This window comes from Rattus norvegicus, chromosome 8 (genome assembly GCF_036323735.1).
Source record: "Rattus norvegicus strain BN/NHsdMcwi chromosome 8, GRCr8, whole genome shotgun sequence".
In the NCBI taxonomy this organism is placed as follows: Eukaryota; Metazoa; Chordata; class Mammalia; order Rodentia; family Muridae; genus Rattus; species Rattus norvegicus.
In genome coordinates this window covers 111,092,355-111,164,443 of record NC_086026.1, presented here as the reverse complement: position 1 = coordinate 111,164,443, position 72,089 = coordinate 111,092,355, and the positions used below count along the sequence as shown (strand labels likewise).

Sequence of the window (72,089 nt, the reverse complement as noted above, 5' to 3'; positions counted from 1 at the left end):
GTGTTTACCGGGAGTCCCACACCCGCGGATCCCGGCCTGCAGCATCTCTCTGCTCCTAGACACCATGGGAGAGAGACCCGACCGCCTGGTCAGGTGGGCACTCCTGAGGCTGCTGAGCGGAAGAGACCACCAACACTGCCCACCCCTGCCCATATCCCTGGCCCAAGAGGAAACTGTATAAGGCCTCTGGGTTCCCGTGGGGGAGGGCCCAGGAGCGGCAGGATCGCTGCCTCTGAGACACCACTGGAACCTGAAGGAAACAGACCGGATAAACAGTTCTCTGCACCCAAATCCCGTGGGAGGGAGAGCTAAAGCCTCAGAGAGGCAGACACGCCTGGGAAACCAGAAGAGACTGCAGTCTGCACACACATCTCGGACGCCAGAGGAAAACACTAAATGCCATCTGGAACCCTGGTGCACTGAAGGTCCCGGAAACGGTGGCACAGATCTTCCTGGTTGCTGCTGCCGCGGAGAGCTCTTGGGCAGCACCCCGCGAGCAAACTTGAGCCTCGGGACCACAGGTAAGACCAACTTTTCTGCTGCAAGTGACCTGTCTGGTGAACTCAAGACACAGGCCCACAGGAACAGCTGAAGACCTGTAGAGAGGGAAAACTACACGCCCGAAAGCAGAACACTCTGTCGCCATAACAGGCTGAAAGAAAACAGGAAAACAGGTCTACAGCACTCCTGACATACAGGCTTATAGGGCAGTCTAGCCACTGTCAGAAATAGCAGAACAAAGTAACACTAGAGATAATCTGATGGCGAGAGGCAAGCGCAGGAACCCAAGCAACAGAAACCAAGACTACATGGCACCATCGGAGCCCAATTCTCCCACCAAAACAAACATGGAATATCCAAACACACCAGAAAAGCAAGATCTAGTTTCAAAATCATATTTGATCATGATGCTAGAGGACTTCAAGAAAGACATGAAGAACTCCCTTAGAGAAACACAGGAAAAGCTGTGGAATGAGAGGAATCACAAAAATCCCTGAAAGAATTCCAGGAAAACATAAATAAACAAGTAGAAGCCTATAGAGAGGAATCACAAAAATCCCTGAAAGAATTCCAGGAAAACACAATCAAACAATTGAAGGAATTGAAAATGGAAATAGAAGCAATCAAGAAAGAACACATGTAAACAACTCTGGATATAGAAAACCAAAGGAAGAGACAAGGAGCCGTAGATACGAGCATCACCAACAGAATACAAGAGACAGAAGAGAGAATCGCAGGAGCAGAAGATTCCATAGAAATCATCGACTCAACAGTCAAAGATAATGTAAAGCAGAAAAAGCTACTGGACCAAAACATACAGGAAATCCAGGACTCAATGAGAAGATCAAACCTAAGGATAATAGGTACAGAAGAGAGTGCAGACTGCCAGCTCAAAGGACCAGTAAATATCTTCAACAAAATCATAGAAGAAAACTTCCCCAACCTAAAAATGAGATACCCATAGGCATACAAGAAGCCTACAGAACTCCAAATAGATTGGACCAGAAAAGAAACACCTCCCCTCACATAATAGTCAAAACACCAAACGCACAAAATAAAGAAAGAATATTAAAAGCAGTAAGGGAAAAAGGTCAAGTAACATATAAAGGCAGACCTATCAGAATCACACCAGACTTCTCGCCAGAAACTATGAAGGCCAGAAGATCCTGGACAGATGTCATACAGACCCTAAGAGAACACAAATGCCAGCCCAGGTTACTGTATCCTGCAAAACTCTCAATTAACATAGATGGAGAAACCAAGATATTCCATGACAAAAACAAATTTACACAATATCTTTCTACAAATCCAGCACTACAAAGGATAATAAATGGTAAAGCCCAACATAAGGAGGCAAGCTATACCCTAGAAGAAACAAGAAACTAATTGTCTTGGCAACAAAACAAAGAGAAGAAAAGCACACAAACATAACCTCACATCCAAATATGAATACGACAGGAAGCAATAATCACTATTCCTTAATATCTCTCAACATCAATGGCCTCAACTCCCCAATAAAGAGACATAGATTAACAAACTGGATACGCAACGAGGACCCTGCATTCTGCTGCCTACAGGAAACACACCTCAGAGACAAAGACAGACACTACCTCAGAGTGAAAGGCTGGAAAACAACTTTCCAAGAAAATGGTCGGAAGAAGCAAGCTGGAGTTGCCATTCTAATATCAGATAAAATCAATTTTCAACTAAAAGTCATCAAAAAAGATAAGGAAGGACACTTCATATTCATCAAAGGAAAAATCCACCAAGATGAACTCTCAATCCTAAATATCTATGCCCCAAATACAAGGGCACCTACATATGTAAAAGAAACCTTACCAAAGCTCAAAACACACATTGCACCTCATACAATAATAGTAGGAGATTTCAACATCCCACTCTCATCAATGGACATATCATGGAAACAGAAATTAAACAGAGACGTAGACAGACTAAGAGAAGTCATGAGCCAAATGGACTTAACGGATATTTATAGAACATTCTATCCTAAAGCAAAAGGATATACCTTCTTCTCAGCTCCTCATGGTACTTTCTCCAAAATTGACCATATAATTGGTCAAAAAACGGGCCTCAACAGGTACAAAAGATAGAAATAATCCCATGCGTGCTATCGGACCACCACGGACTAAAACTGGTCTTCAATAACAATAAGGGAAGAATGCCCACATATACGTGGAAATTGAACAATGCTTTACTCAATGATAGCCTGGTCAAGGAAGAAATAAAGAAAGAAATTAAAGACTTTTTAGAATTTAATGAAAATGAAGGTACAACATACCCGAACTTATGGGACACAATGAAAGATGTGCTAAGAAGAAAATTCATAGCGCTGAGTGCCTGCAGAAAGAAACAGGAAAGAGCATATGTCAGCAGCTTCACAGCACACCTAAAAGCTCTAGACCAAAAAGAAGCAAATACACCCAGGAGGAGTAGAAGGCAGGAAATAATCAAACTCAGAGCTGAAATTAACCAAGTAGAAACAAAAAGGACCATAGAAAGAATCAACAGAACCAAAAGTTGGTTCTTTGAGAAAATCAACAAGATAGATAAACCCTTAGCCAGACTAACGAGAGGACACAGAGAGTGTGTCCAAATTAACAAAATCAGAAATGAAAAGGGAGACATAACTACAGATTCAGAGGAAATTCAAAATATCATCAGATCTTACTATAAAAGCCTATATTCAACAAAACTTGAAAATCTACAGGAAATGAACAATTTCCTAGACAGATACCGAAGTTAAATCAGGAACAGATAAACCAGTTAAACAACCCCATAACCCCTAAGGAAATAGAAGCAGTCATTAAAGGTCTCCCAACCAAAAAGAGCCCAGGTCCAGACGGGTTTAGTGCAGAATTCTATCAAACCTTCATAGAAGACCTCATACCAATATTATCCAAACTATTCCACAAAATTGAAACAGATGGAGCACTACCGAATTCCTTCTATGAAGCCACAATTACTCTTATACCTAAACCACACAAAGACCCAACAAAGAAAGAGAACTTCAGAACAATTTCCCTTATGAATATCAACGCAAAAATACTCAACAAAATTCTGGCAAACCGAATCCAAGAGCACATCAAAACAATCATCCACCATGATCAAGTAGGCTTCATCCCAGGCATGCAGGGATGGTTTAATATACGGAAAACCATTAACGTGATCCATTATATAAACAAACTGAAAGAACAAAACCCCATGATCATTTCATTAGATGCTGAGAAAGCATTTGACAAAATTCAACACCCCTTCATGATAAAAGTCCTGGAAAGAATAGGAATTCAAGGCCCATACCTAAACATAGTAAAAGCCATATACAGCAAACCAGTTGCTAACATTAAACTAAATGGAGAGAAACTTGAAGCAATCCCACTAAAATCAGGGACTAGACAAGGCTGCCCACTCTCTCCCTACTTATTCAATATAGTTCTTGAAGTTCTAGCCAGAGCAATCAGACAACAAAAGGAGGTCAAGGGGATACAGATCGGAAAAGAAGAAGTCAAAATATCACTATTTGCAGATGATATGATAGTTTATTTAAGTGATCCCAAAAGTTCCACCAGAGAACTACTAAAGCTGATAAACAACTTCAGCAAAGTGGCTGGGTATAAAATTAACTCAAATAAATCAGTAGCCTTCCTCTACACAAAAGAGAAACAAGCCGAGAAAGAAATTAGGGAAACGACACCCTTCATAATAGACCCAAATAACATAAAGTACCTTGGTGTGACTTTAACCAAGCAAGTAAAAGATCTGTACAATAAGAACTTCAAGACACTGAAGAAAGAAATTGAAGAAGACCTTAGAAGATGGAAAGATCTCCCATGCTCATGGATTGGCAGGATTAATATAGTAAAAATGGCCATTTTACCAAAAGCAATCTACAGATTCAATGCAATCCCCATCAAAATACCAATCCAATTCTTCAAAGAGATAGACAGAACAATTTGCAAATTCATCTGGAATAACAAAAAACCCAGGATAGCTAAAACTATCCTCAACAATAAAAGGACTTCAGGGGGAATCACTATCCCTGAACTCAAGCAGTATTACAGAGCAATAGTGATAAAAACTGCATGGTATTGGTACAGAGACAGACAGATAGACCAATGGAATAGAATTGAAGACCCAGAAATGAACCCACACACCTATGGTCACTTGATTTTTGACAAAGGAGCCAAAACCATCCAATGGAAAAAAAGATAGCATTTTCAGCAAATGGTGCTGGTTCAACTGGAGGTCAATATGTAGAAGAATGCAGATCGATCCATGCTTATCACCCTATACAAAGCTTAAGTCCAAGTGGATCAAGGACCTCCACATCAAACCAGACACACTCAAACTAATAGAAGAAAAACTAGGGAAGCATCTGGAACACATGGGCACTGGATAAAATTTCCTGAACAAAACACCAATGACTTATGCTCTAAGATCAAGAATCAACAAATGGGATCTCATAAAACTGCAAAGTTTCTGTAAGGCAAAGGACACTGTGGTTAGGACAAAACGGCAACCAACAGATTGGGAAAAGATCTTTACCAATCCTACAACAGATAGAGGCCTTATATCCAAAATATACAAAGAACTCAAGAAGTTAGACCGCAGGGAAACAAATAACCCTATTAAAAAATGGGGTTCAGAGCTAAACAAAGAATTCACAGCTGAGGAATGCCAAATGGCTGAGAAACACCTAAAGAAATGTTCAACATCTTTAGTCATAAGGGAAATGCAAATCAAAACAACCCTGAGATTTCACCTCACACCAGTGAGAATGGCTAAGATCAAAAACCCAGGTGACAGCAGATGCTGGCGAGGATGTGGAGAAAGAGGAACACTCCTCCATTGTTGGTGGGATTGCAGACTGGTACAACCATTCTGGAAATCAGTCTGGAGTTTCCTCAGAAAATTGGACATTGAACTGCCTGAGGATCCATCTATACCTCTTTTGGGCATATACCCAAAAGATGCCCCAACATATTAAAAAAACACGTGCTCCACTATGTTCATCGCAGCCTTATTTATAATAGCCAGAAGCTGGAAAGAACCCAGATGCCCTTCAACAGAGGAATGGATACAGAAAATGTGGTACATCTACACAATGGAATATTACTCAGCTATCAAAAACAACGGCTTTATGAAATTCGTAGGCAAATAGTTGGAAATGGAACATACCATTCTGAGTGAGCTAACCCAATCACAGAAAAACACACATAGTATGCACTCATTGATAAGTGGCTATTAGCCCAAATGCTTGAATTACCCCAGATGCCTAGAACAAATGAAACTCAAGACAGATGATCAAAATGTGAATGTTTCATGCCTTCTTTAAAAGGGGAACAAGAATACCCTTGGCAGGGAAGAGAGAGGCAAAGATTAAAACAGAGACTGAAGTAACACCCATTCAGAGCCTGCCCCTCATGTGGCCCATACATATACAGCCACCCAATTAGACAAGATGGATGAAGCAAAGAAGTGCAGACCGACAGGAGCCGGATGTAGATCGCTCCTGAGAGACACAGCCAGAATACAGCAAATACAGAGGCGAATGCCAGCAGCAAACCACTGAACTGAGAATAGGACCCCCGTTGAAGGAATCAGAGAAAGAACTGGAAGAGCTTGAAGGGGCTCGAGACCCCATATGTACAACAATGCCAAAGCAACCAGAGCTTCCAGGGACTAAGCCACTACCTAAAGACTATACATGGACTGACCCTGGACTCTGACCTCATAGATAGCAATGAATATCCTAGTAAGAGCACCAGTGGAAGGGGAAGCCCTGAAATGACCAAGAAGCACCTAAAGAAATGTTCAACATCCTTAGTCATCAGGGAAATGAAAATCCAAACAAACCTGAGATTCAACCTCACACCAGTCAGAATGGCTAAGACAAAAACCTCAGGTGACAGCAGATGCTGGTGAGGATGTGGAGAACGAGAAACACTCCTCCATTGTTGGTAAAATCACAAGCTGGTACAACCACTCTGGAAATCAGTCTGGTGGTTCCTCAGAAATTTGAACATAGTACTACCTGAGGACCCAGCTATATCAATCCTAGGCATATACCCAAAGATGCTCCAACACATAACAAGGACACATGCTCCACTATGTTCACAGCAGTCTCATTTATAATAGCCAGAAGCTGGAAAGAACCCAGATGCCCTTCAACAGAGGAATGGATACAGAAAATGTGGTACATCTACACAATGGAATATTACTCAGCTATCAAAAACGACTACATGAAATTCTTAGGCAAATGGATGGAACTAGAAAATATCATCCTGAGCAAGGTAACCCAATCACAAAAGAATACACATGGTACACATTCACTGGTAAGTGGATATTAGCTCAAAATCTCAGAGGATTATCCAAGATACAATTCACAGACAACATGAAGCTTAAGGAGAAGGAAGACCGAAGTGTGGATGCTTCAGTCCTTCTTAGATGGGGGAACAAAAACAGTCATAAGAGGAAATATGGAGACAAAGTGTGGAGCAGAAACTGAAGGAATGGCCATTCCGAACCTGCCCCACCTGCAGATCCATCCCATACACAGCCACCAAAGTCAGATAATATTGCAGATGCCAAGAAGTGCATGTTGACAGGAGCCTGATATAGCTGTCTCTTGAGAGGCTTTGCCAGAGCCTGGCAAAGACAGAGGCAGATGCTTGAAGCCAGCCATTAAGCTGAGAGCCGGTCCCCAATGGAGGAGTTAGAGAAATAACTGAAGGAGCTGAAGGGGTTTGCAACCCCATAAGAAAAACAGCAATATCAGCCAACCAGACATGCCAGAGCTCCCAGGGATTATCCACAATCCCAAGAGTATACAGGGATGGATCTATGGCTCCAGCTGCATATGTAGCAGAGGATAACCTTGTTGGGCATCAATGGGAGGAGAGCTCCTTGGTACTGATACCCCAGTATAGGGGAATGCCAGGGCGGGGAACTGGGAGGGAGTGGGTGAGAGTGGGGGAGCACCCTCATAGAAGTAGGGGGAGGGGAGAGGAGATAGCTGGTTTCTGGAGGCGGAACCAAGAAAGGACATAACATTTGAATTGTAAATAAAAATATCTAATAATAATAATAATAATAATAATAATAGTAATAGTAATAATGGCCAGTATGTACCAGATACTCTGCTAGGCTCTGGGCCACAGGGATGAGTAAGTACACTAATACAATGCTAAAATGGGATGAGATATTAAAGCCTATGTAGTAGATTCCCCTAGAAAATGTGAGAGTCAAGGAAGGACCGTGCCTAGCTCCTAGAACAGGGGAGACGTGAGACCCATTTCATCTTCGTCACAAAGCTGGCTGATTCTAAACCGTCTGAAAACAAAATCAAGAATGTCCAAGATTATTGTTTCAAATTCTGGTGTTACCGATTCCATTTCAGCTTAAATTCTTAAACAAAACCACTACCAGCTCCTCCATGGCTGCCTGGGGAGGCCCTCATGGCAGCTTGCGCTGCAGTTTAAGACTCGTGGCAAGAAGGCCAATGGCTCCCAGCCCAGCTCTGAAGCTGTGTCCTGCAGCAGGTGGCTGATGTCCAGAGCCCCTCTGAGAAGGCAGGGCAGATCATAATTGCTGATTAGGTAGCAAGAGTGGGAGTGCATGTCCCTGGCACCAGTTTTCATAATGTCACAGTACAGAGCTCTGTGGATGGCAGGTCTGTCATGCCTCACTATCCAATCACCTAATCATAGCCAACTCACACACACCCCAATCCTAGTCCCTTGGCAAAGCCCTAAGTGCCCCAACTTAGATCCAGGACCACAGCCAACTTTTGATGCTGTCTTTCATTTGTTTTGGCTTTTGGCAAGGTATGAGATATCCCGCCAGTCAAATATTGGGGATTTTAATTCCATTCCAGATGGGGACCAGCTCTCCAACAGAGACTCAGCTAGGCATTGACCCAAATGCCCCGGGAGCTAGACTGAGACAAAGACCAAGGTCAGATGCTTCGTCTGTGATATGGGGCCCATTTATAGCTTGAATATTTTGCCCCTTGTTTCTTGCATTCCCCCGAACCAAAACCATGTTGCCACTCAGGTCTGAGAACAGAGAAAGCCTGAATCTGACTTTCAACTAGAATGTTGTTAAGAAGTCCAAAAACTCTGTTAGTCAAATTCATCTTCTTGCCAGGAAATGTCCCTCCTCCTCTGAGATGTTCCTTCCCATCAGATCTTAAGCAGAGGACAATAATTCCTTACATAACTACCTTTGCTTGTTATACACCTTAGCTAGATAAAACACTGAACTGGGGCCATAATCAGCAGTCCCCACCCAACAGAGCGCTCCCCCCCCCCTCTCTCTCTCTCTCACACACACACACACACACACACACACACACACACACACACACCTGGTCTGAACTCAAGGTTGAGGCAAGTGTGGAGTGTGTCTCAGACAGTGGGAAGTGTGTGAGGTGCGTATTGTATATAACATGTCAGTGAGGAAGAGCATTTGGTGGCAGCTACCATTTATTGCAGGGTACTTGCACGATGACTATTTTACAGGAACTAATTAGAGGCTTAGAACCGACTAATGCCATTATTCCTACTTCTAGAAGATTATTAAAGATCTTGGACTTAAGTGAAGTTACACAGTGTTTTCCTAGTTCAATGACTAGGAAATGACTAGGAAAAAAATAACAGATTTTTTTAAGCTTTTACTGAAGCAAGGATAGAAAGTCATTCATAGTTCAAGTGCACAACATGGTGACTTAACCCATGTGCACACTGTAAAAATGTTCACCACAAACATGCTAATCTGCCTGTATATTATACCACACAGTGGATTCATTTGCCGTTGGAAAACATCTATTTTCTTGGCCAATTTTAAGTGTATCTGCTGCTATTAACTGGAGTCATCATGCTGTGGGTTAGATATTAAAACCTTGGTCAGCTTGTAAGGAAAAGTCTGTATATTTGATCGACATCGATCTCCCCATTTCTCCTACCTCGGGCCCATTCTGCTCCATGCTCCTATGGACTTCACTCTAAACGCTCATAGGCATCACACATAGTTGTCTTCCTGTGTCCGGCTTGTTTCATTTCCCATTTCCTTCAAGCTTGTTCTCAGGCACGTCAAGATCCCCTTCCTTTCAAAGCTGAATAATATTTCCTTGTAAATGTTTCATAATGCATGTATTTATCCGAACGCTTTTACACATCTCAGGATGTCTTCATGTGCTCATCTGTTTATACGCATGTGCTGGTAGTTTCCATCTCAGCTATTGTGAAGAGTCTTGCAATGGACTGGAGAATGCAGATACGTCTTTAAGATGATGTCATTTCCACTGACTATATAACCAGAAGTGGGGTTGGTAGATCATAAAATAGTTTGAGTTTGGTTTGTTTAGGGAGGAGCCTCCATAATGCTGTGCACAGTGCATGGACCAATTGCCACATTGCCCTGGCTGTGTACCTGTGTGTGTTCCCTCTTCTCCAGACCCCTCACCAGGCTTGTCTTTCATTAATTTTATTTCTGCACTGTGACATATCTCACGGTGATTATTACCCTTATTTTGCATGTGATTATTAATGTGGAGGTCATTTTATTTTTACATGTGTTCAATATTTCTATATCTTCTTTAGATACCCTTAAGGCCATTTTAAATCAGTTTATTTGATTGTGGTCTTTTGTCTTATTGAATCGCACTAGTATCTGATACATGTTGGGTAATAACCCCATTGGTTAATTGAGTGACAAATGGTTTCTTGTCTTTGGTTGTTTGTCTTTTCATTCTCCTGACTTGTGTCCTCTGCTGTGCACAAATTGATTTGACATAATCTCACCTGTCTGCTTTTGGATCTGTTGTCTGTGCTTTTGGAATCCAATCAGGGTTATTTTCAAGACGAATATCAAAGAAATCTTCCTATGTGTTCTTCTAGGATTTTAACAGCCTGGGATGTGAGGTTTAAGTCTCCACTCCTTCTTGGATTGAGTTTTGTGTCCAGTATGAGAAGATGGTCCAATTCCATTCTTTTGCATATGGACATAAGTTTCCTGATGCCAATTATTGAACATTTCCTTTATCATTGTGTGATCTAAGAGCCTTTGAACAAGAAAAACCGATTGTACATGTGTGGGCTTACTTCGGAGCTCTTGACCCCATTCCCTTGGCTGGTGCATCCCTTTTTAAGCCGCCCCTTTAACACCACCCATTTGGATGATGGTATACCGTCATGAAGTGTAGAGCACGATGCCTCCAGGATGATTTATCTCATGAATGCTTCTGTGGCTCAACACAAATCTCAGAACCACATTCCTAGGGAAATACCCTAAGAGTCTTACAGGACTTTGCATTGAATGTGTAGTTCACTTTGAGTAGTACGGGTGTTCATTGAAAATTACTTCTTCCAATGCACAAAGTGAGATATCTTTCCGTCTGTTTTTCATCTTTTATTTCTCTCATCCATGTTTCCTAGCTTTCAGATACAGGCATCTTACCTCCTTAACTTTATTACTAAATTTCTTATTGTCTTTGATACTATTTTAGATGGAATTGTGACCTTAATTGCTTTTACAGAGTTTATTGCAATTGAATGCAAATGTTATTGACCTTATACCCTGGAATTTCACTGACTGCTTTTTTAATCCTAGTAGTTGAATGTTTAGAACACTACACATAGATGATCATATGACCTGCAAACAGATTTTACTTCTTCCTCTTTGATCTAAATATTTCTGTCTTTTTTCTTGTCTAATTGATCCTCATCCTTACATTTAGTACAATGGTGGATGGAAGGGGCATTTCTGGACATCTTTTCATTGTCTGTAACTTATAGGAAGAGAGTTCACCTTTTCCTTTTTCAGAATGACATCAACTCATATTTATGATATATGGACTTCAGCATGTAGAGACACATTCCTTTAACATCTAATTACTACAGAGTTCTTTCCTATCAGATAGTAATATTGTATTCTGTCAAATGCCTTTTCAGTATCTTCTCAGTTGTTCATATACTTTCTCCCTTTATTCTGCTAATGTGGTGTTACTTTATGTATACAGAACCATCCCAACATGCCAGGGTGAACCTCGTGGTCACAGTGAATGACCCTTTTAATGTATTATTGAATTCACTTTGTGAGAATGTTGCTGTGGTCTGTTCTCACCAGGGATACTTCTCTGTGGATTTCTTTCCCTGTAGTACTCTCAGATGACTTCAATAAAGTAACATTAATTTCATAAATGAATTTGAATGAATCCTTTCTCCTTCGACTTCTAGTTTCCCCCCAAATATTCAAATTATCCACTACACTTAAAAGATAAAATATATGTTTTAATAACATCACACATTTAAAACAATTATTCAAATCACCTCAGTTCATTCCTGTCATCTCAGCACTCTGGAGGCTGAGGCAGGAGGATTGGAAGATTGAGGCCAACGTGGGCTACAGAGCCAATTTGAATCTGCCCAAGATGACCAAGTGAGACCTTATCTAGAAGAAAGTGAAATAATAAGTACCTCAATTTGAATTCAATTTTTCAATGCTTTAGTTAAAGCTAATAAATACTTTATATAAACAAGGTCATGTACAGGTCGCATTTATATGCAATGCCTATAAGTTGACTGTGCCAGGAATCAATGTTATATTTCACAGCTATTGCGTCTGTGGCTACGTCATACCAATCCAATTAATATGAATTTTCTTTCCTTGTTTGAGACACAGTCTCACCCTGTAGCCCAGGCTAACCTGAAACCCACAGCAATTCTCCTGCCTCAGTTTCCTAAAGGCATGAGCCACCACACCTGGCTTGAATATTTAACATCATAAAACCTGTCTTGCTCACCGTGAACAGCTAAGTACTGCTTATCTCCAAAATCCCAAACAAAACACAATGGAAAGGAAGTAAAAGACTTCCTCTGGCCTCCCAGAGAAGGCAGCCCTGAACAGCACACACAGCCCATCATCATCTGTTCCCAACCCTTAACTATTCTAGGGCTAGCCACCTACCTTCTTTCTTACCAATCTATCCCTCTGAGGCCACATTACCAAACTCTAAAACCAGGTCACCGGTATATTACTAGACTAACTTATTGTGGATTCAGATTTCTGGCCACACATACCCTGCCTATTCCTGAACCTCTCTCTTTCTCTCTTTGCAAAAGCCTGTTAGCTGGTACTTCAGCTCCTGTTTCTTTAGGAGAACCACCTAATTGGGTCCCTAGGTGACCTCTCTCTGCTCTCACAGCTTCTGCACAGTATGTTTTCTCTCCTCAAGTGTTAGCTGGGGCTCCAGGCTGGCCTTACCAGCTAATAGCAGCCATTAAAGAAGAAGTACCAGAGGCGCCCATATTTCCAGCACCTGACCAAGTACAGAGAGCCCTTATTAAAATAAGAGCCGTAAATAATAATCAAACAGGTAATGTTGGGCTGGAAAAGCCTTTGTCTTAGTGTTGGTTGGTTGTTTTTTGTTGGTGGTGATTTTTTTTGGGGGGGTGATTTTTATGTGTGTGGTGGGGGAGGGTGTTATTTCTTGCTTTGTTTTGTTTGTTTGCCAGCAATTTTAAAGTTTGATTGTGGGCATTTTTAAGCAGGACTTGGCAGTTTCTCATAGTAGATACTTGATGTAGTCCACACATTTATATTACCAGACTAGCCCTCTGTGTAAACAATAATGCCTTGTCTTTTTAGAGTAAGAAAGAGGTAGTTTTGAATTCTCTACTCTTTTAGCATCTGTGTACTCTTGGCCAAGTTATATGGCCCCTGTGTGCCCTTTTGGAACCCAGCTTCTTTCTTTTTGCAAGAGGGATAAGGAAGCAGGCACAACATTTTGTCATGAAGACATCAGCACGCTGTGGTTAGCAGAATACTTGCACACAGCAGAAGTTACGCTCAGTAGCTGGGCCCTCATTCTGGATTCTCTAGCCACATTCTCCAATCCATCAATGGAGCTATGATTGTTCAGTCTGGAAGCTTTATCTCTTGGTTACGAATGGGGCTTCTCTCTGCTTTCTTTCCAATGAAATAGTTAAGGACTCTAGGGAGAGACTGCAACCAGGAACCTAAGTCAAGAGGATGCACTAAATGACTTCTTGGATTATGTAGAAATCACGAGCATGTCCAGATACTAATTGGCTGTCTTTTCTACTTTTTCTTACACCATTTAAGTAGTTCCATAACACAATTTTATTTTGGAGATCCCTAATTATATTACTCAAGGCACCTACTGTCAATGAGCTTGCCTGCGGGGAAGAACAAAAAGTGTTAATTATGTATTTTTATATCCCAAGAGCATTCTGTGGGTCTGATGGTCTCATCCCTGTAGGGCATGCCCAGGTATAAGACGCAGTCCATGCCCTTGAGGAACTTAAAGACTCACAGGCGAGACATAATAAATATGTGGGAAACAATTAAACCGGAAGAATATAAACCAGATGATGAGCATTTAAGGGAATGGATGCTGTGGGACAGCTCTGTAATAAAAATCTACCTGTAATTATTTTTAAATGTTTTATTATAAATAAAACAGATAATAAAAGGTATCCCCGTTCTAAGAAATAATGTGAGCAGAGCCTCAGTGACCTGGCCAAGTCGACAAGAGGCTGATCTAGCTGGAGCAAAAACCCCATATAGAGGAGGAGTTCCACTTCTATAGACACAATCAAGCACTAAATGATGGTTATAAAGCCACAAGGGTCTTTCTGCCCTTGGCTGTTTTTCTACTTGGGCCAGCCTGTCTTACACTATTCTAACAAAGCAGGCAGGATGTGAAAAACCTCGCTCTTCCACTTGAAAACTTCCAATGTCTCCCTTCTGCCAGTTGGATCCCATTGTTCAGAGAAGCCAGACTCCTCTGTGGCACCTTCCTGGAGCAGATAGAGCCCATGGAGTGGGACTGTAGGTTGGGTAAAGGCAACATAGAAAACTCTGTCTAGATCTCAGGTCAACCACCAGCTAATTGTTTCAACTCCTAAAGAGCATAGCTCAGCTGTCTTCTGTCTTTAGCCTGTATCTCTAAGAATGTGGGAGTATGTGTGTGTTGGGGGTGGGGCTATTACAATATTTCAATTCATATAAAGGGCTTAACATACTCCCAGCACCTAGTAAAATCTCAACTAATGTTGTCTATGTATAGAAGAATAAAGATGTTGACTAGTGGTTCAACGAATGAACCTGTAAAATAGTGTTTACTGTTATGCCAGCCCTTACCACACAGTTAATACAGAGGATATATTTAACCCATGTGTGGATGGGAAGTAGAGAAGGGTCTAACTGTTAGTGGTTTGTGACTATATCATGTTCAAGTCCCCTACTAACAAGCAATCAACAGGGGCGGATCTAACCAGACTGGAAGAATGGCAAATCAACGCAGCCTGGAAACTATGCTGGTATCCAGCCCTCTTGAAAGAAAAACTTCAGTAGTCTTCACTAGATTCTGTGGCATACAGACTCCTATCAAAGCCAGTGGAAAGTTTCCCTGAGATATCCTGAACTCAGAATTGAAATTCTAACCCTGGATACCATCGCAGGATTTTCCAAGTTCCCCACAGAAAATAGAAAGTCCTAAATCAGAGGTTAAAATAAAAGATTGCAGGAGGAGAGGTACATTGTGCCTGGCCCTAAAGAATCCCCAGGGACTCAGTGACTTAATTCAATCTGCAAGGGATGGGGAGAGAGACCTGGCTTAAGAATATGAGAGCTGCAGGAGGCAGGCAGCTAGAGACTCAAATGTTGCCCTGTCTGTATACTGGTTCATATTGGTTCATACTGGTTGCATGATCTTTTCTAGGTCTACAAGCTTCTTTAACCCTCACATCCTGATTGCCAAAATGGCAGTGAGCTCAGCTTACAATGCATATGTATAAGTTTATTCAGAGTCCCATGAGATGCTGTATTTAGAGTCAGTGAACGGCAGGCATAGTAGTACATGTAATCCTAGCACCGATGGGGATGGGAGAGGGGAGGGGACGCATATGTACAACTACAGTCTGGACTCCATAGTAAGAAAATGATACCTTGTCTCAAAAAGCCAGGAAAGGAAGGAAGAAGAGAAGAAAAGGTAAGAGAAGAACAGAAAGGGGAAGATGGAAGGATAAGGGGAGGGGACGAAAGAGAAGAAGAAGGAAGAGAAGGGGAGGGAAGGGGAGAAGACGGGATGGGAGGAGATGAGACCTAAAGCAATGTAAGGTGCTGCGAAAAAGAAATCGGCCAAGAGACACTGGGAGAAATGTTTTTGGGTGGCAAACAATTTTACTTAAGAACTTAAAAAAATAGCTGTCTGGATAGACCAGTGGAATAGAATTGAAGACCCAGAAATAAACCCACACACCTATGGTCACTTGATTTTTGACAAAGGAGCCAAAACCATCCAATGGAAAAAAGATAGCATTTTCAGCAAATGGTGCTGGTTCAACTGGAGGTCAGCATGTAGAAGAATGCAGATCGATCCATGCTTGTCACCCTGTACAAAGCTTAAGTCCAAGTGGATCAAGGACCTCCACATCAAACCAGATACACTCAAACTAATAGAAGAAAAAGTGGGGAAGCATCTCGAACACATGGGCACTGGAGAAAATTTCCTGAACAAAACACCAATGGCTTATGCTCTAAGATCAAGAATCGACAAATGGGATCTCATAAAACTGCAAAGCTTCTGTAAGGCAAAGGACACTGTGGTTAGGACAAAAAGGCAACCAACAGAAAGGGAAAAGATCTTTACCAATCCTACAACAGATAGAGGCCTTATATCCAAAATATACAAAGAACTCAAGAAGTTAGACCGCAGGGAGACAAATAACCCTATTAAAAAATGGGGTTCAGAGCTAAACAAAGAATTCACAGCTGAGGAATGCCGAATGGCTGAGAAACACCTAAAGAAATGTTCAACATCTTTAGTCATAAGGGAAATGCAAATCAAAACAACCCTGAGATTTCACCTCACACCAGTGAGAATAGCTAAGATCAAAAACTCAGGTGACAGCAGATGCTGGCGAGGATGTGGAGAAAGAGGAACACTCCTCCATTGTTGGTAGGATTGCAGACTGGTACAACCATTCTGGAAATCAGTCTGCAGGTTCCTCAGAAAATTGGACATTGAACTACCTGAGGATCCAGCTATACCTCTCTTGGGCATATACCCAAAAGATGCCCCAACATATAAAAAAGACACATGCTCCACTATGTTCATAGCAGCCTTATTTATAATAGCCAGAAGCTGGAAAGAACCCAGATGCCCTTCAACAGAGGAATGGATACAGAAAATGTGGTACATCTACACAATGGAATATTACTCAGCTATCAAAAACAATGACTTTATGAAATTCAGAGACAAATGGTTGGAACTGGAAAATATCATCCTGAGTGAGGTAACCCAATCACAGAAAAACACACATGGTATGCACTCATTGATAAGTGGCTCTTAGCCCAAATGCTTGAATTACCCTAGATGCACAGAACACATGAAACTCAAGACGGATGACCAAAATGCGAATGCTTCACTCCTTCTTTAAAAGGGGAACAAGAATACCCTTGGCAGGGAATAGGGAGGCAAAGTTTAGAACAGAGGCAGAAGGAACACCCATTCAGAGCCTGCCCCACATGTGGCCCATACATATACAGCCACCCAATTAGACAAGATGGATGAAGCAAAGAAGTGCAGGCCGACAGGAACCGGATGTTTATCTCTCCTGAGAGACACAGCCAGAATATGGCAAATACATAGGGGAATGCCAGCAGCAAACCAATGAACTGAGAACGGGACCCACGTTGAAGGAATCAGAGAAAGGACTGGAAGATCTTGAAGGGGTTCGAGACCCCATATGTACAACAATGCCAAGCAACCAGAGCTTCCAGGGACTAAGCCACTACCTAAAGACTATACATGGACTGACCCTGGACTCTGACCTCATAGGTAGCAATGAATATCCTAGTAAGAGCACCAGTGGAAGGGGAAGCCCTGGGTCCTGCTAAGACTGAACCCCCAGTGAATGTGATTGTTAGGGGGAGGGTGGCAATGAGGAAGGATGGGGAGGGGAAGCCCACATAGAAGGGGAGGGGCAGGGGCTAGGGGGATGTTTGCCCGGAAACCGGGAAGGGGATTAACAATCGAAATGTAAATAAGAAATACTTAAGTTAATAAAGAAAATGTAGAAAAAAAAAGATATGTAAGAGAACCAAGCTCCAGAATCTGTTGAGTCAATATCCAAGTACTTGGCTACAGTTATATCTAACCAGCCAGTAATCTCCCTCTTTTAACAATTAAATAAATTTATGTCTGTGAAATGTTTTGTAAAAAAAATAGCTGTCTGTGTTTCGGTGGGTTAGCAACTTAGAGCCCTTTGTTCATCAAAGCCTCTGAGGGTTTATTTTCCTGTTAGTAGTCAGGACTATCAAGGAAAGCAGGCTGTTGTCTCTGGTTAGCCTGCAGGCTAGCCTAGGCAACAAATGCACACACAAGGATTCGTTAATTTCAGGAGACTTGTGAAGCCTCACAGTTTCTGGTCCTGTTGACCAAAGCCCAGTATAATGGACCCAACAATATTTCAATGGTTATTACGAATGTAATGCGTTCGTTCTCACAAACAAATCCACCACAGTGTAAGAACAAACCCTTGGTGAAAGAGAAAAATCTATGTAGGAAGGAGAGAAAAGGAAATCCCATGGAAAGATGTCCAGCCTCTGTAGTAATGGAGAAGATGGAGATTAACATGAGATGTCATTGTTGATCATTTCGGAGTCTGGTAAACTGAAAGAACCAAATGGAAGAAACGAGGAAGCAACTGTGACCTAGACAGATGACAACAAATTCACAGCCTTCGGTAATCAAAACTCAACTAGGTTGCCATGTTGAATGAACATGAGAATCATAACCCTGGGTTACAGAAAAGTGAGACGCTGTACACTGTCTGGGGCACTTTCTTTTTAAGAATATGCATAGATACAACAAAACTATGCAACACAGAGGGAAACAGAATAGTATTTACCCCTCCCGAGCAAAGAATTTAAAAAAGAGAGGGCTTATAGTTTTATAAATATTTAATTTCTCAAAAAGGATGAAATGGGTATAGCAAAAATAGCATCTTCTCAAATTCAAGAGTTGGGCTCACGGTCCTTTGAATTCTCAGAATATGGAATCTGTTCTGTGTCTCAGTCCACACGGTGCTGTGATAACAGAATACAGAAACTGTGTCATTGTCATGGAGTGTTCTCCTCATGGCTCTCGAGGCTGGGACATCCAATAATAGGGTGCCAACTTCTGGCAAGTGTCTCCTGGCTGCATTATTCCCAGGCCAAAGCAAGAAGATAGCTGACAGGACTAAATTCTCTGCTACAGCCACACCCTTCCTGCTACAAAACTTAATTCTCTATTGTGACCTTAAGCCCTTTCTGAAGGCACAGCCCTCATGACCCAGTCTCTCCTGGAAGGCCTTCTGTCTCGATGCTACTGCAGTGGGAATTAAGTTCATAACATAAAGCCACAATGATGTGTTTGAAATATTTTACAGCTAAAATGACATTTAAAGAGATAGCAAGAACGTCTTACTATGAGCAAAGGTGAGAAGCACGAAAGGTCCCATTCATGGGAAAAGGTGGTCACCATCCCCTTCTACTGTATCAGATTCTGTTCAGGTTTGCTTCGGAGAGAGGAAGCCATACTACTAGACCTGTACCGTCACTCCAGAGGATGGGGATTTAAAAGACCATGCTCTTAGAGATTCGCCTTCTATCTCAGTCAACGAACACTATAATTTGTAAGCATTGGGGACCCAGATGGATGGGTGGTGGTGTTCATACCCAGAGAGACTATGAAAAAGCACAAGCTAAGCTGAAGAGGTGCCACGGCTTGAGTGTGAAATGTCCCCTAGAGGCTTGTGTTTGAAGAGGAGGTTCTCCAGCTGATGGTACGGGTTTAGAAAGTTGTTACAACCTTTAGAGAGTGAGGCCTCCTTAGAGGAAGTGGGTTACAGGAGGTAGGCCTTGAAGTTCCATAGCAGGAACTCGGTGTCTTATCTAATCTCTCTGCTTCCGGTTTCACCAGGAACTTCATCTTCCCGTTACCATGGAGCTTCCTGCCACCAGTCCTTCCTAGCCATAGTGTATTCCCTCAAACTGTGAGACAAAATAAGCTCCGTAAGCTTCCTTTTGTCGGGTATTTGTCAGCAATGGAAAGGGTAGCTGGTACAGTAGGGAGGGAAGATGGGGCTGCTTTCCCTCTCCTTACACTGGCCCTGAATCCACAGGGAACCTAGGAGCTTCGGCTGTGACACCACTGATCCCTTCTTGCCCTGACATACTCAGAACACACAAGGACAATGCCACATGCATGTCCACGGCTCTCACCAGGCCTTCCTTCCCCGAATCCTAACTTTAGCGTCACCCCCATGCAAGGAGAGATGGAGCACCCTAGGTAGGCTCCATCTGCCGGTACCAGTGGACTTGATCCCCTCAAGGCTGAACAGCAGAAACAGCTATTTTTTGCTGGCTTGTCTTTTTATTTCACTTCAACCTCCTATCTCCTCTTCTGTAATTATTGCCAAGAAATGTTCACAGCAAACATGCTAGCTTTCTGACAGTCTGTCATGTGGGAGAGAGACAAGTGATTTCTGCTTACCTCTCAAAGACCAAAGTCTGACTGAACGAGGCTCCTGGAGGTGGGTTCCGGCCACGGGCTGGGGGCAAAGCTGTAGTAGTCTGCCTCCCCTGAGAGCTACCCAGAGAGCAGTGATAGATCACTGCAGAGCCAGGGGCCGGCCAACCTCTCCAGTGCTGTAGCATATCTCCAATGAATTTTTATGTGTCCTAAATGATTTCTGTAAAATATGAACTAATTGTGAAAATGTTTAAGATGACAAGGTGGCCCAGTAATCTAATCTTTCAGAGAATATCACTGTCAACTTTCTTTTTCAATATCACTTTGGTGTGGATCCTTACAAAATATACACAAAACTTTATGGTGTGAAGAGGGAATGTGTTACACTGTGCTATAAATAGAATGGCTTATAACTTCACACACACACACACACACACACACACACACACACACACACACACACACACACAAATGAACACTTGGGCACCTGCACACACAAATCATATCTGCGAGCCTCTCTATGCTTGGATATGCATGACTGATAGTCTCCTCCCTTTATAAAAATCAGATGCATATTCCTTCACAAGTCCTTTTGAACACAATGTCAGGCACTATTTTAAACACCAGGGGACACAATGTTAAAGAAAACAAAGCCTCCTGAGACTTCATATGCTAGCAGAGAGAAGGAAACACACAAACAGATATGTATCAAATGAGGTCTCAAAGATACACGCTGTGAAAGAAAACAAGCCAGGTTTGAAGAGAGGGTGGCAGGATACTGTTTTAGGTTGTGTATGGAAGGCTTCTCCCAGCAAGTGGTTCTGTGTCAGTGATCTATTGCTGCATAACAAAATTCCCTTACTGGATTTTAAAAGCTGCAGTTTGCTTGCTGCCTTACAGTTTTTGTAGGACAGGGACCCAGCATCGATTTAACTGTGTCTTCTGGGACAACCAAGTGGCCAGCATCACCTGATATAGTGCTTTGTACACATGCGAGAACACACACACACACACACACACACACACACACACACACACACTTTTGATACGTATTTGTAAATTATTTGTGTATACATCACACGTAGAAATTCCCACCTGAATGGATGGATTGAATGTGTGGTCTTAATAAGGAGAGGCTTAACTGGCAACTGTTCTCTTGTGTACAGTTGGGAATCCTTGAAGGATTTCACAAAGATTAAATAACATACAGTGATGTTTTAAGAAGGAATTTAAGGAATAAGTACATTTGCAAATAAGATTTTGCTCTTAAAACCTGCAGATTTCCCCCCAGTCCACTGACAGGCAAGTGGCCAACATACATTTAGAAGCATATTTTACACTGTCTGTTCTCAAACCCTTCTTCAGACTACAGACACCCCTCCCCCTCCCTCCCCGCCCCCAGTGAGTGGCCCATCCTCCGTGGAAATGAACATGTGACCCTGCTCACTGTTTCTGCCTCAGGTACTCTCTCAGGCATGCACAGTGGCTCAGAACAGAAACAGTCAGCCACAGCCTATAGGCCACATACAGCTCACAGATATATTTTGTTTCCTGGGCATAGTATTTTCTAAAACTGAATTAAAACCACAGATATCTTGTGAAGTGTGAGTCTGGCCATGGGGCCAGCACTCCTGTGGTGGCAGCCTTCTGTCTGTATCATTGGAGCAGAAGCTCCCTGTGGCTTTATTTCCAGACCCCCGTGGTCTTTGCCTGCTTGTTTCATTGTTTATGTTGACTGGGCATTGAGCCACATACATTTTCAATCCTGGTGTGAAGAGCATCATCCCACATGTGCATTGGCCTAGCCCCATGCCAGTGGATACTTCAGCCCCAAACAAACCCTCCAAGGCAAAGAGCAACTGTTTTGTGTTAGTTGGAGAAAACAGGTTAGGAAGGAGTGGTTTACTTTGGCTCATATTCTGAGGGGTAGCATCAAGCGTGGGGGAAGAGCGGTGGCATCATGGGTGTGAAGTGGCTGGTCACACAGGAAACAGAGAGCTGACAGGAAGTTGGAGTAGGGTGCAAAGCCTCAAGGCCCACCTCACACAATCCAGTTCTTTCAGTGAAGCTCTACCTCCTTCTAGAAACTACCAAATGCCCATCAGACACGGGAGCTTATAGAAAAGTGCATCCCAACTTAATTACACTGTGGCCTGTTTCTTAAGTGAGGCTTTTTGCATTAGCTCGGTCTAGGCACTGCCCAGTTTTTCTCTCTCACATTCTATATATGTGTGTTTGGACACCACTTCTTTCAAGGTGAACTTTCATGAAAACCCAAATGAAAAATATATTGGGGTACAGAACTTGAAAAGTCTGGACTCTAAAGAGTCTCCAAATTTGGAAGATGATCCCAAACTTGTGGAGGGATCTCTTAAAAATAAGAACAATATTGCCTTCTTTCAGTCACTCATATCAAGAGAAATGACACAACCACCCCTTGCATAGGGTACCAGAGAGGAATCTGGGGAAGAGGAGACTCATACCTCTCACTCAGGATCCTAGAAATAGACCCCAGGATGGAGAGTATAGAAAGAAAGTTTGTTTGGACAAACACTGAGAAATGAGGATGCCTCAGATGAAATCAGTTTTAACCAATTATTTTCAACCATATATAATTTGTCTCCTACTAAACTGTAAACTCTTTGAGGTAAAAATTTAGGTCCCACTGACTTTTGCATCACAAATAATCACTGAGTAGTTAGTTGTATATGAAAGAATGGATAGACAAATAGATGGTGTGCAGACGGGTACGTGGATGGATAGGTGGATAAGTGGGCAGATGGATGGATGAATGAATGGATAGTTGGATGGATGATGGATGGATGGATGGACAGAGGGGTGGATGAATGGATGGATGGATAGACAGAAGGATGGATGGATGGACAGAGAGATGGATGAATGGATGAATGAATGGATGGATGGATGGATGGACAGAGGAAGGCAGATGTGTGAATGGATGAATGGATGGATGGATAGATGGATGATGGATGGATGATAGATGGATGGATGGACAGAGAGGGATGAATAGATGAATGGATGGATGGATGGATGGATGGACAGAGGAAGGCAGATGTGTGAATGGATGGATGGATGGATGGATGGATGGACAGAGGAAGGCAGATGTATGAATGGATGAATGGATGGATGGATGATGTATGGATGGATGATGAATGGATGGATGAATGATGGATGGATGGATGGACAGAGGGGTGGATGAATGGATGGATGGATAGACAGAAGGATGGATGGATGGACAGAGGGGTGGATGGATGGATGATGGACGAATGGACAGAAGGATGGGTAGATGGATAGATGAAAGGTTAGATAAATGGGTGGGTGGTGGACAGGTGATTATGTATTCAGATATATAGATGAAGGAACAGAAGGTACTGGATAGATTCCAGATATTAAGGTGATGTGTGTATTTATTGTCTCCAACCTCATTATTGGCTCTGTATATCCTAATTAATTTATAAACAGAGGTAGATTTGTCTAGGAAAAACTGAGGTTGTATTTTCTTAATTGATTACTGGGCACTGGGGGCAGTGGGGAGTCACTGAACCCCCTTTCAAGTTTGTAACTACATTAGTGCATCCAAAGAAAACTGTGTGTGAGTCCCATAAGAGTTTACAGAGGTAACCCCCACCACACACACACACACACACTGACAGCTGCTAGATTGCAAATGCTATCACACAGAAGAAAGACTTCTTGATCCTCAGATAGTTGCTAACAAAACAATATGTTGATCCGTTCCAAGAAACTAAATCAGAGGCAATCAGATTTGGCAGCTGCTTGGCTCATGAAAGGTGACACCCAATTAGAAAATATGATCAACCCCAAACAGTATGCATTTCCAACATCCCACAGAATTTACAGCCATAATCATGGATCTGACAGCCATGGCTCTCACTTGGAGACAGAAACTCCTCCAGAAGTAGCAATAATAGCATCTCATTGTTGTATAATGTTGCGTTTTATAGGAGTAGTCACAATGGCTCCTTGAGACAGGATGGAAAATGGTTTTAGTCCCTCTTTGAGATCTCAGAGACTACTCCAGAATAACATGTCAATAAGTCTGAGAAGAAGTAGGTTTCACAAAGAAATCCAAGATTTGACTTCTCATCAACAATCCTCCAGCTATTATGTGACCTCATTTATCGTTTGGCCTCATAGTCGACCAAGAAAAATTATCTCGTGTTTAGCCAAGTTATTAATAATCTGACATGTGATATCATAGCCAGTTATAGCATTTTAGCACAATTTCTGGTTGTGGCATTATTATTAATTCCTAATCTAAGTTATTTCTGCAGATTTTCATCTTAGTCTCATTTATCCCACTCCCCTATATTTGCTATATTTTAGAAAGAGGGCTAGGTCTGATTTTTTTTTGAAAGAACAACATGGTACCATGAAAACTCCTTGGAGTGATTGTGTAATGAAGGGCATATGAGTCCCTAGATTAGAAAGCGTATTCCTTAGTACCAATACAGACGTGTGAGAACAAGTCACATTAGACATGCTTGTTGATATTACATTCTTCATAGAGACCTAAAGAGACACATAGATGCACTGTCTGCTCATTCAAGTAAGGACTTTGATGGATTTCCTATAACATTCTAAATAGATTATGGAGATCCATACCTCATGATTTCAGTGGATTATCATTCAGTGGATTTTAAATTGCTTGAGTAAGTTTAGATATGATGAGTAATGGTTATATGATCAAGAAGATGCACTATACAATGAAGTTTGACCTCAGTCTTATACTCTGTGTGTATGTGTTATATGTATGTTTATATGTATGTTCATGTTCATGTGTGTTGCTATGTGTGTGTTTGTATATGTATGTTCATGTGTGTGTGCATGTGTTTGTAGATTGATATGCACATATGTGTTTATGCATGCACATGCATGTATGGTCTATAGATCAATATCATGTGTCTTCTTTAGTCACTCTCCACCTTACTTTTTGAGACAGGGTCTCTCACTGAACCTGGAGTGCTCCAACTTGGCTAGACTGGCTGTCCAGAGAGTGCACGGAGTCTCCTTTTCTAGCTTCCCCTTGCTCTCATTCCCAGACTCTTCCATGGGGCCTTGAAATCCAAACCCAGGTCAACAGTGGTGTGCAGCAAACGCTTTACTGACTATACAGTCTCTCTAGCACTTCCAAAGCACTACACTCTCTGTGCATGCAGCTTTCCTCAAAGCTAAGAGGAGAAACTAAGGAACCGAATGGAAGAATCATTTGCCACAAGCAGTCTTGAGTATTGGCTCATTCTGACCAGACAATGTGGTCTAGTCAGAGGGGTCAAATGCACAAGTAGACATGTAGAGCACAAACAAGACAAAGTCTTGGTAGGAACTCGGTAGGAAAAGATGCCAGGCTGTGGCTAGTTGATAACTCAGCCTCACTCAGTAATAAGAAGCAGTGACCCAAAAGTTACTTTAGTTACTTTCCAATGGAAACCATTTTTTTTTTCTTTCTAAGCCTGGGGTGCTAAAGGAAGTTCTTGGCCAGTTGGAAAGTGGCATAGGCAGAGGAAGTAAATGGAGAAGGAGCTGAGACCATCTATGTTAATTTTATTACAGATGATGGCACAGGAGGTACTTGGCGAGCATTGTCTCTAGATATCTGAACATCAGAAAAGAGGAAACCACATTTAGTCATCTGATAGTCTGACAAAATGCAAGCCTTGACAGATTGTGTTCATTTTTATTTAACAATTCCATTCTGTGAGGGTGCCTCTTGATTAGGATTACCTAGGAAAGAAACAGAATGTCCCACCCTCCTGAAGAGATCCTGTATTCATTCATCTACTGACTCATTTAGTGAATTTAGTGAGAGTCAAGGCATGTGCAGCTCTGAGCTGAGTTCTAAGGCCTGAGTGGCAAGCCATGCACATGTAGTCTCTGCTCTCCTACATAAGCAAAGAACTAACTGATCACAGTAGGGAAAAAAATGAGAGCAGGAAACAGGTTTATAACAGAAGATAGTGGGATGGGTTATGGTTAAATAACATTCAGAAAAGGAGGAAATAGTAAGCCAAAACCTACAAGTCAGCCATGGGTACCTCCTAGCTGCCTGCCACATTTCTACTTCTTTGTTTCATTTAAGGACATAATGTATCCTGTAACAATTTTGTGTGGGGTCACACCCTAGTGTGTGTTTCTAAAGCACACATAGCCCAGGCTTCTTGGGCTTAAGGGATAGTCAGTGTGACGGTGTTCTGTGAAGTGGAAAAGTCTTGTGTCATGTGATGGTTGGCTGAAGCAGACTCACGTGATGTTTTGATGAAGCAGACACATGAGTAGACACGTGATCCTTAAAGAGCGTATAAATAGGACCCAGCAGACAGTGATGGGCTCTTGTATTGCTAGCCATGCAGTGCTTCATTGGTCCCATGTCTTTGCAGATCTTCACTTTGTACATAGAGAGAGGCACTGCAGAGACCTTCTGGCATTTTGGTTGAGTCTTGCCAATTTGGTGGAGACCTGGCTATTTCTGCTGGATCATGCTACCACTGCTGCTTCATGTTTGATGACACTTTTGAACTGGACTGCTGGCATCCTGACAACAAAGATTGGAATCACCTCCAACTACTTCTACATAGGTCGACATCCCTTTGTCCTATTTACCACCTTTTCTCCCCTACCTTTGGACAGTGGGCTAAAGGAGGGCAGGGTTGAAACAATGGAGAACCCTTATTAAAGGAGATTTTGAAAAATCTAAGCCTTTCAATTCTGACATGTACATTGTGATTTAGGGGAAATCATTGCTTCCCTAATATAAGGGCTCCCCTCTCTCTCCCTGTCCATGTGCACTCTCTCTCTCTCTCTCTCTCTCTCTCTCTCTCTCTCTCTCTGTGTGTGTGTGTGTGTGTGTGTGTGTGTGTGTGTGTGTGTCCAGATGTGCTTGTGTATGTGTCTGATCAGCAGTTGACTTTAACTTTGGCTGTCTTCTATCACCTCCCCACCCCCTTTTTTTAAATAAGACTCTCACTGAACCTGTTTCAGTTAGACAGTCTGGCCAGAGAGCTTCCCAACTTGCCTGTTCTAGTTTGCTGTGGCTGTGATGAAGCCATCTGACCAAATGCAACTTGTAGAGGAAAAGGTTTATGTAGCTTACACTTCTAGACCATAGTCCATCACTGAGAGCGGCCAGGCACAGAAAATCAAAGCAGGAGCCTAAAGGCAAGAACCATGGAGGAGTGTTACTTGGTGACTTGTTTGTGGGTTTGCATTTCCACCTTGCTGTTGGGATGCTGGGCTCATGATGCTCAGGGAAAGCAAAATGCAGTGTAAGATAGGGGTCCCAGCCCATGTTTCTCTGTGTGAGAAACAGTGGGGGCTGAAGCAGAGGCTGTGGTTCTCAAACTCCACTCAGATGCCTCTGGGAACCCGTTAGAGTTGCAAATGGGAACCCCCGCCCCAACCTCCTGTATACCCAGAAGCTGCTGGAGAACAGGAGGAGTCAGGAACAAGGACCCTCAGGCCAGAAATGAGCCGGAGTGGGGGTTATCTGACTTAGCTCCTAATGAATGCCAGGTGAGTAGAGGAGCTGGAAGATAGGCCTCTATGGGAGATTTAGGCACAGTTCTGTAAGATTAAGGCATTCTCAACCCCCAAGGAGGTCCTTGATGAAGGAGACGGTCCTTGCTTGTCAAATTGTTTTATTCATGACAGATGAAGATGCATATGACTTACTCAGGGAAAACCAGAGATTAAATATGTTTTGTGGAAAGGGATGCTCATTGGATAAAACTTGGTCCCTAGATAACACATTAGCATAGAGACCTCTAGGCTCTATGCTACACGACTGCTTGTCACGGTCCTCTTAGTGGAGGGTGGTGATCACGTGCTCCAGGTCATAAATCTGGTTGAGAGCTAGCTTGAATTCCTGCCCTTCTCAATGAGTTTTATTGGGGTTCTGAACTTTGCTACCAGCCTACCAGTCCTTCTGTCTTATGGCATGATCCACTGTCCCACATTTGTTCACCAGTTTATAGTTAACTAAGTTAATTATACAGCCCAGGAGCTCCTGCCACAGGAGTAGTCCTGCCCACAGCAGACAAGATCCTGCATCAATTCCCAATCTAAGCAATCCCTCACAGACATACCCAGGAGCCAGTCTGATCTATACAATATGCAATTCCTCGACCAAGGCTTACCTCACAGATTTCTCTAGGCTTTATCAAGTTGCTAATTATAAGTATCTAGAATACTGCCTGCCTCCAATCACTCACCCAGCCCTGACATTATAGACGCATGATGTCATGAGTACCTTTTTTGAGAGGACTGGGGCTCTGAGTAGTGAGTGCTTTACCCCCACTGAGCCATTTCCTCAGCACCAGGGCTGTCCTTCAGTGCCTTCTTTGAACTCTATTTTTCTTGCACAAAGTATAAATAAGACGACTGGGATTGTGGCAGCTTTCATGCAACTGTAAAAGAAAACCTAAAACAATCTTAAGGACTTTATCCCTCTTATTTCGAGGCAATGATGAAGTAGACCTGTTTTAGACTTCTAACCAAATAACCAAAGTATAAACTAGTACATATGGAAATCACAGTTGTTAGGATAGTCTATTATTCATAGTCAAATGAAGTCCCTCATTGATTTCCCAGCCAAGCAAAGCCCAAGGAGGGTGGGGGGCATTTGAAGATGAAGAAATCTTCTGTCCGAAGACCTGGAAGCTGCCACAGTTTGGTGTGTTTGTGAGCAGAGTAGCAAGTGTGGTGGGAGTGTGGCAGGCACAGAGGGCAGTGAGGAGCAAAGATTAGAGACATAGGAAGACAAGAACAGCCTAACCTTTACAGGTTGGGCCAAGACTGTGGTTTTATTAGAGAGGTGAACAAACAACACTGGGAGGCCACTGAACATTCCAGAGTAGTCACCTGCTTGCCATGCAATGGAGGAAGGGCTCAGCGGTGGCGGGAGCAGAAGCAGGGAGACAAGCTGGAGTCTCCACAGTTACCCCAGAGAGAGAAAACCTTGACTCGGACTGGGGTAAAGGCATCAGTGGAGGGGAAATGGCGCTGAAACAGGGAATAAGTAAGCAAGCATAAAGGATAGCAGATGCTTCATGACGAATGCAACTGGCTCTTGTTTATCACGGGAATCAAGCTACTTTATTGCCGCAGGGCAGGTCAGTGCAATAGTATTAGCTGTAGCATCTCACATGTGTGGGTTCAATGTATTACAGATATTGTCGCATTAATCCCCATAATAGCACGTGGGGGAGACACTGTTATTATCTTCATCTTACAAATGAGCAAACCAAGTCATAATCAGATTAGATAGCTTGCTCAAGGACAATGCTGCTAGGAAGCCAGTGGAATGAGTTTGAAGCCAGAGGCTGCCTGGTTCTCTGACTGAAGTCACCAGGGACTCAGAGACCATTCTTGGACTATTTTCTACTCTGTGGATGTTTCTTATAACACATAAAAAGTCTCCAACACCATTGCCATACTTGGGTATATTTATTGAGACTTTTGTATATATCAATCTTTTTACATTGCATTTACTCACTCTATAAATAACTGAAGGACAGGGAGGTCATGTGACTCACACCGAGTGTCTAGCTAACCACTGTGCTTTACTGTCTCTTCCAGAGGAGTCTGCTCTCTAGGATAGGCTGACGGAACCTTGCCTACCCTATACAACCTGTCATTTCAGTAGAGGGATGATCCTAAGAACTCCTGCTTCTTAGACGCAGAGCTATCTGCCAGCTTAAACCTTGGGACCAAGTGGTGACAAGCACATTGGGATTGGCCGATTATTGTGGCCAAACACAAACTCGCTAAATGAAGACTCAGGAAGCAGCAAGCCTTACAGCAAGATGGATCCAGTTCCTGAGTCAGTCCTACTTCCCTCTGGTTCTCCTCTCTCATACCTCATAGAGTATGTCAAGGCTAATCCTAATGGCTTTGGCTAAAGAAAGTCTCCCTCCCTCTGTCACTCACAATCATGTCGTCTTACCCCCTGGCTTAACACTTATCAGTCCCAAAGGGTATCAAGTATTTATCATTTATGTATGTGTCATCTGTCTTTGCCCCTGGGATGTCAGTTCCATGTCTCCAGTTCCTGCTTGGCTGGCACACAGTAGGCATTCAATGAATATTTAATGAAAGAATGACCAGACACTATTTAACTTGATTTCAGTTTTCATTGGCATCTGGGTAAACAAAAACCTTCCCAGCCCTAGGCACACGCACAGGTCTCCCTTCAACTGAAGCATCTGAGGTGGCGGAAATGACAACGGAAAATAGCAGTGGGAGTAGTGCAGTGGGCCCGTGCTAGTGACGTCAGAAGGACCCCCTCAGATTGTGGTTTGTCCTTCTATTCCCCTGGGAGAACGAGTCACAACATGGCTGACAGCAGAAGCAACTGAGCTTAAGATATTCATTCCTACAATAACAGAAGCTAAAAGGGAAGGGACAGTTATGGGAAGGACCCCCGGATAGGGCATTGAGAAGAACATCGAGTCCAGGGATGAACCAGGTAGCTTCAGGCAGTGATATCAGACACAGAAAGAAGGTATCAAGCTTCCATTCCCCTGCCCATCTTGTCAGCAAGAGTGTTGGAGGACCCCCAAGAGCCATGTCCCCAGATAGACAGCACCAGGGAAAATGCTGTGTGTGGCTGGTTCTTTGGGGGTACCTGTGACCCACTGGGAAACAGTTCTATTTCTTTTATAGAAATAAAATAAACAAGCAAGAGAAGCAATCCGGAGGCTCCCTGGTACAGATGAGGGACTCATCCGCTGCTCAGTTTTGTCTCCCTAGAAAGGGCAGATGCCAAACATGATCTTCCCCTGTTCTGCTGGTACGATTTTTTTTCATTTTTGCAGGCTGGCTTTTCTCAGCTGTCTTTTGAATACCTCGAGCAGAACACCCCTGTCTTGTTAATGACTTCAAAGATACCAGGTCCACTGTGCAGCGAGTGATAAAAATGTACACAGCATGTGTTGGATAAATTAATAAACTCTCTGGAGCCTACGAGTCCTCAGGCCCAGCAGCACCGTAATGAAATGTTATTCTAAAGTAGAGGAGGTGGGAAGGAGAAGGGGAGCAGTATTTAATATATGCAAATTAACTAGTATGCAAATTGCCACTAAGTTAAAAATAACGGACTGCAAGAGGAGCCCATTTTTTAAGCAGCTTGTTTATTCATTAGCCTAATTTCCATTATCAATCCCTCTGTTTTCTTCTTTATTAAGTACTCACATTTGGGGAAGTTTGCTTCCTACAAATTGTGTTTTGCTCCAAAAACCCATAACAATGCTTAAAACAATCACCATATATTAGCTTCTCTCTGTCTCCTTGATTTTGCCCTTAGCTAGGGTCCTTTCTTTTCTTCCTGTTGCTTCCGTCTCCCAGCGTTCTCTACCTAGATTCTCTGGACCTTTTGTTTCATTGCTGAAGGCGACTCCTAGACAGCAAGGGGCGAAGTGAGGAGAAGCCACTTGCTTTAAAAAGATCTTATTCCAAGGACCTCTTCTCCCAGCCGCTCACCTGGATAAGGTGGTCTCGGTCCCACAAAAAGCAGCCCAGTTTGTGTTGTAGACCACCGGCATCCCCTGGCTGAGTAACAGAACAGCCAGAAAGCGCTCATCCCAATTCGGGTCCGTATATGGCCTCCTCAGCTTGAGACAGACCTTATACAATGTTAAGACAAATTGGCATCCAAAATCCAACTCTTTTGTCTCAAGGAGCCGAGCCGCCACGTCGCGATGTGCAAGCTCTGGTGCCCCCTCGAGGCCAAGAACTGCACAGGACTTGGAGATGGTCCTGACAGATGCCGGAGGAAGGAGGCAGGAGGAGGGCTCACACAAAGCCTTTGGCTGGAGCCTTCGGAAAGCAGTCTCCTTGAAAGAGGGGGCGCCGGTGAGCAGCTGGGGAGGGGGCTTACAGGTTTAGCCTTCGCTCAGGCTGCGAGGCTGGAAGGTTGGTTATTGTTTCAGATGTTGTCATTCTGCACGTGGTTTCGCGGGTTTTTCTCTGAGCATGCTGCTAGGTAGTATCTGTACAGACTCTGTCCTCACGGCCTGTGCATCTTAGATGTTGAAAGGCACACACCGAGGCTCAGAATTCCCTTAGAGTCCTCTGGCCAAGTTACCCTGGGAACCCAAGGCTGGCCACACCAGGAGCCCCACTGCATCCCAGAATACGACAAATGATTTCACAGTGACCACAAATTCCCAGAGCAGATAATTCCAGCTGCAGCGGTCACTGGTGTTTATAGCCTCCCAAGAGGCATACCATGTCAGAGGGGGAAGCTACGGTTTTCATCTCTTAACTCCGGGTCTGAGCTTTGATCAACCCCCCTCCCCCCTCACATGCAAACACTCTAAAGTACCCATTACTCAAGGGCAATGGCGTCAAATGGAGAGGGTCACACTTAGGCAGCTGCCAGAGATCAGCTGCAGACAGGAGGTGGCTAGGGACTGAATTTACATCAGCTTCCAAGCTTCCAACCCAGACAGCAATCTCCCAAAGCTCTTAGGGACAAAAAAAATGGTGTCAAATGGCCAAAGACCTTAAAGAGACAATGGCATCAGAAATGGTCTCTGACAGTCAATGCTAAGGGGAACCAGAAAGATAAATCATTATCATTTAAGCCCTGCACGTTTTTTTAAAGACATAGTGCCTTTGCAATGTTTCCATAGAATGAAGAAATAAATCACCCTGCTCTTGACACTTTTAATAACTTTAAGAATGTGGTTAGGGTAATACTTAACTTTATTGACATATTGTATGGTTCATCCATCTCATCAAATGTCAATGAAACTTCAATGAGTATTAACTGAGAGCCCATAATATACTAGGCACTGGCTAGAACCCCCGCCCCCGCCCCCGCCCCTGATTCCCAAGTACCTTCCAGGGGCTCTCACTCACCGGCTAGACTGCTTCTGTGGAAATCGATAGTCTACGGGGTTGTGCTTGATGGTTTGGAAGTGGGGCCTAGGCAGCATCTAGCTACGGAATTTGGTTTGCTGACTTTGGGGAAAATCTCTTCTTGGACTCTGTCAATTTGTGAGTATTCTCAGGTTTAGGTGTCTCCTGTGAGCCTGGGACACGGACATGATAAATGGTCATTGGACGGCTGTGATCAAGAGAGTCCATGCAGCTTCTATAACTCACAGGGAGTCCTGGAACTGCCTGGTCCCTACACACAGAGAACAGGAAACAGGCCCAGGAAGGATCAACTCATCGAAGCCACAATGCTACAAGATAGCAGAGCATTTGAGCATTGACTGTCTTGATTCTCAAGCCAATCTCTTTTTCCCTAGTGCTTCCAGGGTGGTTGTATATTTTACAAAGTTTTAAAGGAGTGGGAAGAAGGGAGAGGACCAGTGAGGTGGCCCATCAGGTAAGGATGATTGCTGCTAAGCCTGACAACCTGAGTTAGATCTGGAGAAACCAGGTGCAGAAGGAAAGAACCAACTACTACCATTGTCCTAGCAAATGTATAAAGACAGGAAGGATGGAAGGAGTGAGCCTGTCAGACAATGCAAGAACTGATCATGGTAACATCTGGTTCTTCTCAAACACCACCTCTGGGATACACTCTTCAGCAACTTGCATTCTCAAAGACACAGGTGTTCTCTCTCATTTCCAAGATGAGCTGCTATCTTTTCAAGAACACAGTGACCAACACTGACCCTCCTCTCTCAGCCATTCTAAGACAGTCTTCATGTTTCTATTTGGACATTACGGCTCCAAGAAGCTGTGCCTTTCCCTTTCCTAGCTGCATCTTCTCAACGACCCCAAACCACATAACCTCCCCTCACATCTCCTGCTATGCTCCATTTAAATTGTATTTTGCTTGTCTGACTTCTCCAATCTTCTGTGAACATCTGAAGTGTAGGGACTATGTCTGCCCTGCTCTCTCAAGATTGTCTGTACAGATCCTAAAGATAATAACACTAAAAATGCAGTAAAGGTAACACTCAACTTTATTGATATTGTTTACCATTCATCCATCTCATCAAACCTCAATTAAATCTCAGTGACCACTAAACAAGGGTTCAGAATGTCCTAGGTAGCAGAGCCTGGCATAGAGTAGATGTGCAATAAATATTTTAGAATCCATAAATGAAGAGTAGGACAGAGTCTCATCAGGGAGAAAGCGTTATTAGCCATTCCTCTCATAGAGTGATCCAATTTCTTCTTTCCCCTGAATATATCCTTGGCTGCTAATCTAAGTATTCTATAGGAAGACTTAGTTTGCCTGAGAAAACGTATTATAGACAATGGAAAGATAAAGGCACATGCATTTAAATGTGGCCCTTGTTATTTGTGGACATAACACTTACACTCAAAGCACACAGCTTTTTGGTAGAGCAAAAACCAAAGGAACAAATATCAGACAAAGAAGTACACAGCAAACACTGCAAGAAATAGTTTGATATCTCTGCTACATAAAGAATTCATATAAATTGATTTTTTTAAAATCAAGACCTCAAGAGATAAGTAGGCAATGGACAAGAATAGAAATATTCACACGACAGATATATTAGCTAGCAAATAAAGAAAGCGTGGTTATACCTAGCATTGTTGATGGAAAAGAGTGCATGGTATATGACCTGAGCCCATAAGAAAGGTCAGTTGGTCCTCTCTCCATCTCCCACCAGGACTTGCTATTGTTGTGTTTCCATGTGCTAGCTGACAGATTCTTTGAGGTCCTTAATAGGCTGGGAGAGATGCCGAGAGCAACATAGTATCTAAGCAAGTATGTGAATTCTGAGCTGGCAGCAACCAAGAGGACAGAGACTAGACCACAGCAGGAAGAGGGTCATGGTGGCATCGAGCTGGCTTTTCTTATTTCCTGATACAATGGTTGGCATATGTTATGCACCATAAAACTGCCCATCAGAAACACAAGGTTGCAAATGTAGGAGGAGTTAAACGAGAAATAGATGACTGTTGGAGACATAGCCCCTAGGGCTATATGGTCTGCTGCCTCTGTCAACTTCGGTGTTTGGCTTCTTCTACAAGCAGCTGCCATGGAGGGGTTTAATCTCTTTCCCTCACTACAAGGGAAATGAGACACATTAATGTTTCATGCCACCGTGGCTCACAGGTGCTTGGCAAATTCATGATGGTTCTGCGAAACAAAGCAGTAACAAAAACACTGCTCAGTGTATTTGCTTTCGAAAGTTAAAACATGAAGATGATCCTCAGTTTGTCATGCCATACATGGCGCAAACATTAATATAATCACAAACTTTTCGAAAAATAGTATAGTAATATTTACCAAGCACTGTGTATCTGTTACTGTGATAATGTGCTGTGTAACAATCAGCATCAAGAGTCACAGAAACAAAGATCTCCAGAGACCCAAGATAGCATTGCTGTAACTGTCAAGGGAGAATGTTAATTCTCCATTCATGTTTCATGTTGCTAAACCCAGCCTGCTTGCAGGTCTGAGTTTTGCTAAGTCTTCCTATAAGAAGAGCTGGCAGAGAGAGAGCTGTAGAATCATGGTAAAGGAGAAAATGGAGGAGAGTGGGATCCGTAATCAAAACATGAAGGGAAGATAGATAGACAGACAGCAAGCTCCTTTTCCTAGATCAAAGGAAAGTGTAGTCCACCTCACTTTCTATATTCATACATTAAAAGCTTATCAATGTCAAACATAATGGTGTATACCTGTAATTCCAGAACTTAGAAGTCAGGAGGGCTGTCAGTTCTAGGCCAGCCTGGGCTACATAGAGTGGATCTGTCTCAAAAAGCCAATCTGACACAAGATAAACAATAAGAATTTGTATTCAAGATATTGTCTGTTGGGGCATAATGGGAATCTGACTAATGGTGCAGATAGTGAGGAGAACTTTATTATAGTTTCTGATTGCTGCTTTGAGAATGCTTCCCAACTATGAAACCAGAAGGGAGATACAAGAAGAACCAATGAACTTCTTGAGCTTAGACTACAGAGCTGAAAGCCTCGGGGAGTGGGAAATCTGTAAGGATTGCACTTGGCTTGCCTAAGAAGGACTTATCAGCCCCAAAGCCTCAAAGCCCCAAAGAGGAAACAGCCGAGAATTAAAACATAGTTCTGGTGTTCCTATAGAGCTAGGGAAAGAGCCTGTTCACATCCACAAGACAAGAAAACAAAAATCACCTGTCTCGGGACAGGAGTTAGAACACCCAGAAAGCTTTGCCTTAGTGGTGAGGAGTAATCATGCCCAGACTAAACACATCCTTAGTTTGAAAGGAAATCCAGTAAGAACCAGCATGATTAAGATGTTTCTACATAACTTAAATGTTGCCTAGAACAAAACCCAATAATATGTATGCTAATATCCAGATATTCAGTACCCAGTTGAGAGTAACAAAGGGAAAAAGAGGTCAATTCATCGGCAGGATGTAAACAATCGTAAACACCTTCTTAGTTCCAAACAAAAAGTCAACATCATAAAAAATAAAAACTGAGAGAACTATTAGTAAAAACAGAGCCATAAGTTTGTTAAGAGATTTTAATCTTTTCTCTCTATAATTGATGGAACAAGGAGACAGAAAATCATTAAGGAACATAAGACTTAAACAGTATCAACTGACTTGACCTGACTGACAGTCAGAAGAATACTCTCCATCCAATGCATTAAAAGCAGTTCTTTCAAGTGTAATTGAAAAGAACATTCGCCAAAATAAACTATGCACTGTGGAAGAAAACAAGTCTCCACAGATTTAAAAGAATTGAATTTGAACAAAGCACATCTTCTGGTCAAAATGTAATAAAGTTATAAATCAGTACCAGAAAGAGCTTGAAAAAAATCAATATATACTTGAAAAGTAAATAATACTTCCAAATAATCCATCAGTTGAAAAAGAAATCAAACTTGTGACTAGAAAGTATAAAGTAGGTAAAATTACAACATTTCCCATTTGCAGGATGCAGCTAATGCTGCACTCTGGGGGAGGTTAATAGCACTAAAGGCCTCAATTCAGTGACTTCAGTTTCCACACTGAGAATCTAGAAAATACAAAGAAGTAAACTAAATGTAATAAAAAACATGAAATAATAATAGAAATAATAAAATCCAGCATTCTAAACACATCTATAAACCAGATTAACCAACAAAGAAAGGGAAGTTCAAGCTGGAATTTCCAGGAATGGGAGATGTAAAAAGGCAGATGTTGAAAGGGTTATAGTGTGAATTAGGACTATCCTTATGATAGTAAATTTGACAGCTTAAAGTATTCAAAACTACCAGATATTGCTTAGGAAAAAATTAGCCTGAGCAGATACCTTTGTATTAAATAAATAAATTTGCTGTTTAAAACTCTCCTATGAAGAAATTCCAAGGCTGATGGCTTCCCTGGTGAATTCTGCCAGTTAAGGGGAAAGTGATAAGAAATAAAAACTTCCCAAATCTTTGCATGAGCCTGGCGCTACCTTAATACTAAATATAGGCAAAGTTATTATAAGAGGAAACTCTCAAGGTAACAGGTCTTGTGTACATAAATACAAATGTTTCAAGCAGACTTTTAGAAAGTCAAATTCAAAATTACTCAAAAAGGACAATCTACCACAACTAAGCAGTATCTATTCCGGGAAGCTTGAGTGATTTAGTATTTAAACTCAATGATCTTCCTTAGGTAAGAGCATTACCAGTTGAATATCTAGTGTCAAGTGGTCAGCCCTGAAAACATACATACAAAGTAACATATAGTTGAATAGCTTGAGTAGGTTGTTTTTATGTATTTAGGAATATATATGTATATGCATATATTATAGGAATGCATATATGTATATATGTATTTATATGTGCATATATATTTATATATCTCTATATGCATGTATGTACATATATGTATATAACAGCAGTTAATGAAAAAAGAGGCCATGAGTTTTAAAGAGAGAAAGGAGACATATATGAAAGAAAAGGAAAAGGGAAAATAATATAATTATGTTATAATTATAAATAATCTAAAAATCTCAATGTAATTTACATCAATAAGATAAAAAAGGGGAGAGGTCAATTTACATGGCGCAGAAAAGGCACTTGAAAAAACTAAATCTCCTTTCCTGATTAAAACAAAACACAACAATCTCTCAGCAGACTAGGAACAGGAAGAAATAACCGTAATATAATCAGGGCAGACATGAGAACCATAGAGTGAACATCACGATTATGAAAGATTGAGTGACCTACTTCAGATTGACAATAAAGAAAAGATATTCAGTATCGCTGTATTCATTAAACATTCCTAAAGGTTGTAGTCGATTCAGTAAAGCAAGAAGGAAAAATAAAGGCACAAGAAAGAAGTAAAACCATATTCGTTCACAGATAATACAATCATTTACACAGAAAAGTCAATGAGTGCCCCCAAAGAAAAAGCTATTAAAAGTGATGTGTGTGCCCAGAAAAGTTCCACCACATAAGATCAATACAGTAAAAAAAAATCAATTTTATCTCTATATGCTAGCAATGAACAATCATAAATTAAAATTAAAAAGGTGTGTCACTTAGAATAGTATTCAAAACGTTATCTACCTAGGGATAAGGCTCACTCAAACATCTTTATATTTGATTCATACCATGGAAAGGGGATTTCAAGCACTGAGAGGCATTAAAGATGACCTACATAAGTTGTATGATGTCCTGTGCCCAGGACTCTGGAGTTCAGTGTTGCTAGAATGGTTAATCTCCCAGATTGACTTATTGATTCAACATCATTCCTGTCAAATCTCACAGGCTTTTCTGAGGAAGTTAACAAACTTATTACAGAAATGCATATGGAAATTCTAATCACCAACAATAATTAAAACAATGTTGAAAAAGACCAAAACAGAAAACTAACATTACCCAATTTTGAGGATTGTAATAAAGCCAAAGCAATCAAGACAGCGTGAAACTGCCCCAAGATAGACAACTGTATTAATAAACCACAATGGATAGCTAGAACACCCACCCATATAGGGACAACCAATTGTCAATAAAAAGGGGAGGGTCACCCCTTTTCTCTTTCACTGCAGAGAATACATTTCCGAAACAGTCTTACGACAAGTGGACATCCATGTGCAGAAAGGTTCACCATATCCAAGAAGCAGTTCAGAAAAAGGAAATCATAGGCCTGGAATGCACAGCAGAATAATTCTAGGATAAAACATCAAGAAGATCTCTGTGATGTTGAATTAGATAATACAGTCTTAGACATGACCCCAGAAGCCCAATCCAAAAGCTAAAACAAACGGTAAATTGTATTTTGCCAAAATTAAATCTATTCTTCAAAAGACACTAAGAGAATCAAACAAGATGCAACTGGGAGAAAATATTTGCAAAGTGTATATCAGATGGGAAACATGTGCCCAGAATATCAAAAATCTACAACAGTGTTGATGAAATGCCATCACGTGATACTGCCACAGAAGCTCTGCAATCCTTTACCACTTGAATAATTTTCATGCCTCCACTTTAGGATAACTCGGTAATATCTAAAACCGTTCTTGTCCCAATAAACTTACCATAAGTTGAAAACACCTCATAGAAAACTACATTCTACCTATCAAATATCAGGATTTAGCACACAGTACACTGCAGGTATCTATGGTTTATCCTTGGGACCACGTGACTGACTGGGAGCTACACACAGCTCAATGTCCTGTGCAGCATCAAAGAGAGTATTGCTGCCCCTATCCAGTGTTATTAACCCAGAAGAAGATCAAGGTTTAAAGTTATAATGCTCAAGAACTTGTTAGTCAAATCATCATAGGCCAGGGACAATATATATATATATATATATATATATATATATATATATATATATATATATATATAGCACTTTCAAAAACAATAAGCGAACTGAAGTCAATAATTATACATGGGCAGAACATTTGAAAAACTTCAACAAAGATAGGCACATGGTTAGGTGCATTTCCTTGAAGTGATTCTCCACATGGCCATGCAAGCATAGGTATCTGAGATCAGACTCTAGGCGGCCATATTAAAAAGTCAGGCAGATGGTGTGCGCCTACAAACTCAGTATTGGAAAGACAGAAACAGTGATCCCTGAAGCTCACTGACTAGACACGCAAGTCAATCAGACAGCCTAGCCAACCAGTGAACTCCAAATTCAATGAGAGACCCTGACTAAAACAAATAAGATAGAGAGTGATTGAGGGAGACACCTCTAGACCACAGAGGGGAGGGGGAGGGGGGAGAGGGAGGAAAGGAGAGGGAGAGGGAGAGGGAGAGGGAGAGGGAGAGGGAGAGGGGGAGGGAGTAAGAGAGGGGGAGGGAAAGGGGGAGGGAGAGGGAGAGGGAGAGGGAGAGAGAAATATTAGTTGGGAATCCCTTACTCAAGTGGCTGTTCATCTTTGTCAACTTAAATACATGTGGAATTAACTAAAATCCAAATGGCTGGGTACACCTGTGAGGGACTTTTTCTTTCTTCATCTGAAGTGGGAAGTCCCACTTCTAATCTGGCTCTTTGAGGTGAGAAGATCCATTCACTTTTAATCTGGGCCACGCCTTTTGCTGACAGCCTATATAAAGAAGAAGGAAGCTGTTTGCCTGCTTGCCCTCACTCTGGATAGCAAGAGAATCCCTTCCCTGGCGTTAGAAGCTACTTCTTCAGAACTGTGGTTGTGTACTGGAGACTAGCCGAGATGTCAGCCACAAGGACTCAAGGACTGAATGACTACTGGACTCTTGGACTTTCTGCTAGTGGACAGTCATTGTTGGACTAGTAGGACCACAGCCTATAAGTCACTCTAATTTGTGTGTGTGTGTGTGTGTGTGTGTGTGTGTGTGTGTGTGTGTGTGTGTGTGTGTACACAGAAACAAACACAAACACATAATTAAGAAAAATGTAAATCTATTTTAAAATTAAAAACCTTCCTATTAAGACCCAGCCATTCTCTCAGGTGACAGCAAATGCTGGCGAGGATGTGGAGAAAGAGGAACATTCCACCATTGTTGGTGGGATTGCAGACTGGTACAACCATTCTGGAAATCAGTCTGGAGGTTCCTCAGAAAATTGGACATTGAACTACCTGAGGATCCAGCTATACGTCTCTTGGGCATATACCCAAAAGATGCCCCAACATATAACAAAGACACATGCTCCACTATGTTCATAGCAGCCTTATTTATAATAGCCAGAAGCTGGAAAGAACCCAGATGTCCTTCAACAGAGGAATGGATACAGAAAATGTGGTACATCTACACAATGGAATACTATTCAGCTATCAAAAACAATGACTTTATGAAATTCGTAGACAAATGGATGGAACTGGAAAATATCATCCTGAGGGAGGTAACCCAATCACAGAAAAACACACATGGTATGCACTCATTGGTAAGTGGCTCTTAGCCCAAATGCTTGAATTACCCTAGATGCACAGAACACATGAATCTCCAGAAGGATGACCAAAATGCGAATGCTTCACTCCTTCTTTAAAAGGGGAACAAGAATACCCTCGGCAGGGAATAGGGAGGCAAAGTTTAGAACAGAGGCAGAAGGAAAACCCATTTAGATCCTGCCCCACATGTGGCCCTTACATATACAGCCACCAAACTAGATAAGATGGATGAAGCAAAGAAGTGCAGACTGACAAGAACCGGATGTAGATCTCTCCTGAGAGACACAGCCAGAATACAGCAAATACATAGGTGAATGCCAGCAGCAAACCACTGAACTGAGAATGGGACCCCCGTTGAAGGAATCAGAGAAAGGACTGGAAGAGCTTGAAGGGGCTCGACACCCCATATGAACAACAATACCATCCAACCAGAGCTTCCAGGGACTAAGCCACTACCCAAAGACTACACATGGACTGACCCTGGGCTCCAACTTCATAGGTAGCAATGAATAGCCTAGTAAGAACACCAGTGGAAGGGGAAGCCCTGGGTCCTGCCAAGACTGAACCCCCAGTGAACATGATTGTTGGGGGGAGGGTGATAATGAGGGGAGGATGGGGAGGGGAAACCCATCTAGAAGGGGAGGGGGAGGGACTAGGGGGATGTTGGCTCAGAAACCGGGAAGGGGAATAACAATCGAAATGTAAATAAGAAATACTCAAGCTAATAAAAAAAATTTTAAAAAAAAGACCCAGCCATTCTTCTAGGTATTTACCAAAGCGGTATGATGGGGAGAGAGAGAGAGAGAGAGAGAGAGAGAGAGAGAGAGAGAGAGAGAGAGAGAGAGAGAGAGAGAGAGATTGATTCTCTGGGTTCTGCTCCTCCAGAGAGCTCTTACTAGTACACTGTATTTCAGATTTCACATCATTTTTGGAGTTTGGAATGTTTGAGAATATGTGATGAGATCTCCTAGAGAAGTGACCCAAATCTAAACATGAAGTCCATCCCTGTTTCCTGTGCCCCTTGCTCTCTGGTGTGCCTGTGTTTTAACTACAGCTCATCACATGAGCCTAGGGGTGGAATTTGCCATGTGTGGCATCATTAGGCTCTCAAAGGGCATCATATTTTTGAACCATTTTAGATTTGTAGTTTTCAGATTACATATGCTGTACTGCTGTATCTACAGGGCTGTGATACAGAAATTAGAAACCCTGGCTCATGCCAAGTACTGAGGAAGACAGGGAATCAAAGGCATTCTCTCCCCCACACAGGTAGGGTGTAATATGATATTACTGCCTTGGAAAACTATTTTGGATTAAAAATTTTGAAATACTTGGGCTGAATAGTGATTAACTAAGCATACATACCAAGGAAGCTGAGTTTGGTTCCCAGAACCTACATCTCAAGGCTTAAAATCACCCATGTGTATGCACAGGTATACCCGTGTGTATATACACACACAATTAACAAAGATACAAATCTATTAAAAAGTGAAAAACCCACCTCTTATGACTCACCCATCCCTCTCAATATTTTCCAAAGAGAAACGAAGTGTACACCCATACAAAGACTTGTGAGTAAGGGCTCAGAGCAATTTCATTCATAAAAGCCCCAAATGGAAACAACTCACATGCCTATTAACAGGCGAGTGAATGAACAAATTATGATACAGCCATGTACTCATAGTCAACAGCAATAAGGGATGAGCCATTGATAAAACAACACTGATGGATTTCAGAATAATTATGCTGACTCCATGGAGCCACCAGAAGATAAATGACACATAATAGCCCTATTTATATAAACTTTAGAGAAGGCAGACCACTTTGTAATGATATAAAGAACCTCTATTAACCCGTGAGTGATGGAAGAAGGTGAAACAGGCTACACCCCTTTGCAGGAAACATTTGGGAAATAGATCCACGTGATTGCGATGGGTTCGTGGGAGTTTTCACACATCGAGATTCACCAAATTGTACTTGTTGAAAGAGTGGCTATTAAAACAGATACAAATTATAAAGTTATAAGGACCGTGGCGTTATTTAAAGGAATGCGTCTTATTTTCATTTACATTGGTGTGGGAAGCTTGTAAAAGGCTAGTCTTGTAAAAGGGTAAAGAAACCATGCAAGCCTTCAGTAAGCACAGTAAAAGTGGGTGCCTTGGAACTAGGGAAGGGAGAAGGAACTGAGGAAGGAATCATCTAACTTGGGCCAAGAGAGAGCTCAAGGAAGCTACAGAAGCATTGCCCCTGACTGTTCAGAGAAAGAGAGCCACCCTGTACTACACACACACACACACACACACACACACACACACACAAGCGCATGCGCACACATGCACTTCCACGCATACGTATGCTTGCACACATGCACACACAAACACATGCAACTCCCAACACACACACATACTTCCAAGAGTGATTACCACCACCACCACCACCACCACCAACCCTAGTTAAAAGGATAGCTGTGTCTGTGTCCTTTGACTGGGGGTACTTGACAGCAGCTGCATGCTGTATTAGTTACTTTCCTGATTTCCAGGACAAACAATCTGTCAGAAGTAACTTAAGGGAGGAAGGATTAGTTCTGGGTCAATGTTTTCAGAGGTTCTCAGGCCATCTTGGTGGGTAAGGCATGCCATTGGGAATGTCTTGGTTGTGGTAGCAGGGGCTTGTGATTATATCAGTTGCCTTGGGTCTGGTTGATGCAGACAACTTTGGCTGGGTCTGAGGTCGGTACAGCTTTCAAATGCTCATATCTAGTAACCCACTTCTGCCAGTCAGGCCTTACCTTTCAGAGGCCCCACAGCCTCTAACTTATGAGACACTCTGGAGATCAAATATGTAAAACTTGACATTCCAGGTTCAAGCCGTAACACCTGCACACAGTTACGTTGATACATTATACTGATTGATACTGTAAATGTGTAAGATAGGAAACGGCAAAAACTAAGGTGTTTTGGTTTCCACATGTGACGTTACATCACAAATTGGGAGCAAGCACACCTCAGGTTGGAGACCATTGGGCGAGATGAAGAGTTCCAATCGTATGCAGTGAACAGGGAACAACCAGATTTGTCCTGGAAGGTCAAAACAACATTTTTAAAAATAGAAATACTTGTGATAACCAGCATTAGAGACAATTGACCCATCCAAAAGACTGATCAAATTTATATCCATTTAGCAGACCATCGAACAACCACTTCAAACGATGTTTTCAGAGAATACTCTAGCATATACAGTGTTCATGAGGTGCAGTAAATACAAAGAGCAATTGACAATTCCTCAGTACAAAGGAGAATCATTAATATCTCATGGGGAAGCTGGAAAGAAATGGGGGCACGCCAAAATAGTTGAGCGTTTTACGTTTCTACTCTGTCCTTTATTTTCCAAAGCCTTCCCAATGGAAATTTTCTAGTATATAATTATAAAATGCAACAATTTTGTGAAGAAAACAGTATAAGTGATTTCATCATGCTGGGTGTGATGGTGGAAATTTATTATCCCAGCACTGGGAGGCTGAGGCTATAAGATTTCAGGTCTAGCCTAAGCAAAGTTGAAGTCCTTGTCTCAAAAATATTGAAGCTAGCTAAATAATCAACTAGGTCCATAAGGCAGTATGTTGGTTACTGTTTTCATTTTTGTGATAAAATTCTTGATGAAAGACATTTTGCTGGCTCATGGTTCAAGGGTACAGTCCATCATGACAGGGAAGGTACAGCAGTAGAGGAATGAGATGGATGGTTCCATTGCATCCACAGTCAGGAGGCAGAAAGATGGATCACTGTGTTCAGTTGGCTTTCTCCAGTTTTTTAAGCCTGGGATTCTAGTCCGTGGAATGGTGTCACCTATATTTAGGAGGGATCTTTCCACTTCAATGAACTCCATCTAGAAACTGCCTCATTAACATGCCCAGACATCTGTCTTCATTCTCGATGCAGCCAGACTTGGCTATCACAGGTCATGGAAAGCAGCATCACTGAAGAAGCGCCTAGAATCTAGTGAAAGATAGAAAGGTGAGAAGCAAATATTTTAAAATTAAAAAAAAAACCCAGAGCCCTATGCATCACATAAAGGGTCTGGATTCTCAGCAATGATTGGAGCAGGGATCCCACCAGCACAGGATATCTGCTCACTCACCCCCAGTCTTCTGTGCTAACACTCTGGTTACCCCTAGACAAAGTTCTGAAAACACAAGGGGGTTCAGGTGCAGGATTTCTCCATAGAGTGTCTCAGCTAGATACCTTGTGTTCTCACACCACGTGATCGTATCCTATAAGCAGAAAGTCTTTGTTCCCTTATAGAAAATAATCTTGATTTTCCATGAAGTAGGGTGGTTGAGGGGTGTCCTGGATGCTCCATTCTTAAAAGACACAAGAGGCAAAGATCCTGAGATGGGCAGATAAACGGGGTGTGTCTGACAGGTGGCGAGGTGAGGGATCACAAAACTTTGTGGGTCCACAGCCAGAGACTTAGCTAATCCCCAAGCCTGTGACTAGGGATATCCCGCAAAATGTGATCCAGGTTTAGTTCCAGACATAAAAGGAAGCAATTTCTCTCTCAGTGAGTAATAAATGGATTGGAACTCGTTGGAATTCATCACCCCCAAGAGGTGATGCTGGCAGGAAATACAAACGCCTTCCAAAAAAGTTCAGGAAAATTTATGAATGACAGAATTGTGAATGACCTCTCTCGGACCTTTCTCCCCACTCTGTTTGCAAAAGCAGACATGGTCTTTAGAGGCTGAGCAAGAGCTGATCTCATGGATGCCAGCTACACAGATTTCCCCTGCTGGCCACTCAAGGTCAAGGCCCCCATTTTATGTTGCCATGGCATCCGGTGTTTAAATCTTCACAGCCCCGCCCACATGGTTATAAATCCTCATTGATGTGCCTGAAGGCCAGCTAAGAAGACTTCCAAGAAGAGCAGAGTCAGTGCTAAGTAGGTGTGTAAGAAAGGTGGTTTGAAAGAAAGAGCATCTGGCCTTGTTTGCATGGCCTGCCCAGGAAGGATCGCTGGCAATTTTAGTTGATCAAGGTCAGGTCTTGATGTTTGGATGCTGCAGGAATGTGGATTATCGATGAATTTTCCAGTATATACCCCCCAAACCACAGCAGAGGAGAAAACACAACGGAACAGCAGTATCATCCCTGCTTATGGGCGCTCTTAAGGAACACCTTATCTCCCACTGTGCAAGAGCATCTCCAATGAGGAAAAGCCCCAAGACCAGTAGATGATTCCCCAACTAATGTCTACAAGCCCCCCTCATCCCCTGACTTGCTTACCAGAAAGTCCTGCTGCCCACCCTAGTGAGTTTCTGGGCTTTCACCTGCAAATCAATTTGTTCACAATTTCATGATACTCTCCACTGCTGTCTGTTATAGTAACAGCCTCTCTCTAATGCCTTGCCTTCTAACATTCATCTTCAGGTTAGAGGTATAGGGATTCAACTTTATTTTCCCAGTAATTGTCAGCATTCATGCTAATTCTGTAGATATCACCTCCATAAATGTAATATTATGCTAATTTTAATGCAAATAAAGTGATCACTTCAGAGAAGTGGTTTGTTCTAATGGAATTTTTGTCTATACTGAAAATTTTATAAGACAGTCTATGTTTTGGTAGGATATGGTGCACCAGGGTCCTGTTTCCTTATTCTTGATTTATGACTTGGCAGGAAGATTATAGCATCATAGGTTTGAATCAGCTTTATGGGTAAAATGTGGTCACAGATGGCGACATTTGGCTCACTGTTAACTACACACAGTCAAGAAGTGGTAACCCACTTTAGGTTTTCAGAAACAAGGAGGACAACCAGAGCAGCAGAGCGCTGTTGTGATTGTTACATGCCAGTGATTAGGCAGGATGGCTTATCTGCCACAAGGTCTCCTTGTCAGGGCTAATTTGAAATACTCTGTCACATGACTATGTTTACTCATGCCAGATAGTCACACTGATTGGAGTCTCAAAACTAATCATTAGAATTACACAAAACATGTATGGTCAACAAAGCAGCTGGATCCTGCAAAGAGTCCCAGGAGCCCATAGCCAAACTCTCCCTCAAACCCAGCAGTGGGAAGGCCAAACAGGAGGGGTCTAAGATACGTGGACTCAGCAGCAAGAGAGGACAGCATAGAAAACTCAAGATGACATTTAATGCCCATAGTTAGCCTGAAGACTGCAACCTGATGCTCTGGACAGTCAAGTGGGAGAAGCCAAGACACAAGACCTACTCAAGCCCTCTCACTGAAAGTAGCATTCCACAGAAATTTTCAAATAATGAGTAGACATGATGCTTATGAAGACTCTCATGGGGGTCAGATATGGAAAGTAGGCATGCAGTAAGGGGTCAGAACGGCCCAGCTTAGACTCTCGGGATGGCTGCATATATGGGCTGAGAGTGATGGCTTCCCCACATACTCACATATCACTCCCAGTCAGGCCACCTCTGCCCCATCAGAATTGACTTGTCCTTTGAGAAATAGAGGTAGAGATAAGGGGCAAAGACTTTAATGAGATGGGGTCCTGAATTCCCAAAGGTCTCTGTTCCCTAGCTGCTCTATAAGAGAATATGTAAAGCACTCCACCCAGGAAGAATCAAGGGATGCATATGGCAAATCTGCCCAGAGAGTTCAGTCCACAAAGGCCAATGGCTGAGGTCTGTGGGCCTGACAGGTGACCTATCTGACTGAAGTCTGGAGAATGACAGGTCCAAATGTGGCTGAGCACCTGCTGGCTTAGGAGTGTAGGCTGCGGGAGGACGGTGGAACGACCAGTCAGGTTGGCTAAGGCTAGAGAATATGGATCCAGGCCAGAGTCTCTTCCTCCACACCTCACACAGGGGAGCACGGATGCATCATGCATAGAGGGAAAGGTGTTAATCAGTTACCTATTTTAAGTATACTTTATTTAAACCATAATTATCTTTGTATTTAATTTGGGGGGATGTTGCCAGTTACCAATAGAGATAAACTACTAGATTTTTCAGGGTTCTGGATTCTTTTTTTTGTCCCTATTTGAAACCAGCAAGACCTTGAGGATGGGAGAAAATACCATAGCAGAGCTGAGACAGCTCTAATTCAGGCAGGCACAGGGAGATCGTCCTTTTAGAAAGGGAACTGAAGGAAGCACAGAAGGAAAAATACTCATTGAGTCCAACTTCTGCCACACGGGATAATGTTATGCTGTCTGTACTGTGTATAAGTTCTTTCCTTTTCTGATATTTCTGTGGTGGCAAGGGAGGGGGGAGGAGGGAGAGGGGAGAGGGGAGAAGGGAGAGGGGAGAGAGGAGAGGGGAGAGAGGGGAGAGTATTTGGGACCCGACAGAGTGGTGGCTCAAGCAGGCAGTGGTGCTTGCTGCCATGGTTCCATTTCCCTAGAACCTATATCGTGAAAGAGAAAACTGCCTCCCACAAGGTGTACTCTGACCTCCATTCATATATAGCAACTTAATTAATAAATGTAAAAAATAAAGTTCCATACACTCAAGGTCTGTGGAAGGAGAAGAAAGGACAGACTAAACTGGATGCTGGTTTTATATACATATATATGTACATATGTGTATATATGTATATATGTATATATATGTATGTATATATGTATGTGTATATGTATATATATGGCTGTATATTTTCTGCTATTAAGACATTCCTAACGATGTTTAGATATGGGAACCTAGACCAGTTTAAGTTGAAAAGAGAAGATGAACTTCTCTGGTTAAGAGATTGAGGAGAAGAGAACGATGAAGAGTCCACACACAGAATTAGCGAGGCCTTCTGAGTTAACCCCAGAACCAGCAGCTTGGGGCTTTGCCTTAAGGAGTCCGTTGTATCCAACTACATACACACACACACATATACACAATACATACATACACACACACATGTATGCTCACAAACACTCATACACACATACACAGGCACATGCAGGCACACAAACAAACACACATGTATGCACACAAACCTATACACACACACATATATAAACACACACATACACACATGTACACATACAAACATGCGTACACACACACATATATATATACACACATACATACATGTACACATACACACACATGCATGCACACACACACACACACACACACACACACACACACACACACACACACATGGAAATCTTGCTTTCCTTCAGATGTGCCCTTCACTTTGGACTGCAGTCAAGCCAGGATATGAAACCTCTGCTCTGGACAACCGCTACCCCCGACACCCACATTCACTGCAGGTCAGCCTGCTGTGGATCCACGGGTAACCCCAGACGCATGGCCAGGACTATGAGAAAAAAGATACAGGAGAGAATATTCAGAGAAGCCATGTAACCAAGCTAGCAAACAGCCCTCTCCTCCCTGCACCAGGTCTGTGTTTTCTGCCCACGAGTCTTGCCAGCCCAGTTCTCCAACACATCTTTGGTTCTTTACTGTGTTATTGTTTGCAGATGGGTGAGTAGAAATCCTACTGCCAAGCCTGAGGCTTCCTGTCAAAAGGCCCTAACTGCTGAGGAAGAATTAGAAACGGACATAAGCCTATTCTGTTTCCCCTCGCTGTCACTACTAGGTACAGAACAGCAGTAACTAGAAAAGATCGAACATTTAGAGCTAACTGAAGAATGAATGTAAGATTAGTCTAACGTGGCATTTCCCTCTATCTGTAACAGTAGCAGTTGAAATGAATGAGACAGATGAAGAGACTAGGCCCATTGTTTTAAAAATAAATGTAGCTTGATAGAATGTTTTAGGGATGGTAAAACTGCTTTCCCAGAAGAGCCCTGAACTTAAGAGGAGTCTTCTGGGGAAAAGACGGATTTGCCTAACAATGATATCTAGATATCAGCTTCCTTATCGCCTCCCTCAACCTGCTGGGATGTATCAAGCACAACTTTTTCTCCGATTGCCAGTTCCAATAAATCTATTTATTCTGGAGAAATAAAAAACTAAAATGAGTAACTGGAAGTCTGTAGTTTATGCCATGAGAGCCAGAAAATGGAACAGAAGACCAAGGAAGAAGAAAGACAGCAACAGGCTGGGGTCTACGGTGGGGTGGAGGGTGGGGGGTGCAGCTACATTTGGAGTATAATGTCTGATGCTTGATTTTAAGTGATGCGAGTAATCCCTACCCGTTAGCCACAGGCAGTTCACTAGTACAAATCTCCCGGGTCTGTGCTAGTTTAAGGGAGATCTAAAGGCGAAAGAATCCTGCAAGGCACAGAGTAACTACGTAGACTTCACAGAACAAATCAAGAGCCAGGTAGAAGAAACCACAGTTTCTGGATGAGCTGTAATGGTTGCATGCTAAAGAATTCTAACCGGGACAGTGTTAGAAGGAGGAGGGAGGGAGGAGGGAGGAGAGGGGAAGGAAGAGAAGAACCTTAGATTGTGAGGTTGAAGCCTCTGTGGAGGGGACTAATGTATCTACCACAGGAAGACCACAGGAAGCCCCCTGCCTTCTACCACAGAGGCATGAGGTAGTGAGAAGACCCAAAAAAAGACCCTCACTGCGATGCTGTGCAGTGATGTGTGAGCTGTGAGGTCTAATTCCATTCTCTAGAGCTGTAAGAAAAGGTATCTTCATGTGGTGGTTTGAATAAGAATGACCCCATAGGTGTGTGTATGTGTGTGTGTGTGTGTGTGTGTGTGTGTGTGTGTGTGTGTGTGTGTGCGTGCGCTTAGTCCATAGGAGTAGGTATGTTGTTTTTGGAGGAAGTGTGTCTCAGTTCCCTCCATGTTGTCTAAGGATCCAGATACTCTCAGCTCCTCCAGTATCACCATATCTGCCTGGATGCTACCTGCTTCTGCCATTATGATACTGGACTAAACCTCTGAAACTGTGAACCAGCACCAAATAACTTTTTTTAAGACAAACTATAAGAATTGCTGTGACACAGATAACTACACATGCTGGTGGGGATGTGGGGAAAGGGACAGTTTATCCACTGTTGGTGACAATGTAAGGTAGGAAATCCACCTTGGAAGTCAGTCTGAAGGTCTCTTTTAAAAATAGAAACAAAATTATCCTATGATCCCAACCTACCACTCCTGAGTACCTATCTGAGGACATCTTATTACAGAGACACTTACGCATCCATGTTCTTGCAACTCTACCTCCCATAACTGGGCAATAGAATCAACTTGGACATCCATCAACTGATAAATGGATAAGGAAAATATGGTGCATAGACACATGGAAATAAAAGTAAGCCGTAGAGGAAAGCAGAATTTTGAATGGAGCTAGAAAATAAATCATATTGAGTGAGGTTGCTCGAGCCCCAGAAGACAAACGCCACGTGTTCTCTCTTATGGGGACCCTAGCTTCGCATCTTTTGTGGTTTTGTAACAGAAAGTACATGTAGAAGCCAAGAAACTAGAAATGAACAGTTGCGTGAGGAATGCACTTAGGGAAGGAGTTGGAAAACGAACTTAATATGAAAGAGAGGGGAAGATTGGGGGATGGAAAAGCTCAAAATGTGAGGGTGGTGGTGGGCGGTCTAACCAAACTAAAGGGCATGTGAAAAAGCTGTATAGAAATCAACGATCTTGCAAACTGAGTAGAACACATACTTAGACGGGAGAATAGAACTCAGGTGACATGGAAAAACTCGGCATGAGTTCTCAGGGTTAAAGATGACTCGAAGATGGGTCGAGGTAAAGAGGGCAGGGAAACAGGAGAGCAGGGATCTAAAGTTGGGTTACCCCAAACTAAGGACATGTGAGGGAGCCTTATGAAAGGTCACTAGTTTATAAGGTCATTTAAAATAGAATATTAAAAGAGAAGTTCATCTCTGTGTCCTTCATGGTGAACAACACTGTTCCCAGAAGACGTGACTCTCAAGTCTTAGTGTCAGGCATGGAGCACTCTAACATTTGGTCCAGGGGACCCAGCAGTACAAAAGCCATGGACAACCACTATTGCTCTTGGTCGTTTATCATAACTAAATGGTAAGATCTCCTTGCTGAGGACACGGTCTCCTTTGGTTACAAGACATGTGGAAGTCGGTCTCAAAATGGCCAGAAACTAACTCTTTCCCTCTGGCTGGCTTTCCCGGTCCCAGAAAGTGATGTGGAAGCTGAGGAGGAGGGAAGAAAGATGTCAGCAGTCTTACGTAATTCTGGAGCCTCCACACTATGATGCCCACCTGCCGGATTGTTGTGCCCACTGGGATAATAGTACCGTAAGAGTTACAGGGGTCAACTGTTTTCCTCACTGAGCGTGAGGACTGATCTACAGACGATATTTTGTCTCTGGTACTGTAAACCTGTAAAGACTGTGACCACTTAGAGAAACCTACTGATGTTGTCTCAATAGACGGTCATGTTGTCAAACAACTCAGTTCTTCTGGCTAAAACTCCTCGCCAAGATGACTGATTCAATCCAACTTCTCTCTGTTTCTGACTGGATTGCTCTGCCTGGGCTCATACTAACATTAGCGATCTGTTCTAATTGCCTGATTCTTTCTCACTCTCAGGCTCCTTCTACTTGGCTCCTGTGTCTAGCTTGTTCCTTTTACAACCTGTCTCTGCAAGCTCTTCTGCTGAAACTGCCTCTCCTTCCCTTTTCTGCAGTGCTTTCTTAAGTGGCTTCCCTCTTCTCCCCCTTCTTGTGAGATTTGGACATGTCCCATTCTGTCAAATCTTGCTCAGACTTGTCACTTTGTCTGCCACTCAATTAGACATCACTTTCAAACAGGGGTGCTTCCTTCTACAAACTAACTTTACCTTCATTGTTTGGGATTAAGGGCGTGTCTATTTCTGTATTCCAGCTAGAGGGATTAAATGGGTGTGTTAAGGACTGAGCCACACCACAACTGGAAACAGGATTTTTCAGTAAATAGTACAACCTCGGGGTTCACAGTGTGATCAAATGTCCTGTAACAAGAAAGGATTTAATAGGAGAGGATGGGAAGGGAAGCTATGAAATACTGTCATTTAGACATGACATGGCTGATGCACATATGGATTTATAGAAGCTGTGTTTCCCTGAATGAGATGTGTATAAGATCAAGCGAATCAAAATTCTAGCACAGGATGGGATAGGAGATCCTGAGACCACACCTGTGGCGTGAGAGCCATGGTAAGATAATGTTACTGAGGGACGGACAAGTCACTTTTCTTTGAGGATGTGGCTGCTGATAGGTTGTTCACACCACAGTGGATGTCCAACACTGTGAGTATATGAACAGCACTAACTAGATTCATGTAATAATAATAACTATTATTATAATTAATAATAATAATAAACAAGGAGATATATGGGTTAATGGGTCCTAGGATGTTTTAGAGGGAGGTAGTAGACAGTAGGTAAGATCAAAATACCTATATGCATGTATGAAATTTTACAAGGAGAAATAAATAATATTATTTTAAAAAATACTTTCTGAAATACTTCAGCTTAGATTTAGAACTGTTTATTATATGTTACTAATTGCAGTGTTTTTAGTGTACAAACACATTTCCTATATTTATAAAAACCTAATAGCTTGAATATTGAAAACAAAGACACTCAATATTATTCTACCTAGCTACATTCTTCAACATGTAACCCCCAAATTACTATATCTTTGGGTCATATTGTATTAAAATGCTTAATTTTTAAAACTGTTGTTTGAATTGCTAACTTGTTTTTCATAAAAAAATAAATTTGGCTGTGATTAGAATGGGATTTCCAACAATTTCTCAAGAGGCCTAAATATAGTGCTATTATTTTGTATTTATATAAGCAGAGTTGTCAGCATTGGTGATTATAAAATCAAAATATTGATTAATTCTGAAAGATGTTTAAAGTCTGTGCATCCTACAGTGTCAAAAACTCAGCTACATTTAATTCCTTATGGAAAACAAACAAGTACACCCCTCCTCTTGATGTGAAAAATTTCTTTTGTCTTTAATAAATGGCATAACAGACCCCTAGACCTCAGCACAACCAACACCATGCTAAAGGTACAAAGGCATCACTCTGACCTAAGAGCCCAGCATGTAGACCCCAACACCTGCCAAATGAGAACAAACACTTAATCCATCGAACTCCAGAGTTCTATGAAGGCCCCTAATCAGTGAGCCATATCTTTTGACTTCTGTACCTCCAGTTATTGCTAACTGTTCTCACCAATTGAAGTATTTCACACCAGGATGTGGCTTTATACAGAAAAAGCCAAGAATGGCAAGGCTCAGGGTAGCATGATTTGGGTGTTTCCCATGCACTAGCCAGCCAATGAGAGTAAAGATTTTTTATTTGGCTTTATACATGTCAATGTGTTCTCTAGCAGAGTTACCCTGCAACAGTAATACAATTATATAGATATATTTAAAATAAATGTATTTTATTTATGATCCTATCACTAAACATTTGGTTCACATACCTATTTTATATACCTACTTGCCTTGTGCCATAAAAATGGGGAATTGGGAATGGATAAACTTAGGAAGCCATGGTCTATATTTGGTTAGAACTGCCCAAATTGACTAAAATATTAGTATAAACCAAAGTTAAAATTTACAAAATAATTTTGTAAATTCTAAATTCTAAACATCTGAATGAAAGTGAAGAGAAAAAGTCACCTCAACTTAGTGGCAAACAACACGGGTAAGTTATTCCAAGATACTTTAAAACACATAAGTCCTAATAGAACAAAACTTAAAGAAAAGGAAAAACTATAAAAATATTAGGAGTGGCATTTATCCAATTATATGGTGGATTCCATTGCTTGGTTTTACAATGTTGACATTTGTGCGTGCGTGCGTGTGTGCGTGTGTGTGTGTGTGTGTGTGTGTGTGTGTACGGTGTATATGTGTGAGTGTGTGTGTGTCCAGTGTGTCTGTGTGTGTCTGTGTTTCTACTATTATCATTTTTTAATTTTATATATGATATATTTTGATCATGTTCCTTCTCTTCCCCCACTTTCTCCCAGACTCTCCCCACCTCCCTACCCATTCAACTTCATCTATTTTCTCTCTCTCGCTCTTGGCTCTCTCTCAGTCACACACACACTCTTTCTCAAAAGAGAGACCAAAAATCTAAACAAACAAATCACTAAGACAAAACATACCCAAACAGAAAGCCTACGAAAGGTAGAGTTACCATCTTGAGCACTGTAATTTTGATATTAGAGAATTATTACAGGTAGAAGATCGGTGAGATTCAATAGGAACCCTGTAATCCTGAGCTGTAATTTCTAGTCTCTGTGTGAACTCATGAATTTCATTTTTGTAAGTACTTTGAGTTTTATCCTGGCCCCGTGTATTTAGAAACTTAGAACAGACTATCTCAGCAGTGCATTGCAACACTGAGGTCCAGATTGTGGTCTCTAAATATTTTTCCCAAAGAATGCTCCTTGAAAAAAAAGATGTAGTTCAGTTCTGAAAGAGCAAACACAAAAGATGAGCCAGAAAAACCATAGTAAAACTCAAGATTGTAATTAAGCACCATTAAAGGGTTACCTTTCTTTCAAATGGACTGGAAGTCCGCGTTGAAAGGGCTCCCATAATCTACCATGTCCAAAAGTGAGACAATTGGTCATCAATAAGAATACATTTTAATGATCTGATACCAGTGTAATGTATTTCAATGCATGAACCCAAACCTAAGCTAATGAAAAAAACACCAGGAAAAAGTAAAATCAGCTTATGACTAATGACTGATGGGGCATTAGGAAAACTGTTCACTATTCTGAAAACCAATAAAGACTGGAAAAGTTTAAGTATTTACCTCTCTGTTCTGAGAGAGCTGCAAGTAAGCAAAATTGATGTTCAGGTATTGTTTCTGTATATTATTGTATAAAATGCTAAGTGAAGACAAAATGATGCGAGAAGTAAAGATTTAATAACCACAGACGAAGCCGTGGACATAGGCAGGGTGACATCACAGAGGCTCCTGGACATCACAACTCTCTCGGCAAGAGTACAGACTCCACCGTGCAGCAGTTGCTAAAAACATAAAGGAATAAAATCTGATTTAATCAAGCCCCTAGCTCTAACTACCAATTTAAAGGAACAGAGGAACTCATTAAATGACACCATGGGATCCAATTAGCAAAGCCCAGACAGTGTTTAAGAAAAACAACTGTTTCCTCAATGACTACATTTAAAAAGTGAGAGAGGATGAAAGACGGAGGAGGATATTTGGGTTAAGGGACTTAGGAGCAATACCAGCAACTGCAAGGTGAGGGCAGATGAAATCACGCCATATAATGTAGAAAGAATACGGTGAATACGAAACGCAAATACTGACAATATTAGTGCAATTGTGGAGAGTTAGCCATTCTAATAATGAATAATGAATAACAAACTATGCCTTGGCTTTATTTTTAACTAAAAAAAAAAAAAGAAAAGGAATCTCTAACTTTCAAAGACATAGTGGGAAGTACTTAAAGATAATGTGTTGCTTTGGCTGGAATTTACTTCAAAGCAATTTCCTGCAGGGGAAAGACTAGTAGCTGAGTGTGCGTCAGGAAGAAGATTGCCCATGAACTCACGTTTGTTGATGTGGGTGTTAGACATCCAGAATGTCATCATTTTCCTCTCTTTATACATGCTTGGCGTTGTCTGATAGTAATTTTTAATAAGGGAGGAAGAGATAAATAAGTTGCTGGAGTTCCATTAGGCATAAAAGAAATGTTCGATCCCTTGTAATCAAGCCCCTCCCCCCAATAAAGTTGTGAGATTTAAGACTTCCAGGAAACCTTAACTGGTCCACTCTTACCATTTCCCCATACAAAGGTCGTACAGTGACTTTATCTTTTCTCCATTCTGAAGTATTTTCGTTCCTTGTTTTAGGCCCTCCAGACCTCACTGGAGAATCTTAGTTAGTACTAATATGAGTTAACTTTGTACCATGTAAAGATTTGGCCACTGAGTAGTAAAAACAGTGTGTCATTAATGGGCTAGGGGTCCCTGATTATAATGCAAGACTTATCTGAAGTCTTTATTACAGTCAAATACTTTTTCTTCCCTGCCCTCAATCAGATTGAATACTGTGGGTCCATATAAACATCTACCCATATGCAAAAGTTTAAACAAATAATAATTATATATTCTAGCAATCGTACCCTAAATGATAATGAACAGGGTTTCTTGGAGATATTTTTATCCACATTTTAATATTTATATTTTCACAATTTCTAAAATGTGAAAGCAATCCAATATCTGTTAATACATGAAGGGGTAAGTAGACTGTGGTATATCCACACCATGGAATATTATACAGTCTTTAAAAAAATGAAAATGTTACAATAAGCTGCAGCCTGGATAAACCTAAAGGATATTGTGCTGAGTGAAATAAGCTGATGACAGAAAGACAAATATCACATAATTCCCATTTATACAAAAGTTGTAGAGTAGTTAATGACAGAAAATAGGGTATTGGTTATAAGGGGCTTGGGGCTGGAGAACTGGAGAGTTCTTTAATGGACAGAGCTTTGTTTTTAATTTCTGAAACAGAGTCTCATGTAGCCTCAAACCCACTCTGCAGCTGGTTGGGAACTTCTGATCCTTCTGCCTCTAGCTCCCAAGTGCTGGGACTACAGTAATGGCAACCGTACGTGCTAGTGGGAACTATATCATCTACTTCATTGGGATGTTAGGAGAATGAGAAAGAAAAGAGAGAGGGGGAAGTGAGGGAAGGGGGACAGAGACGGTCTAATAATTGATTAATTTTTGTTATTTCATGTTATTTTCAGACAGACTGAGACCATATCTTGACCAAAATAGAACCTAGTACCCTTGCCCAAAATTCACAGAAGTACATTAGGGAAAACTGACTAGACGTTACCAGCTAGACCCAGTAAAGCAGCTGACTCTGAAGATACTGCCATGCTCATACAAAGGGAAATGTCCGTTGCCCCTTTGGAAAGAGCTGAAGGGAGGGAGAACTGGAGACAGCACATGCTGGCTGGTTTCTAGGCGTCTCGCTGGTTCTTAACTCTTAAACTGGATGAATCATGGGAAACAGCAGCCTGTATCCAAAATGTACTTCCTGTATAGTGTTTACCTAACCAATATTTTGGAGCTGACAAGAGTGTTTCACTTACAGATTTACATGAAAGTCCTTGGAAATAGCCGTGGGGAGAATCTGGACAGCAGGACAATTCAATCACTGGGTTTTAATGAGCTCAATTTGAGTCAAGGAGTATGTTCATGTCTTTACAAACATTGGCCAATCGGATACACAAAGGGCTAATATTTTTAAACATCTTATGCTCATAAAATCGTTGTCTTTGTTGATAGTGTGTGAGGGGGGATGCCTCGGTCATCACAAATCATAACCCAGAACAGAATCAATCTAACTGTGTGTGAAACTTAGTCAATGCCACACTGAGTACCAGTATACGAAGGTGGTGAAAAATCAGGCTATAAAAGCACCCCTTTGCTATTTCCCAGCCAAACCACACCTACAAGATTGTGTCCAAATTCTGTTCTCCAAAAATACAGAGAGACCTTAACAAACTTTTGTTTATTCTAAGAAATGAAAAATTTTTGGAAATCATCATGGGATGAAGTCTTGTTCAAAAACTAAATAAAAAATCAAAGATTTAGAGAGAGGCAAATCCTATCCTCAGATGTCCCACCAGCTGTCAAAGCACAGGGATTCTTTTATGTGGTACCAGAGGAAAGTGCTAGAATGATTAAATGGTTGTGGTTGCACAAGGACAAACTGCAAATCGCAACCAAACACGACTTTTCTGACACTCAATGTAAGCAGGTGGGATCTATACAACCAAGGTCAGCCCTCTTACACGGAGGGCTTGTGCATCGTCTTGAGAGTTGCTTTGATAATTACTGTTGTCTGGATGCTTTGTCTTCCAAAATTCATATTTTGAAATCTTAAAAACAAAAGAGATAGCATGAAGAGGTGGGACCTATTAGGAAATAGTTGGGACATGTAGTCAGAGCCCTTGGGTATGGGAGTGGTGGCCTTGTTTAAAAGATCCCAGAGATCTGTCACTCTCTTCCCACTCCATAAAGCCACAACAAGAAGTGTCATCTTCAGGCAGGTGACTGGCTCCCTGACAGCACCATCTTGCCCTTGAAAGTCCCATCATCCCAAACCATGAAGAAGACATTTCTGTTGTTCGTAAGTTACCCTGCACATGCCATTAGATATAGTAGAGCACATGGTTCAAGATGGTCAGCAGACTCCACATTCCATAGACTCTTGAAAGCTGCAGTTTGTGAGTGGCAGAGTGTCGGTTTGGGAGAGATGTGCAGACACTTGGGTTCCAACACTAAGCCTGCAAACTGGGGAAACAACAAAACAATTGTTAACATTCCCAAGGTTGGTTTCCATTTATAAACAAGAACCATAATAGAAACTGCCTCTCGTCACTTGTAAAATTTCAGCTAAATTACCTGGCACTCAGCATATAGATAACTTCCTCAGGAAAGACAAAGCAGGGCTCCTCCCCGGGTTGACAACACTGGGCCTTTCCTAGAGGGATCCAGTGATGAATTAGATGCTGTGTTTTGTTTCCTTTTGATTTGTTTTTATAGGAATGTGAGAACGTAAGGCAGGTTCCAATTCTTTCAATAAAAAGTAACCCCTAAGGGGAAACATAGGCAGTTTTTGAGAACTGTTGGGAAACCCTGTCTCTATTTTTTTTAAATCAGAATCCTACTCTCAGAGCAGTCCAGCCCCAGATTTCTCAGTACCTTCCCCATCAGGCATTGGGTATCAGTCTTCTTGTTGGGCCACAGCGTGCCTTGGATGAAAACCACAGACAAGGAATTTTGGACCACAAAGAGGGACAAACTACTGTACTTGGTACTCAGACTCCACAGAAAGAATGGTACAGACTAGACTTTACCTAAGATAACAAAAGGAATGGAGGGTGAGGAAGCCCCATAGATGGAGTGAAGGCTCCAGATATAGATAAAATGCACTGGAGATGTGGCGAGGATCTTCAGGATGGAGAGGGGGGCCAAAAGGAAGAATTCCATGGCTGAAAAGCAGAGGTGTGAAGAGAGGTGGGATTCCAGCTACACCACTAAGCTAACCTCAGTCGCTCTCAGACTCAGTCTTCTCCCTTTGTCCAAGAATAGGAAATTCTCTGCCGGTTCTTCACATCAGGTCCTGCTGGTGAGTAAGGAAAATACGTGGCTCCTAACTGAGAGAGAGCAGCCCCACAAGGGTCATGAACAAATGAATGTGTGCTCCAACCTACTGATGCATCTTTGAACTCTGATTTCACTTCTCAGGAGCCCAATTTCATTACAGCCAAATGCTCTGTGTGGCAGAGAAGAGCAGAGAGGGAAATAATGAAATTATACCCTCTTTGTTTGGACTCCAATGGCATCACAAAGCCCAGAAACTTTCCATGATATCACCTCCTCTTAATGGGAATATTTACTGCCTAGATCCCTTGAGTAATATCTCCTTTCTTTCACACTCTGTTCAATTTCGGGTTTCAATTTCAGTAATTTTATTGACATGACAACATACACAAATGCCGCTGGAGTTAATCCAGCAAAGCGCTGTGTCTGGGGCCCGTTTTATATTCCCTCTGTCTTTTCTATTATTTCCCATCTCTCATTTGGTGATAGGCTGTCAGGGGATAGGAGGGTTATCTGACTGTCCTTATTTTCCTTGGAAATTATGGGGAATTTTCCCTCACATCTGAGATGGCAGTCTACTGCACTTTAAGGCGGCCTGATAAAAGAGTGTGATCTATTTTCTTTATGCCTTATACACTGGAGGCTTCTCGCCCATCTCTCTGGCTCCCCTAATATCAAAGCCTGTCTCGTGTAAGTTTCAAATCATCTTGCGGTGCCTGCTGTTGTCTTTGCCTTGGTATTTTTGGTGTAAGACTTGTAGATTTATAAACTATTGAAGGTTTGAAGGATACACTGATGACTTTAGCTTTAGGCACTGGTTAATTGAGCTGACTGTCTTAATTTAAAGGGCAGAACTATACTGTCTCCTGGTCTTGAAGATTAGAAACCCCAAACTAAAGAGTTACCAAGACTTTCACCAAAGGCCCCAGAGAGAACCCTTGTTTAACTCTTCCTAGTGAAGATTTATCCTGGGTGTTTCTTGCCTTTTGGCTGTAAATCACTCTAAACCCTGCTACCATGGTCTAGTGATTTCCTCCCTGGGTCTGAATCTAAATTATTTTCTTTAAATAAAAACTAGTCATTGGATCAAGGCTGACTTTAATCTAACGTGGCTTTCTCTGCACTTTTTCGCATCTGTAAAGACTATTTTTCAATAAGGTAACAATCACATATACTGGGGGTTGGGTTTAAACATATCCGTTAGTACAGTGATTCTCAACCTTCCTAATGCTATGACCCTTTATACAGTTCCTCATGTTGTGGTGACCCCCACAACCATAAAATTATTTCATTTCTATTTCATAACTGTAATTTTGTTACTGTTATGAATTGTAAATATCTGATATGGAAGATATCTGATATGTGACCCCCAAAGAGATCACAACCTACAGGTTAAAAACTACTGCTTAGCAGACAAGTCAACCCACAAGGGAACATTTGGTGGAAATGGAGCAATACGTTCATGTGACCCTTGGGTACTTGTTAAAATATCAATAGCGCAGAGTAACACAGTCACACTCTGTGGTTTGCAGCCTGGGATTTAGAACCTTCTGAAAGGTATTAAGTCTGGAAGTGACCAACCTCCTAAACAGTAAGAGATTTGACTTTCCTACCTGTATTTTGTGTCGGCATCTAAATACAGAGACACTGAGACGATATAAACATAGGTATTAATGAAGTACTGACAGCCATGTAACTCTCTTCAGTTCACCTCTGTGCTCTCATACAAATACAAGTACCAGGGAAATACAAGGCAATCAGAAGTTACCAGAGAGATGAGATATCATAGCATAACAACGCTGACCCACCCCACGCCCAGCTTCCTTCTTCTGTTCTTTCATCAGCAGGGCTGGTCTTGAGATGTTTTCTGCATGCACACTGCACAGTACAGTAATCTCTATGTCAGTAGCTCTGGTGGCTCAGAAAGAAACACCTTCAACATGAGAGAGCCAAGGGGATGCAGCTAATGAGCATCTCTGTAGGTGCTAACTTGCCTGGAGACAACATCTCTCCCAGTTGGATTCCATGATCATGAAGGTTCACTTTAGTACCACCTTAGTCATGAGAGCAAAGACCCCCCTGGTCCAGATACAGCCCCTCATTTTCTATGTCCACATGACCTCAGAGTCTGCCCGTCCCACCTCCAACCTCTCCCTCTTTCTCTCTAGTCCCTCCATGCCTGTCCTTCTGAGCCCTTCATGATTTCTCATCTGGACTATTGGTATAGTCTTCCAATTGGTAATGTGTAATGGGTCTTGTTCCTTCCAATCCAGTTTGTACGCAGCTGTGAGTTCTTCTCAAAGCACCAGCTTCCCAGTCTTCAGAGCCTGTCAAAGCTCCTCATTCACTGAAGCTGTTATTAGCTTCTGGATGAATCCAAATCTCCTGGAGAGAATGCTAAAACTAATATGTCGAGGTTCATTTCCAGGGTTCATTGTTCATTTGCTGGGGTTGGGGCTGAGCGTTTGTAATTCTAACAAGCTCTTCCTGGGATGTCACCAGTCCAGGGACACTTTGGGTACCACAGGTTTGTCCTTCAAATAATTCATGCCAATCATGGACTGAATCTAGCTGTTTCTCCAGCTTCTTTCCTTTCACTGATGTTTGAACTCCAGCAGAATGATGTACTTGCATTTCCTGGTAGACATAATGTTCCTTCCCAGAACTGTCATATCCCATTCCTCCAATCTGCCCATTTGATGCATCCTGAGGACCTTGCTCAAGCATCACTGGCCAGTTGATATATTTAGTGAGGGCTCCATTTGCATGCCTGCATCCGATGCTTTATGCATGATTCCAGTGTGTTCCTACTTTCAGGCACCCCCAGTCCCTACTTAACTATACTACAGGCTCTTCTAATTTAATTTTATTTTCAGAAAGACTGAAGATTGACTGTAGGACCTCATGTCTATTATAATTCTTAGACTACAAGATCCTGAAGTGATAGAATCCTTCCCTATGGGTTATTTCTCCTGCTAACCAAAAGATGTGCTATCAGTGTTTGTACTTCTTCGCTCAACTAGGGGAATTAGTTGAAGAGTTCTGCACAGTGAATAGTTTATTTTGTCCTTTTGTGTCTTATAAACTCTATTTTCCTCTCTATAGAGAACTCAGAAAATTCTCTCATTATCCAAACTTGGGTCTATGTTTGGACTTTTTTTTTTTTTGCAACACCCAAATCAGTGAAGAACAACAGGAAATTAAAGTGTGTATATGTGTTCATGTGCACACGTATGTGTATCTTAAATGCTTCAGTAATAAGCAGACATAAGCAAGCAAACAAAATAAGCCACCATGGAACTGAAAAGCACAAGGGCAGTGAGAAAGAGCACATGTTGGCTTAACATCAGCCAAGGCGAGAGGTCTGCCATAGGAAGGGCCTTCTACAGGGTACTGTGATTCATTACTGTTTATACATGTCAGAGAAAACTAGCCAGGGTTGTCCCTCCAGGAAGACTGTACAAATAAGGAGGTGGCAATGTCAAGAAGCCTCTTCTACATCATGACATGGAAATTGAGCAAAGACAAAAGGGATTACTAAAATGGAGAGAAGATTGCATTTTGTGTATGCTTCTATAATTGGGGGCCGCTTGGGCCTATAGATCCAACCTATCACTTCTTCTGATGGTTCTGGTAAGCTCAATTCTGGTAATTCTCATGGGTATGACCATATTTCTTTGGCTTTCTGCCAGTCATACTTCAATCCTGCATGGAAGACTCTGGGGCTGGCAAAAATGAGCGCTCCCTTTCCTCATATTCAGGGCACGGTGGCATTAAACTGTACACCATTGAGAGTTTATTGCCTGCAAAGCTTTCCTTGTCCAAATCCCTGGGGCCTGACTGCAGGGAAAGAGGAATACAGAGGGGCGGCTGCATTGTTCTGGTTTGGAAAAATGGAAGCCTGTGTCATATTATCTCAGTATTGAGACTGAGACAATTATGTGTCTATTGACACAGCTTTTTCAAAGGCAGACTTTGACTGCCAACAATACCCAACTCTGCTTTACCTAAGCAACACTGGCTCGAGAGCCATTTATAACTATCACAACCAAAAGATGTGCTATCAGAATAACATGAACTAGCCAAAACCGGGTGACACTTTTTTAATGGTCTTGGGACTATAGAAATGGTTAGGGGAAAGCCATGGAAGAGCCAAGACTGAAGAGGCATGAGGCCGCTGTGCTATGCATCTTCCAGGTCCAAAGATCATGATGGTAAATCAGTCCCCTGGCAATGGGAGCAGCTCAGACCCCAGAACTAACAGATGCTCCCGATCTGGGTTTTTCTCTTTCACAGCATACAATGAACCTAGCCATGACCATGTCACTGTACAAAAGGTCTACAGAATACTCAACATACATAAATGATATGACACTGTTAAGACATTTTGGAATTGATAGGCTTTTCTATTTTAAGTGTGAGCTAGATTGAGTGACAAGCTTTGGGTTTCCATTGCCTCAGCCAAAATGAGCCTGTTTCCTTGTTCTACAGTCTGAACAACACTCAGATCAACTGTCATTCCATCATGGCACAAACTTCCCTGCAGTGGCCCAGACCTGCAACTGCCCTCAGATTTTTGGTCATTTCCACAAACCAGTGTAGATCAATGTACCCCAGTTGCCATTTTGTCCTTCCTGTAGCAATGTTCATAGCAATGACACCTCTAATGCCTCAGACACCTACCTGCTATGACCTGTCCTTATCCTAGAATCCTTTTGATGTCAGAGATCCCAGGATCATTGGAATCTCCCACAATCAATCCCATCCTTTAGAGGCAGCCCCACTAAGGTCCTTAAAAGACATCCATGTCTCTTTTACCTGTGCCTTCTTTGTTGACTTAGCGAAGGGGTACACTTGGGGTCCTGTAGGGCAACAAACTCAATATAGATAGTGCTTAATAAATGTATACAGATAATACCATCTTTCTGAGCTTTCAGTCCCAAACTACTACACGGCAAAGTCCTGGTTTCTCTACCTCAGTATCACAGGTCAGGGGTTCCCAGGTAACTAACTTTACAGAGTTTCAAAGTAATTATCTACAGAACTCACTAAAACACAAACTACTAGGATCTACTCTGGAACTTCTGATTAAACAAAAGATTAATATTTTCCTAGATGACTCTGTGACTACACTTAAAAAAAATCTCCATGCACTGTAGTCTGTATTTACACACAAGCTGCAAAGGGTCATTACCACCCACCATTAGACCAATGTCAAATACAAGCTCCCATATCAAACAGTGAATCTAAATTCATGTGTGCCTACATCAACATCAAATTTCCTCCTGTAAAGTATTGCATTCTCTTCTGGTTCAACACAGACAAGAATCATCCACATATGTGCTCTGGTTCCTGCAAAAACTTCAGGATCTAAGCTACTTTCCTGTAGCAGGACTGGTCTTCTCACCTCAGGCTGTGTTGAAATCTGGCCTTTGTTATTGGTCCAAATTAATGAAGGAGAAGTGAAGGAGTATCTTATGGGAACTCTGTGGGGTGATGTGAAGGTTTGAATACATTAGACCCATGGGAAGTGGCATATTGAGGAGTGCGGCCTTGTTAGAATAAGTGTGACCTTGTTGGAGGAAGGGTGTTACTGTAGGTGTAGGCTTTGAGGTCTGTACTCAAGCTCCACCCAATGTGGAAAGAAAACTCTTCCTGGCTGCCTTTGGATCAAGATGTACATCTCTCAGCAATTCCAGCACCACGTCTGTCTTCATATTGCCATGCTTCCCTCTATGATGATAATGGACTGAACCTCTGAAACTGTGAGCCAGCCCCAAATCAATGCTTTTCTTTATAAGAGTTGCCTTGGTCATAGTATCTCTTCACAGCACCGGATACCCTAACTAAAATAGGTGGCTACCTCAGGTGAGGTTATTCTATAATCTCCTCCAAGCAAGAAAAGTTTGCTAGCTTCGACTCCAACAATGGGAGAAGGATCTTTTGTTGTCCTGGAAAGCCCACAGGAGACTGTGGCCTCAAGATTATCTGCCTTCTTTAGTCAAATTGCCCTATCACATACTTCAGGGTTCCACTGGTTTCCTGCTCAAAGGGTAGCCATGGCATGAGATACTCACCCAGCCATGCATTCTTCTCCCTTTCAGCTCTGAGGAACACCATTACAACTGGATGCTTTCCTGGACCCCAGAAGATTGACCCATGGCCTCAGAAGTTAGCGCCTCCTTGAAAGCTCTCAAATATATTTTATACAGTTGGCTTGTTGGAGATGGTGATTAAGATTCTTTTTTCGTTCTTTCTCTTTTTTTAAAGGAGGCAGGATCTTAGTCTCACAATGCTTTCACCAGATAGCCTGACACCCAGGATGCTGACCTTGAACTCTCAAACACAATCCTGTCCCAGCCTCCCAAGCTACTAAGAATACAGGCATGTGCCACCACACCCAGCTGATTTTAAAGATTCTAATAGAGCTTTTTTTAAGGCCTGTCTACTCTGTATTTCCTAGAATTAGCATTGTACCTATACTGCTAAAGAACAGTAGTCATCAGATATAACAAATATTTTCTGCTCACATACTATCTGTGTTCCACCATGACCAGCCTCCTGTTATAGATCTGTAAAATCTATTGAAATTCTTGAGTAGGACAAGCTCATCTAGGACAAGAAACAAAAATGTGCAGAGGTGGTAGATAGGAGAAAAGGCAAACAGAGAACATGAAGAACGAAATTCCTACTTACTTTCTATTAGCCAAGGAGGGAAGGGGAGATTAAAAATTATTTAAAAAATAATTCCTATTCTCATGATATGTCAAATGTTACTAAGTACTGTCTACATTGGCCAGGGAGAAAGAAGGAAGGAAGACTTAAAAATGCAATCTTTTCCTGAATCATGCCCAAGGAATCTCAGCCATCTGGTGCCACTGAAAAGCATACTGTAGCAGGAAGAATCTTGGGTCACTTATGAAGTGTGTGACTTTAGGCAAGTCACATAACTTTGAGGATGTAGTTTTTCTGGTGAGTTGGGGTAATCGTAGGCACACTTTAAAATTTTCTCACCATTTAAGGATCACTGTCCTCTTATTTAAAGCCATCGTTTCATATTTTATCTATGCTTTGCTGTTTCAGGCGAATAAATCTGGCCCATACTATTTCATCTTGTCCCCTTTTTGATTCTTCTAAATTTTAGCAATAATATATTTAAGGCTAATATTCTAGCTCCAAGACTCAGATAAAGGATTCAATAACAGTGTTAGTGATGGTGGTGATGGCAACAGGGTTAGAAGGCACTGCTGTTAGTGGGTTCTCATGTAATTATTACATACAGTTACCCTATTTTGCATCCTGGAGGCGTATGAGCCCATTTAAGAAGAAAATGAACAAACAAAGGGACTTCTGCCCTGAAAATATATTTCAGTACCCCTGCTTGGTTCCATAGTATCTTAAAAGTATGGGGATAAACATCTGATTCCTTTATTGGGTTTAAAGCCTACTCCACATGAGGGACTGCATGCCCGGTACTATAAATATGGTCATAAACATATGGGGAAGCTATAGACCCCAGAGGAAAACATTCATGGTTTTGGGGTTGTTGTTTGTTTCTTTGTTTGTTGCTAGCTGGTCATGTTGTCAAACACCTTTTAAATATATAGATTTGTGCTGCTCTCAAGTTTAATCAGAGAACCTTCTTGGTATAGAGTATTGGTTAATGCAGAGACTCAGAATTGCTTGGGGCATTGAGTATTAAACAACTGTGAGTACTCAGATATAGATGGGATGGATGGATAGATAGATAGATTGATAGATGATAGATAGATAGATAGATAGATAGATAGATAGATAGATAGATAGATAGATAGATAGATCGATCGGTGGGTGGGTGTGTGGGTGGATGGATGGATGGATGGATAGATAGGTAGATAGATACATAGATAGATACATAGATACATAGATAGATAAATTAGATAGATAGATAGATAGATAGATAGATAGATAGATAGATAGATAGATAGATAGATAGATAGGCAGGCAGGCAGGCAGGCAGACAGACAGATAAATTAGATAGATAGATAGATAGATAGATAGATAGATAGATAGATAGATGATAGATAGATAGATAGATAGATAGATAGATAGATAGATAGATAGGCAGGCAGGCAGACAGACAGATAAATTAGATAGATAGATAGATAGATAGATAGATAGATAGATAGATAGATAGATAGATAGAGATAGATAGATGATAGTTAGATAAATTAGATAGATAGATAGATAGATAGATAGATAGATAGATAGATAGATAGATAGATAGATGGAGATAGAGACTGATATATGTTTCACGGTACACAATGGAAGAGTGGGTTAAAATAGCTTAAGAGCCAGAAGATGAGGGTGGGTTCTGTGAAAGGACAGTCTTTGAACATGACATGGTTGTTACATACGTGACCTGACAGCAACTGCTTTTACCTGCAAAAGGCCTACACAAGGCCAAGCCAGTAAAAATTTCCAGCACAAAGCAGGGAGGGATTCCTGATACCTTCATGTAGCTGAGAAGCTAATGGTGGTTGGTAGTTGGGTGCGGTAGGGTCACTTTTTCTTGGCGGTGGCTGTGCCCCATTGGCTGATAACCCCCCATCATACACATACACATATGGGTAGTACTAAGAAGACTTAGAGATTTTTTTAAAGCACGGGGTTGGAAGGAGATAGGAGATACATTTTATGTGTGTGTGTGTGTGTGTGTGTGTGTATGTATATGTATATGTATATGTATATGTATATGTATATGTATTTGTATTTGTATTTGTATATGTATATGTATATGTATATGTATATGTATATGTATATGTATATGTATATGTATATGTGTGTATATATATTTTTAAAGAAAACTTTCAAAAATATGCTGATATGCTGACAGGGATGAACTCTTTGAACACAGGTATCCCTCCCCTTTACCCCAGTTTCTTGGACATTGCAGAACCTGCTACTTCACCATCTCCTCTCTGTTAGTTGTATTGCCTTCCACATCTTTGCTCGTCATTGTGGTCTCTGTCTCTGCTTCTGCTCTTCTGAACCTGGTTATCTCAACTATGTCAGGTAAAATCTCCCTTTCCTCCTTCCTCAGAAAGTACCACTGACATACATCAGAGTCTAGGTGGTGCCAAAATACCAGTGTGGCCAGTGGTGAGTGATGGGACCATTCTCCACCCAACACCTGCTCTGGGAGAAGTGAATTGCCTGTGCTCCAGTGTCTGCCAAACTGTTTAAAGCCCTGACTGTTTCAGGTTTACTTTTGGCCTCCTAATGTTCACGGAGTAAGAACAGGCATTGTCTCTGTTCTGCTCACTGCTGCATCTACACACCACACTGTGACTGTTACATATTAATGTCTCCGTAAAAGTGTTTTGGATGAATGGCTGAGTCCAATGAGTACTGGGCTAGGAGAAAACATGATGCCTGACTGCCAACAAGCAGAGCTTTTGTTCTGGACACGTGGACTATGCCTGGCTCCTTCTCCCACTGGGGTGCATTCACACAGGATGCTCGTCGATCTCCATTAAACACAGCTATCTGGCAGGAGGGCTCCTCCAATTTGCCAGCCATGCCAAGATATAGCTGGAAGTTCAACTACACCATCAGGCGGGAGGCCAAGAAGTCATTGCTATCCTATTTCCCATCTTAAATAATGCCCTACGTTATCCAGCCAAGCCTGCTAGGCTGTGTTAAACAATATGTAGCAGGTGATCATGGCGTAATCCAGAGAACACAACACACAGAGAACAGAGAGCAGAGAACCCCACATTGGACCATAAAATAAAGCATTCTATTTCTTCTCTTTCTTCCAAGTCCATCCCTTGTTGATGCAGAAAATTCCAAATTCTAGTGAACTTAATTTTCCACCTCCTGTTGTCATAAGGACAATTCCAAAATGTGTGCCTAAATATCTCTTTCACAATGTGCTTTCCTTTCTACTCTACCACAACCACAATAGTCTTGAAATTTCTTCTTTAAGAGCTATAATCTGATTTGTCATTCCCCTAGAGATAAGGAAACGTCTTCAAACTTTTCACACAGTAACCTATATGTTCTTGTTTCCAGAGAAATGACTTGGCAGTCAAGAGCACTTGTGTCTTAGTTAGGTTTTCTATTGCTGTGATAAAACACGATGAGCATAAACAACTTGTGGAATAAAGGGTTCATTTCTTCCTACAGCTTGTAGTCCATCAACCAAAGAAATGAGGGCAGAAACTCAAGACGGAACCTGGAGTCAGGAACTGATGTAGAAAATATGGATGGGTGCTGCTTATATCCTGCCCTTTATGGCTTGCTCAGGTTTCTTTCTTATAGCACTCAAGACCATCATCCAAGAAATGGCACCGCCCAAAGCAAGCTTGTCACTCCCATGTCAATCATCTACCAAGAAAATGCATGTCAGGCATATCCACAGCTCAGTCTGTGGAGACATTGTCTCAATTAAGGTTCAGTGTGTGAAACTGATATAAAACCAACCAACACAACTTATTCCACAATCATGATGACCAGAGTCCAGATACCAACACCCATAAAATAACCCAGACATTCCTTTAAAATGCTTTTGACCCCTCTGAGGGTGGTGAAGGCAAGAGGAATTGCTGGGACTTGCTGGCTTCCAGACTTGTATAGAGACCTGAACTCAGAAAGAAACCCTGCTTGGAAGGAACAGGAAGAAACTGATGGAAAAGGACACTTGATACCTTCTGGCCAGGCACATGCACCAGAAAGCACTTGCGCGCGCGCGCACACACACACACACACACACACACACACACACACACACACACACGTATACGCACACTCACACAGGCATATAAGTAAACAAATGAATAAAACCTTAAAAAGGAGTCTGGAGGATCAAGACAACATGTAAATGCAGCATTTCACCAATTCTATCCCAAGATACTGTAAAAATACAAGCAAATCTCACCATAAATATGTTATTGCCATAGCTTACAAGTTAATCCCGAACACCCATAGGCAATAACATTTTCCAAGGAAGAGTGATAATGTCTTCAGGAAACAATGTATCTGCTGCAATTGAGAATTGGATTGTTAATAGTACCCTGCAGGTCTCAGCACAAGACTAAGCCCTGGTTCAGCACAATCTTGGGAATGACCTACTGATTCTAAACAAAGTTGGCAGGGAGCATCTGGCTAGTCCAATGCAGAGCTAACTGCTCTCTGACTTTCTGGCCATGCTAAGGATGGTGATGTTCCCAGGGGCATCTTTTCTTGTGGTGGATGATGAGGACATCATTCTCATGGGCTCTGAGACCTTGAATTTCTTGGTATGTCCCTCCGACAGTTGCATCTTCTCCTTGTAATACAGGTTACAGGGATACAACACCAAAGCACAGTCAAGAGATATAAGCAACCATCAGATTTTGCAGATTGGAGTTCACCTGTTTATCAGAGGCCATGACTATTGGCATTCACCCTGTGAATTCACACTCTAGACCACACCAGGTTGAGCATCCAAAGCTACAGTGAAACGTGCAACATAGCTGTGTGAGAGGTTACTGAAAATTTTTACGGTAAGTTCTATCTGCCACTGTCAGGGGAAAAGCGGTTTCCCCTTGCCGAGCTGAAGCTAGTCAGTGCCTCTGTGTCTGCTACAGTAATGCGCTCAGCTGGTGGACTATCTAGTATGCAGTGTAGACCTCTGGGTA

At 41.9% G+C, this 72,089-nt stretch overlaps 1 long non-coding RNA gene across 1 annotated transcript; it reads left to right on the top strand.

Moving 5' to 3' along the window:
- The first annotated feature begins 19,496 nt into the window (after positions 1-19,496).
- LOC134479985 (uncharacterized) lies at positions 19,497-26,798 on the top strand. Its single transcript, XR_010054059.1, has 2 exons — positions 19,497-19,605; positions 26,482-26,798. It is a non-coding gene; the product is annotated as an uncharacterized LOC134479985 (long non-coding RNA).
- The last annotated feature ends 45,291 nt before the right edge of the window (positions 26,799-72,089 follow it).